The sequence below is a fragment of the Rhizophagus irregularis genome, chromosome 22 (assembly GCF_026210795.1).
Source record: "Rhizophagus irregularis chromosome 22, complete sequence".
Lineage (NCBI taxonomy): Eukaryota > Fungi > Glomeromycota > Glomeromycetes > Glomerales > Glomeraceae > Rhizophagus > Rhizophagus irregularis.
In genome coordinates, this window is record NC_089450.1 from 2602484 (window position 1) to 2674572 (window position 72089).

The 72089-nt window shown below is 31.1% G+C and overlaps 18 protein-coding genes across 18 annotated transcripts in view; 12 read left to right on the forward strand and 6 right to left on the reverse strand.

Moving 5' to 3' along the window:
- Positions 1-797: 797 nt before the first annotated feature.
- Positions 798-1550, reverse strand: OCT59_014764 (uncharacterized protein). Its single transcript, XM_025323692.2, has one exon. It carries the CDS (start codon positions 1524-1526, stop codon positions 1017-1019), a length of 510 nt encoding a protein of 169 aa, XP_025189987.1. The 5' UTR covers positions 1527-1550; the 3' UTR covers positions 798-1016.
- A 3349-nt stretch (positions 1551-4899) lies between these two features.
- On the forward strand, positions 4900-5487 carry OCT59_014765 (uncharacterized protein; the record flags this gene model as incomplete). Its single annotated transcript, XM_066150222.1, has 2 exons — positions 4900-4942; positions 5186-5487. 2 exons carry the CDS (start codon positions 4900-4902, stop codon positions 5485-5487), a joined length of 345 nt encoding a protein of 114 aa, XP_066002409.1.
- Positions 5488-14141: 8654 nt separating this feature from the next.
- OCT59_014766 (uncharacterized protein) lies at positions 14142-15571 on the reverse strand (the record flags this gene model as incomplete). Its single annotated transcript, XM_066150223.1, has 5 exons — positions 14142-14220; positions 14311-14587; positions 14707-15293; positions 15374-15465; positions 15539-15571. The coding sequence occupies 5 exons, from the start codon at positions 15569-15571 to the stop codon at positions 14142-14144; spliced, it is 1068 nt and encodes a 355-aa protein (XP_066002410.1).
- A 514-nt stretch (positions 15572-16085) lies between these two features.
- Positions 16086-18404, reverse strand: OCT59_014767 (uncharacterized protein; the record flags this gene model as incomplete). The annotated part of the gene is made up of 5 exons (XM_025331265.2): positions 16086-17221; positions 17300-17645; positions 17728-17912; positions 17984-18050; positions 18180-18404. The coding sequence occupies 5 exons, from the start codon at positions 18402-18404 to the stop codon at positions 16086-16088; spliced, it is 1959 nt and encodes a 652-aa protein (XP_025189986.1).
- A 13549-nt stretch (positions 18405-31953) lies between these two features.
- OCT59_014768 (uncharacterized protein) lies at positions 31954-32339 on the reverse strand (the record flags this gene model as incomplete). Its single annotated transcript, XM_066150224.1, has 2 exons — positions 31954-32089; positions 32203-32339. 2 exons carry the CDS (start codon positions 32337-32339, stop codon positions 31954-31956), a joined length of 273 nt encoding a protein of 90 aa, XP_066002411.1.
- Positions 32340-32813: 474 nt separating this feature from the next.
- Positions 32814-33969, forward strand: OCT59_014769 (uncharacterized protein; the record flags this gene model as incomplete). Its single annotated transcript, XM_066150225.1, has 3 exons — positions 32814-33147; positions 33250-33800; positions 33874-33969. The coding sequence occupies 3 exons, from the start codon at positions 32814-32816 to the stop codon at positions 33967-33969; spliced, it is 981 nt and encodes a 326-aa protein (XP_066002412.1).
- Positions 33970-35399: 1430 nt separating this feature from the next.
- OCT59_014770 (uncharacterized protein) lies at positions 35400-35912 on the forward strand (the record flags this gene model as incomplete). Its single annotated transcript, XM_066150226.1, has 2 exons — positions 35400-35711; positions 35775-35912. The coding sequence occupies 2 exons, from the start codon at positions 35400-35402 to the stop codon at positions 35910-35912; spliced, it is 450 nt and encodes a 149-aa protein (XP_066002413.1).
- Positions 35913-37613: 1701 nt separating this feature from the next.
- OCT59_014771 (uncharacterized protein) lies at positions 37614-39731 on the forward strand (the record flags this gene model as incomplete). Its single annotated transcript, XM_066150227.1, has 15 exons — positions 37614-37616; positions 37742-37763; positions 37863-37895; positions 37992-38032; positions 38288-38320; positions 38550-38570; positions 38664-38694; positions 38787-38795; positions 38913-38950; positions 39043-39080; positions 39170-39195; positions 39343-39386; positions 39468-39510; positions 39589-39629; positions 39714-39731. The coding sequence occupies 15 exons, from the start codon at positions 37614-37616 to the stop codon at positions 39729-39731; spliced, it is 441 nt and encodes a 146-aa protein (XP_066002414.1).
- Positions 39732-41208: 1477 nt separating this feature from the next.
- On the forward strand, positions 41209-41591 carry OCT59_014772 (uncharacterized protein; the record flags this gene model as incomplete). The annotated part of the gene is made up of 2 exons (XM_066150228.1): positions 41209-41262; positions 41337-41591. The coding sequence occupies 2 exons, from the start codon at positions 41209-41211 to the stop codon at positions 41589-41591; spliced, it is 309 nt and encodes a 102-aa protein (XP_066002415.1).
- A 720-nt stretch (positions 41592-42311) lies between these two features.
- Positions 42312-42662, forward strand: OCT59_014773 (uncharacterized protein; the record flags this gene model as incomplete). Its single annotated transcript, XM_066150229.1, has 1 exon — positions 42312-42662. The coding sequence occupies one exon, from the start codon at positions 42312-42314 to the stop codon at positions 42660-42662; it is 351 nt and encodes a 116-aa protein (XP_066002416.1).
- Positions 42663-42895: 233 nt separating this feature from the next.
- Positions 42896-45338, forward strand: OCT59_014774 (uncharacterized protein; the record flags this gene model as incomplete). The annotated part of the gene is made up of 3 exons (XM_066150230.1): positions 42896-43155; positions 43236-43630; positions 43915-45338. The coding sequence occupies 3 exons, from the start codon at positions 42896-42898 to the stop codon at positions 45336-45338; spliced, it is 2079 nt and encodes a 692-aa protein (XP_066002417.1).
- A 30-nt stretch (positions 45339-45368) lies between these two features.
- Positions 45369-47395, forward strand: OCT59_014775 (uncharacterized protein; the record flags this gene model as incomplete). The annotated part of the gene is made up of 4 exons (XM_066150231.1): positions 45369-45451; positions 45554-46617; positions 46690-46739; positions 46814-47395. 4 exons carry the CDS (start codon positions 45369-45371, stop codon positions 47393-47395), a joined length of 1779 nt encoding a protein of 592 aa, XP_066002418.1.
- Positions 47396-47508: 113 nt separating this feature from the next.
- On the forward strand, positions 47509-47733 carry OCT59_014776 (uncharacterized protein; the record flags this gene model as incomplete). The annotated part of the gene is made up of 1 exon (XM_066150232.1): positions 47509-47733. One exon carries the CDS (start codon positions 47509-47511, stop codon positions 47731-47733), a length of 225 nt encoding a protein of 74 aa, XP_066002419.1.
- Positions 47734-55014: 7281 nt separating this feature from the next.
- On the forward strand, positions 55015-56177 carry OCT59_014777 (uncharacterized protein; the record flags this gene model as incomplete). Its single annotated transcript, XM_066150233.1, has 8 exons — positions 55015-55017; positions 55479-55493; positions 55613-55644; positions 55720-55742; positions 55821-55853; positions 55936-55975; positions 56048-56090; positions 56160-56177. The coding sequence occupies 8 exons, from the start codon at positions 55015-55017 to the stop codon at positions 56175-56177; spliced, it is 207 nt and encodes a 68-aa protein (XP_066002420.1).
- A 4796-nt stretch (positions 56178-60973) lies between these two features.
- OCT59_014778 (uncharacterized protein) lies at positions 60974-61379 on the forward strand (the record flags this gene model as incomplete). The annotated part of the gene is made up of 2 exons (XM_066150234.1): positions 60974-61101; positions 61205-61379. 2 exons carry the CDS (start codon positions 60974-60976, stop codon positions 61377-61379), a joined length of 303 nt encoding a protein of 100 aa, XP_066002421.1.
- A 3699-nt stretch (positions 61380-65078) lies between these two features.
- Positions 65079-67642, reverse strand: OCT59_014779 (uncharacterized protein; the record flags this gene model as incomplete). Its single annotated transcript, XM_066150235.1, has 4 exons — positions 65079-65754; positions 65832-65955; positions 66280-66570; positions 67081-67642. The coding sequence occupies 4 exons, from the start codon at positions 67640-67642 to the stop codon at positions 65079-65081; spliced, it is 1653 nt and encodes a 550-aa protein (XP_066002422.1).
- A 3227-nt stretch (positions 67643-70869) lies between these two features.
- Positions 70870-71151, reverse strand: OCT59_014780 (uncharacterized protein; the record flags this gene model as incomplete). The annotated part of the gene is made up of 1 exon (XM_066150237.1): positions 70870-71151. One exon carries the CDS (start codon positions 71149-71151, stop codon positions 70870-70872), a length of 282 nt encoding a protein of 93 aa, XP_066002423.1.
- A 312-nt stretch (positions 71152-71463) lies between these two features.
- The window catches only part of OCT59_014781 (uncharacterized protein), a gene marked incomplete at both ends in the record, with an annotated part of 685 nt that continues 59 nt past the window's right edge, over positions 71464-72089 (forward strand). Inside the window, 3 exons of the mRNA XM_066150238.1 lie at positions 71464-71658; positions 71737-71758; positions 71913-72089. The exon at positions 71913-72089 is cut by the window's right edge and continues 59 nt beyond it. Coding sequence (XP_066002424.1) covers positions 71464-71658; positions 71737-71758; positions 71913-72089 — 394 coding nt within the window. The remainder of the gene's footprint in view (positions 71659-71736; positions 71759-71912) is intronic.

Below are 72089 nucleotides of genomic sequence, written 5' to 3' on the forward strand. Positions count from 1 at the left end.
GATAAAATATTTCGTAAATTTTTTACAAACAATAATATAATTATCTTAATAATTAAGATTATTTAAAAAAAGAATTTGGTGTATTAAATTTTGAGTTCATTGTTATGTAAAAATTTCTCTGTTTTTTTTGTGTATTGCTAATAGCCGAACAAATTGGAGCGGTAGTACAATTTTCTTTTTTTATCTTATGGCGATAGTGTGGTGTCACTGTGGCATTATGATGCCATTATGACTGTAATCAATCTTATGAGCTTTAAGCCGAGCCTATAATTACCATAATTATCATTCATTATAAGACTTATTTTGGTCATATTAGATTTACTCCCTGTAAAAAATTTTTATCCTAATATTTTCATTATTTCTCTGTGTCTTCCGTAAAAATTCCGTGAAAATGATACATTATTACATTCATAGATATCCGTATTAGCGAGATGAAAATTTCCATGATTTAAGGCTATAAATTCCATGAAAATGATACATTCACGGAAAAAAATATGGAAAGATAAAACACGATCAAATTTTTACAGGGACTAATTACGTTTTCACTTAAAGCCCTTCGCTTGAAAACCAATCACATATACGAATATCTCTTTTCGCATTAAAAATTTAATAAAATAAATTATATTATATTATATTGTAGTAAGTGAAGTTCCCTTGTTATTTAAAAATATCAATGTTTTAAGAAAATAATAGGACCCAACGCAATATATTATTTCTGGTTACCTATTTCAGTATTGCTCGGGGCCCTAAAATAATTGTAAGTAAATTAGTGCTACATGTGCGAGTCTTATGCGTCTTTGTTAAAAAAAAAGGAAAAAATATTTTTTAATAATTTATTCTTTATTTATATAGAAAACGTTATGATAAGTTACATAGATTACAGATGAATAAAGACGTAGATAAAGATATAAAATAAATAAACAAAAAGTATCTAAAAATTCAATAATATCATCTGGAGGTCTTTATTTGTTGAAATTGAGCTCCAAAAATTACTGAATAGATAATTTATTGTTGGATCAAGTTCGTGAATTATTTGTTGATGAAGAATGATTCAAAATTTGTTGAAGACGATCTTGAATATTTGAATTATCTACTGGCATAATAATAATAAGATTTGCCTGAAAAGAATTAATATTAATGCCAAGTGAATTAAACAAAGGTAAAACATTAGACTGAGGATTTGATGTGGACGAGGGTTGTTGATAATTATGATGTGGAGTATTGCTCGAAGTGGCGTATTGTTGATGAGGAATATTACCGCTATTGTTAAAAATAGGATTGGATGTGGATTGCGAGGGAGGAATAGTAGTGTTGTTGTTGTTTGAAGCATTATAGGGCTGATAATTAGAATCAGGAATACGTGCGGAAAAATTATTATCGTTGTTGTTCATCGCGGTATTATTATTGTAAGTAGCATCATTGTAGTCAATATTTGTTGAAGCAGTTTGTGGTAAATTAGCGGGATAATTATTAAATCCAATATTATTATCACCAAGATTATTTTGTGAAGGATTAATATTATTCATGTTGTAAAATGTTAAATTTTCTTTCTAAGTAGAAAATATCCAGTGGCTTTTATAATGGCTAACACCTTAAGTAACGCAAAGTGTCCAATAACGCAAAGTGGCTAAAGTGGCTAATAAATATCCCTATTAGTAGTACAACTTTCTCAGTAATACCCGAAAAAGATCAATTTTTGGTAGATTTATCAATGAGAAAATGACTAATTCATTTGGCCATAGTAATCGATGTCGATCATGAAATGATCAGCGATTACTTATTTATTTGTTTTCCGTTGTCTTTAATAAAATTTTCACATAATAAATTCTTGAGTATAGTTTCTTATACTAAATTTCAATTTAATAGTGCACAAAATCTAGAAGGCCGATAGATAAAAAACCACATACTGTTAATAATAAAAAATTCTAATAATAAATTTTATAATTATTAAAGATAATTCCTCTAATTTTTTTTTCTATTTTTAGTTACAAATATAAAAATAATAATAAGTTTAATAAATAAATTACATGTAAATAGACACTATCTAGTGAACCCTCTATTTTAATTAATTACTCAGAATTGTACATAATAACAATACTAGAAATTTCAATATGTGATAACATAGATTCTAAAAAATATGAGTCTTTGTCCAAGTAGTATAATTAGAAGTGTGAAATTTTGAATATATATTTTTTGGAATCTGCCATCACGTATTAAAATCCAGTATATAGTATGTACAATTTTGAATAATTAACAAAAATAGAAGGTCCGCTGATATGCTATTGTCCAGTGTATTACACGGAGTAATAATTCAAAAATTTTCGCACGTGATTTTTAAGTCACTTACATGATCGACAACCATAAATAAAATTACAATTTATTTTTTATTGAGATAACACACACACAAAATATTGTATAAATATTTATAACAATATGCATACGAACTATGATCGCGTAAATTAAATTAATTAATCATGCATGCAGGTGTATGACACATCGACCGATTGACGCATACAATATTTTCTTAAAAAATATAATAAAAACAAAATAGACAAAGGAAACCAATATATTCTTTATTTCACATTCGCTAAAAATAATTAAGGTCTTACAAATACGGAAATTACAAGCATTAGTATTGACATTTACGATCATTTAAATTTGTTTTTTTTCATCGCTTGTTTTTAATATGAATACCCTGCCTCTTTTTTTTGATAATATCAAGTTATAAAATATCTCATCATTAGGTTTTTAATTTTGGTAAATAAATACACATTCCTTTCAAATATCAAAAAGAAATAGCAGATAGTTTTTTAAAACGAACACTAATTCGGGCGACACCACAAGCCAATATTCCTTATTTTTGTCGTGTTACAACTGTTACATCCCCTGTCTTGTCGTACAAAAAATGTATACCTAAATATCCGAGAATTTACACTTCTTCTTAAGATCAATAAGGAAATTAATGAATGAATGAATGAAAGTAAACATTGTATAATGCATTTCGTTAATGATCCCATTTCATGAAATCTGAATATCGGATAAATTTCCGTTAAACAAATTATCTTCTACTCATCTAATGCCAGAGGATTAAGAACATTAAAGAACATGTTAGAACAAATTATTATCAGATAATTTAATAAATCCAACTGATGATGATAGTATTGATAGTTGCTATTGTGGTTAATTCATCAGCATATAATGATGCAACGTACATTTCAATCACATGATCGTTTTACTTTATTTATCTTACTCTTAATTACTGATAAAAAATAAGCGAAAATCAATGTAGTTCTCCTAGCTAACCATAAAATAAATAAATAAATAAATAAATAAAAAAAATAAGCGAAAAATAAAATAATTATGTACCCTTCACTTTTAAAAATCGTTTGGTGAAACAGTAAGATTTTTTAGCGTAAAATCCATCCTCTTTGAAGATAATAGTACCGTTATTTTTAAAGACGCTAAATAATTATTTAAAGCTATTTTATTAATTAAGAATATATTTTATACATCTAGAATTCTAGATGATGATGAAAGAATTGCTACATTTATTTGATGATAATATATTTCATTCGAACTTTTTACTAGTATTACTGCAAATTAGAATGTTGCGCGATACTCATTCAATGAATTTATGATTTGGAGAAAATTTCATTGGTACGTATATTTTAATAACATTCCATTATATTAACATAATTTTAACATTCACGGCAGTAATAAATTCATATGAACTTTGAACTCGAAGCTACTGCAAATAATTCAAAATTTTAATTTAAGTGCCGCTAACGAAACATTGGAAAAGTGAAAGTCAAATCGTTATAATCATAATAAAAACTGAAAAAGGATTGAATGATACAAGAAATGAAGATTTTTTATACTGATTGAAGACTGTAAAGAGAAATAATGAGGCTTCTGATTGTTTTGAAGGGATTAAAATCGAAATTTTCTATGATTGAAATTATTTAAGGAACCCAATTTTAAAAATTTTGAATTACATTAAAATTTTTATAATCGAGATTTTTTTTAATTTCAGATGCTATAAAAGCGTTATGCGATTTGTGATGATAGAATATGAATGAAAGAATTTTCAATTAAAGATAATATTTATAGTTTTGAATTTATATTTATTATTACGAATTTAGTAGCGAATATTAAAATTTCCAGTTTTCGATTCAGTCATTAAAATATTTTACATTTTTGAAGGTCGAGAACTATTCTTCTCTACAATTAAACAAATCAATTTATGATAATTAATAATCATAGTTGTATGCAATGGATTTTTTTAATAATAATTTGAAGAAAATTTAAAAGTAATGCATATTTGTATCAAATTTTCTATCTTATATTTAAATTTGTTGATGTCGATCCCTGTCACGTTTAGAGTACCATGTATAAATAATTTTCAATTGTGTAACATTTCAATTGTGTAACCCTAATGTTATACTATAATCACGTGTAGCTTTAAACATGTGATCTCTTTGATGCTGCGGTTAATCTGCAAAATATCTGTCGGTTAAAATTAAATATTACTTTTCATAAAAAAATAAAATGAGAATCATGCATTTCGTTAAAATTTGATTGAACAAGTTATCTTATCAGATACATAAGATATTAAAAATTTTTAGTTCTTTCAGCTAATTTAATTAGTAAATAGTTTGTTTAAACTTTATACTCATACGAATACAATACATACGTAATAAAGTTAATTGAAGTTTAAGTTAAATAAAGAAATGAAAATTGAGTTAAATAAAAAAATATATAATTTACATGAAGATTCCACTTGCTCTATATCTCATAGTTCAGAACTAGCTTCGCTTACAAGTTTAATCATTTAGGATGAAGCCCCAATGACGAACCGATATGCATTTGAAGCTTTAGATCGAACTTTTGAGAGATATTATGAAGGCTTTGAATCCAAATTTAGAAGGAAAACCATTTGGAGGTAAGGTTGTATTATTTGGAGGTGACTTTCGGCAAATTCTTCCTGTTGCTGTAAAGGGAAGCCATCACCTTGAACGAATTTGAAATTGATACGTGAAGACATTGTTGATTATGTTTATGTCAATCTACTTTGTGTAAGCATGTAAATTTTATGAAACTAAAGATTAACATGCGTCTTTTTAATGCTACTACTAATAATTCTGATACTGCTGAGCAAGCTGAATTTGCTAAATGGTTACTTAAGGTCGTGTTCCTGCAATTTCTAAAACAGAAAGTGATATTATTATACTATCTGAAGATATTGTTTTATCATCTCAAGACCTAAATGACCTAATCAAATTTGCGTATCCTGATCTTTCAATGTATTCTGATCCCAAGTATTTTGTTGAACGTAGAATACTTGCTCCTACAAATGAATATGTTAACTCCATCAAAACTATTATTATGAATCAATTTCCTGCTGGAGAAGCATTTGAGTATCTCAGTGCAGATACAGTTGAGGAAGCAGATGATCAAACAAGAGTTTCTCTACTCTTTAACTGTTAGTGGTCTTCCACCTTATAAGTTAATATTGAAATTGGGAACTCCAATTATACTATTATGTAATCTTCAACCTAATGATGGTCTCTGTAATTGGACAAGATTAGTTTGCCGCACTTTTCAGAATCATGACATTGAAACTGAAATAATTACTAGAAATCATCCTGGAAACCAGAGTTTTCATTCCTCGCATTATGATGTCCCTTCAGAAACAGAACTACCTTTCATTTTCAAACGTCATAGCATTTGCAATGACCATAAATAAGTCTTACGGGTAAACATTAAACTGGGTTTATATCTTCCAACTCCTGTGTTTTCTCGTGGACAATTCTATGTTACCTGTTCAAGAGTGAAATCAAGAAAAAATTTGAAAACTCTTATTACTATACGGCATGGCAAAAATGTTACACATAATGTTATGTATCCTGAAACCTTTCAATAGAAACTTTTTAGATTATTTTATCATTCTATTATTTATTTGTTATTTGTTCGGATAGCTCATGTAAAATACAAGAAACTGTTTTAAAGACAAATTTAATTAAAATCTTACATGATTGCCACCTATTTTTAATTGTATTATGCTATTACAATATTAAACCCACGAACCCGGGGCAACGCCCGGGATATCGGCTAGTTATTTATTAAAATTCTTGCATTAAAAATAAAGTATTAATATTTTATATTGGAAAAAGATCTTGCTGAGAGTTAAAAAAGAATTTTTTTTTAAAAAAAAAATGATTGAGCGTTTCCTACCAATTGAAGATCATTAAAGAAAAAGTGGTTTTTAGGCGGTTTTAGCTCGCTTGTTGTTCATCAAAATAGGAAACTCTCTGAAACTTTCTAATATTCTTTTGATCAATCAGAATACTTATCAGTCTAATAATTGAATTGTTTGGGAACACCTTAAAAGTTAAAAGGCAATATCAAATTTATTTTAAAGATTTCTTGCATTAAAAGTAAAATAATTTTTCTATATATAAAAAAATCTTGCCAGGAACACATTTTTGTCAAAATAGGAAACTAATATTTTTTTGAACAATCAGATCACTTATCATATCACATGACAAGAAAATAATATAAAAGGGACAAAATTTAATCACATAAATTTGTTACTACTCTCTTTAAGTCTTCTTTTTTCTTTAGGTTTTAAATTTTCTGTTTTATATATACATAGTAATAGCGTCAGATGTCCGCTGGGTCACATGAAAATACCATAAATGGTTATGTTAATATGTAGATCATCACGCGTCAGTACATAAATCATCACATCCTATTGGCCAGTTGACATCTGACGCAAATTGACATCCTGAAGCGCAAATGTATCGTTCTTATACGATCAGGTGCTATGTTCTTATACGACGTATATGTCACATAATATAGGTCGTATAAGATAGTATGTCGTACACGTATAAGAAAGATACATTTGCTCCTGAGGCACAACATATATATATAATATTTTTTACATATTCAACGAAAATTTATAATAAAACTAGTTGGATCAATTCATATTTCAATAATATCATATATAATTAATACTAATGGACTAAGGAATTGGATGGTGGTCTTTTAACTGTTGGATGCTAATTACATCCACCTGTCACCATTACCTCTTTGAACAAGAAATTCACATTATCTCACATCCTATATTTTTTTATTTAATTAGAAAAAAGAAAAACAGAAAATTCAGACAAGAAAGGTGAAAGCTGAAACAAATATTTATGCAATATATATTACTAGCTAGTGATGTTGACTCGTATTTTTATTATTCACTTCATTTCATTTTGTTAATATTGCAGATGTAATCTAAATGAAAATATGACAAACTTATAGTTATATCCCCTGAAAGGCTAGACACAAATATTCCTTCTATTCCTTTTACCCTTGATTAGAAAAAAAAAATATTTTATTAGACAATATAAAAAATAATCAATCCTCATAATAATAAACAATGAAATACAAGATCACAATTTGTAGAAAATAGCAATATTGGCCTTTTACACAATACTTCATTATCAGGAAAGAGTACTATTAGACAGTATTTCTGAAAATGTTTCATAATGGATTATATATATATTAAATGGTATACAAACATGATGAAAGGATCTTTAAAAATTTCTGGATAATAGAAGTTGGTTAAAAGAAATAGTAAATATAAAAGTTCTACCTTTGTTCTTAACAATATCAGTAAATAATCTATGGTAATTATGCTCCATTCTTTTGGGATAAAGTAAAGCAACTTATGTCAAATAATGGCAAACTTAAGATACTTTTCCTCAATGCATACCATCCAGTATTTTTATATTAGCTGATTTAAACATATTTTTGGTTTAGATAATCTGCTTTTAAAACAGGGTGAGTTGTAACAGTTAATTTGTAGCAACTATATTCAGCATAGTATTACTCTGGGTAGTCCAATTTTCAATATTACTAAAGATATACAGGAAGCAATTTTTAATTTTATTAAAGGACTGTATTAATTTAACTTACTACAATTATAAATTCAATATCATAGATCTATTGGTGATGAAATAAAAGATGTTCTGGCATGTTAGGTAGGACCCAGAAATATATAAAAGGATCAGGTTTGAGTTTGCGTATTTTGAACTAAAAAAAAATTCATGAAAATCTTTCCTTTTTTAGATAATTTTTAATAATACCAGTCAGAATTTTATTTCCTATTATAGTACTAGCTGACTGACATTATCACAATTCCGGCCCTGAAAAAATGCGTACAGCTCATAGTAAAAAATTTTTTTCATCCCCCTGACCCCTATATATACTATCGAATAAATGTTGTATGCTTAGCCCGCTTGGCACAAATTTGCACAAACCTTTTTATAGGTAACAAATAAAAGAGATTTATTAAAAAGTTGTTTATTTCACAAAATTAACGCCTAAAAATTAAATGTTTACTGGTTAAAAAAAAAAAATCCAATCAATGTATTATTGGAATAAAGAATATAAATTAATTTTTTTTGCGATTTACACAAAAACCTAACTAACTAGCTTTTTTTATCATAAATTAAATTCAATCTAACGAGGAAAACTTTATAAAACGAACATGTTGAAAAAAATTATTACCAAAGAGGAAATGATGAATGACGAACTTACTTAATTTGTATTAAGTATTGTATTTAGAAATTTCTCTTTTTAGTTATAGGTGAAACATTCGACGTGTTAGTTGTGTTACATTTTAATTAATGATTGGCAAGTGTTGTGACATTTCAATGTCTTCTATCGCCGATCTTTAATGAAATTAGGATTATGACAAATTTTATTTCGATGTAAAGTAGAACATTATTTATTTCGATCAGCTACATAGTACGTACTAAAAAAAAAAACAAAAAAAAAGAAAACCTTCTTAATTCTATTATAATTAGACAACCTGGTCGATGTAGAAAATACCCGGCATCGGTCCCGTAACCCGATCTCCTTTACAGATCAAAGATGCAAATTCTATAAATCGTAATTCCACCTATTTCCATCGTATATGAATGAGTAAAACTAATAAGGAATAAGGATCAATAGAGTGTATGTAATCCTTACATAAACTCATTCTGCGATTTGTGTTGATAAAATATCCCTATAAAAAGAGTTTGTGCTAAATTTGTGCCAAATGGGTTAATCATACAATATTTGTTTAGAATTTGTTCGAATTTTATATTACAAATTTCGAATAAATGTTGCATGATTAGCCCGTTTTGCACAAATTTAGCACAAACCTTTTTTATCTTTTTATATTTCAGAATGAATCGAAAAGGTATTTAAACCCTGAATTTTTCTCAAGTTTGAACTTTGTAGAATTTGCAATATCAAATCTACCATATGAAAACTTTTCTTTTAAAAATATAAAAATGTGCGAATGTGAATCTTATTCGCGAATTGTCACTACTAGGTAAGTTAATATATATTATTTTATTATTTACAAATAATATTTTTAATAAAAATCAATCAACCTCAAAAAATTAGGCCACATTTGTTTCAATAATACGTAATCTTGAAACAATAACTTTATAATCGACCGGGTGCAATTCACACATCACATTCTATTTCGTATTTCGTACACATTCGCTTATCGTATTTTCGTTTCGTAGTTTCGGATACGTGCACGTATTCCGAAATTAATTTATGTTTGAAAAGCCACTCATTATCCACTCATTATGCTTAAGCTTACTAAACAATTATGAACTTTTATTATTATTATATATTACCTATAAAAATCAATTCATTATTTTATTTTTTTCGTATCATGTTTTTATCGCACAAATTTTTTAAATAAAATAATATTATATAAATATATTAATAACTTGATATAAGTCCAATTTATATATAATGAACATATATATTATAATTAACATTTTATCGATGGTTACATAATTTTTATAAGAAAAAAGTACAGGTATGGCAAGATTTTGTACAACATGATGAGCGCAAACCAGCTCAAGTAACTTTTTTTATATTTAAGCCAACTTTCCTAATTTTTTTTTAATTTCTGACAAGTTTTATTTGTATATTAATTTGAGTAACGTAACTTTCTATAAAACAATGTATTAAAAAGGAAACATTTAAGCTAATATATTAGCCGCTAGTTCATTGTTTACGTTTATACTTTACTTTAATTTTGTTATGACATTGTTTAATAGGGCTTTATGGAAAATTCTAGAACAAATCTCTTTATATTATACTGTAATTTCTGGAATTTTTTTTTTTATTTAAATAATATATAGTAAATAAATCAATAATTTCCTGGTGCATCATCATAATGATACATTTCATATATGCATCAATAGAATTCCGTGAGTCCGTGACGGATATACGACAATAAGAACATCTCTTTCAATTAAATTAATTTTTAATAAAAAAAAATCTCCAAATCAAATATAGGCGTTCTTTGTTTAATATTTGAAGAATTACAAGATGATGAAAGGCTTTTTGTTCATCTCTATCAGTTAATAAAACTTTTCCTAAATATTTATTCCGATTCTACGGAAAACCCCTTGGAAATTTTTAAAAGAAAAATCATCATATTTATCAGATGAATCAAAAAGCAACTTGAATCAAAATTGTTCATTGTAAATTTTTTATCAGAGGCCTTTGTTTAATTATGTTAATTTTGTAAACATTTAAATTTAATCAAAATCATACACGTATGTAAAAAAAAAATTACAAAGAAAATGAATACACTAAAAAATTGCATGTTTATTATTGTAAAAAGGAGTTTACATTGTACGCGCGTCAGTAGAAGTGGCTTTACTTTGCGATTTTTGCAAGTTTGGTAAATACTAAAATTACTAAAACTTACTTGTATCATAAAATTCATAACACATGCAGAAATTTATAAGGCAAAAAAAAAGTTGCACATTTATTAAAAAGAAAGTTTACAATGTGCAATCATCAAATTTCGCGGTAGTACCGATCTTAGACGGATTGGCGATTAAAAGTATAATTAATAGCGTCTACGATAAATCTGAAGTAATGATTGTTAGAGATGAAATTTTATCAGTACAGTATATACTGATTTTCCAATACATTTAATACATTTTATTCCTACTCGCTTTCAGATATTGAATTTCTTAATTGTAACACTAAAGTGTATGATGATGTATTATCTGGAACAACCAATTAAAGAATTAGAACTTCTTATTAAAACAAAATATAACAATTATGGAATTGTTAAATTAATTCAAATTCAAAAAGAAAATTATTTATAAGTTTCGTCTACCAGATAATTATAGGCGCAGATACAATACAATACAATATTTTAAGATAACAAAACAACTTACCACAAGAATTCTTTCATCTTTTATTAATTTGAGAATATATTAGAATTGTATAATAGTAATCATGGAATATGTAGTTGTTTAAAAGATATAACTTTACCTTACAAATTTTATATTACTATTTTATTGTTGCGTCTGATTATGTTTTAAGTATAAATATGAAACAAAAAATTATAAATTTTGTTATATCAATTTAACTACCCTATGAAAAAAGAAAATGTCCGGACCCCGGAAAATGGAATAGACATTTTCTGGAAAATTATGACGTCTGAATATTGTAATTTCTGGCATTTTCGATGACAATTTTCTGTATTATGTGTTTAAAGATAATTTGAATTGAAGAATTTATTAGCGAGAGCGAATTAATTAAGACATAGTACTATAAAGATAAAGGGAATTATTCCCTGTATATTTAGAATAACATTATATACGTAACAATCGTAACGTGTTTTGTAACTTGTCACGTGATATTCTTATTAACGATGCTGTTAAGCTTTTTTTTACTTTATCCATTTACATTGAATTTTGCGTTCTTAAATATTCTTCCATTTAAAGTTTCCTTTAAAACCTTTTAATGTAAGTTGTTTTTTCCTTTAAAATTTTAATTTAAGTTGCTAAAATAAATTTTCATTAATATATTTATTTATATAGACCAGGATTTCTCCCATATCATATATGTCGAAAATGATAATGAAGCAAATGACCCAGTGATACTAACAATGAACCTGAAATGAAAATGTTTTGCAACTCATAGTATTATGATTCAAGAAATTGTCTTGAAAAGGATGCGAATTCATGTGGCAGGTAGAATATGCATATCCCCTCGTATCAAGAAAATTTTTTCTGAAAAAATATATCGGATATATTAATGATTTTTTCAACAACTATTATTACTTGTTACAATAAGGATATATTGTTTATAAATGGGATTATCATAATAAATATTTATCATACTCCATATAACGACCACGAGAAGGACTATTATATGTAGCATGATTTTCATGACTTAAATATAATCTTCAATTCTATTTTTATTAAAAGAGAGCGCAAAACTATCCTCAGTAGTTCCATAATTCTAATCAGATTTCTATTCAATTGGATTATAACCGCCAAGAATTTCGTCATTATCTTTCAATTATTACAGTGTGGGATTGATTATCACAAATTTCATGAAATATATCTCGTGAATGTCCATCACGAGATGCACGAAATAATAATCTGAATTCTAACCTATCGATTCATTTTCAGATTAATTCAACATGTTGATGAATTATAATATTCGAATCAACAGTTCTTGGTTAATCATATGAGGTTTTAATGTCTTTATATAATTCCTTTGGTAAAATTCTTTTTTAAGGTAATACCTTATCAGTAAACTTTTTAGGTGTGAAATCATAAAATCTAATAAATGAAATGCATTGTTGTAAAGTATTTTTAAAAAGTCGTCCTTTGAATAGTTTGTAAGGTCAGAAGGGAGTTCAGAATTTTTAGCAAGTCCCATCTAAGAACTTTTTCCCAAATTTGAATTTCATTCATCGCTTTGAATAATTGAAACCAAAAGTTTTTCTGAAACTGAAGAAAAATTTGAAGACTTGAATATCTTATCTGATTCCTTTGTAACTAAGCCAGTACAATGTTTTTGAGGATGCAAGAACGAATCATTTTCAAACTCGTTTGATGAATAAAATCATAAAATCAAAATTTTGTTCAATCAAATTTGCTTTGTTTTCGATCAAAAAAAATTGTAAATATGTAAATATGTAACTAATTCTTGAAGATTAAGTTCACTGGTAGCAATTAAGATTCAATTATATCCGAAGTATCATAATCTTTTAAAGAAAGCCTTCCATCATGAATATACCTAAAATAAAAAATAAATAAATATTCATAAATTTAATAAATCATATCATCCATTTTATAATTTTTATATCTTAAAAATAATTTGAAAAATTTCAGGTGAAATATTTGATAATTTGATATGCGTCAAAAGTTTCATCATTCTTCTTCGCAAATAAGGAGAACGATAATATAAAATAATTATATGAGCACGAAAGAACTTTACATAAGGAACATTATCAATTTCAATTATAATATCATATTAAATACTCTTCATTATTTAAAATCCAAGTAAATTTTGCGTTAAATTTGGTAAAAACTTATTGCCATCTATTTTTATAATTATAATTTTAAACGTTAACGAAAAAACAATTAATCCAAATTTGTAATACGGACAAACCTTATATGATTAGTTCTATATTCTGTGCAACAATAAATTTCATTCAAGATAATTAAGAACGAACGTTTGCTGTAAATTTAATTTTTAAATATTTTGATGGGTCGAAGAATACTTTTTTTGCTTTGTGCGGTACGGTCAGTAAATTTTAATTATCATGAGAAAAATTATACGTACAAAAATTAGTGTAGGCGTGTATCTGGTTCATTTGAAATGTATTTAATTGATGTCTATCAAATGGAATAAACCGCTAGCATTACCGACTTATTTATTTATTTATTGAATTCAAATTTTAATAAACTATAAACTATTTCATTACTAGGGTTTCATTCTAACAAATATATCTTATTGTACGAAGTCAAATAATATAAAAAATCATTTTTATTATAAGTTTTCTCTGTTTGACAATAATATAGTATTAATTCATAATATTGTTTCTTCACAATATTTTTCTAAATTTATTATTTATCTGAGTTCCATAGAAAATGTGATCGTGTATCTACGAAATGTGCTTTTATCGCTTGCGTTAAAATTTTACCATTGATATTATAATAAATAAAAACAAATATGTTGTTTAAATTAATATTTAATATATAAGAAGTTGCGGAAATTCGCCTTTTGGCATAGTAATCAATGCAACATAAATCCTATACAATTTGAAATACTTCGCATTCTTCCACTGAAAATCTTTCAGTTTTTCTAATCGGGTATTCATAAAAATTTTTTCTGCAAATATTACCATAAGTATAACTCAATATAGCAAGATCAGTTCCACCAAATGATGGACCGACATAAGAACTATTTAAGATAGCATACCTTTCATCCATTACACGACTTAAAGTATAATCTTCAATTTTATTATTATTAAAAGATAATATAAAACTATCTTTAGTAATCCCATATTTACCATCAGATTTCCATTCAATAGGATTATATCCTCCAAGAATTTCATTACTATCTTTCACTTTAATAATTGTTACTGTGCGTGAATGATTATTACAAATTTCATGAAATTTACCTCGTGTAAGTCCATCACGAGATCCACGAAATAATAATTTAAATTCATATAAAGAAGTTAACTTATCTGTAATATCTAACTTATCAATCCACTTTAAGATTAATTCAGCATGTTGATGTGTTATAATTTTTGAATCAACAGTCCTCAATTTAATTTCTTTACTTATACGAGATTTGATTTCTTAATTGGCTTACTATTAGGATCTGAAAGACTTAGGAACGTTGTTAATAAATCTGTAATTAATTCTTCAGGTAGAATTTCTCCATAGGGAAATACTTTATCTAAAAATTCTTTTGAAGTTAAGTTGTAAAATCTTATAAACGGAATACATTGTTGTAAAGTATTCTTCAAAATATTAAAGTCGTCTTTTGAATAATCTTTAATGTCATCAGGGAAACGCTCTTGATTTTGAGCAAGTCCCCATCTAAGAACTTGTTCCCAAATTTGAATTTCGCTTATTTGAAGGTTGTCATTTTGAATAATTGATATCAAAAGTTTTTCTGAAACTGAAGAGAAATTTGGTGATTTAAATATCTTATCTGGCTCTTTTGTAATTAAGTCAGTACAATATTTTTGAAGATCCAAGAATGAATCATTTTTAAAACTTGTTTGATAAACAGAATCAAAATTTTGTTCAATCCAATTTGCTTTGTTTTCGATAAAAAAGAATTGTAAACATGTAACTAATTCTTGAAGATTAAGTTCACTAGCAGCAATTAGAGTTTTAATTACGTCTGAAGTATCATAATCCCTCAAAGAAAGTTTTCCTCCATAAATATACCTAAAATAAATAAATAAAAAAAAAAATAAATATTCGTAAAATTTAATAAAACCATATCAATCATTTTACAATTTTTATACCTTAAAATAATTTGAAAAATTTCAGGTAAAATATTTGGTAATTTGATATGTGATAAAGTTCCATCATTCTTCTTTTTTTGGTTGATAAAATTCTTTGCAAGTAAGGAGAACGATAATGTAAAATAACCATATGAGCACGAAAGACTTTCACGTAAGGGTCATTACCAACTTCAATTGTAACATCATAATATTCTTCATCATTCAAAATTTCAAGTAAATTTTGCGATAACTTTGGTAAAAGCTTGTTGTCATCCATTTTTATAAAATTCCAAACGTTAACGAAAGAGAAAGAAAAATTAATCACAAATTTGAAAATGGTCAAACCCTATATAGTTAATTAGTTGTTGTGCTCTGTGCAACATTAAATTTAGGTTAGAGTCGCAAAATGTGCGCAGCTCATATTTTTCATGTGACAATTTTTGCGTATTCAATATTTTCCTATTATATTTTTCTGCATTATGAACGCACTTGATCAGATTTAACAAAAGTTAGTAAAATTTTAAAATTTATTAAATTTATTAATTCTTAAACGGTTTCACGCTTATCGCATTTAATACTATGCTAAAAGGCGATTTTCTAAGCACAATAAATACATCGATATAATAACTCAACAAATAATATTGTAATATGCTAACGAAAATTGAACTTATTTTATAAATTCATTATTAATTTAAGTTTTAAAGTTAAAATATAAACTATTATGACAAAAAATTCATTCTCCTAAAAGTTCTCTTAATTTAATTTGAGCATAATGATATCCTTGTTCAGCAGATTTTTTGTACCAATTAATTGCTTGATTTATATTATTAATACCATTACTAACTTCGTACATATAAGCAAGATTGTATTGAGCGAAATAATTTCCTAAATTTGCCGACTTATGAAAGGATTCAAATGCTTTTTTCATATCAATATTAATTCCAATTCCATTTTTATAACAAATTCCTAAATTATTTAAACCATAAGAATTTCCTAAATCTGCCGCCTTTTGATAAAATTTAAATGCTTCATGAACATTAACTTTTATTCCAATTCCATTTTCATAACAACAACCCAAATTATATATTCCATATGAATTTCCTAAATCTGCTGCTTTTCGATATAATTCAAACGCCTTTGTTTTATTAATATCAATTCCAGTTCCAACTTCATAACAACGTCCTAAATTATTTATTCCATTTGAATTTCCTAAATTTGCTGCTTTTTGATACAATTCGAATGCCCTTTTCACTCTAATAACGGTTCCAAACCCATTCTCATAACAATATCCTAACCTATTTATAGCATTTGGATTTCCTCCTGCTGCTAATTTTCTAGATAATTTAAAAGCTTTACCATAATTTTTAAAAACATGAATGCACATATTAGCATATTCTAATTGTGCTACGATATTTTCTAATTTTACGGCTTTTTCATATAATTGATATGCATTACTCTTATTAACATTTATTCCAATTCCATGATAATTAAAATATCCAAGTAAATAAATAGAATTTGAATCATTTTGATTATTTAAAATCCAAGTATAGATTTCTTGTAAATTTATCTTGCAATTATTAATATAATTTAAAATACACTTCTTTCTTTCATTTTCTTCTTTTCCTTTATTTAACTCATTAAAATAAATATTAATCAATTCATCAACCATAATACCTAACTCCTCTTCAAATATAACTTCATGAATATTTTGAATTGTAGGTCCTATTTCCTCTTTATTTATTTCAAAATTTTGCATAATTTGATGATATGATTCTTTATATGATGAATTATTAAGATCGATAATTACTTTTAACTTGGCAACTACTTGGTTCACAGTCGGTCTATTATCAGGTTCATTATTCCAACATTCTACATAAATTTAAAATTAACAAAAAATTATTATATTGATAACATTAATACATAGATTAAAATTAAAATTATATTTACCAGTATAAAGAATTGAATAATTAGAAGGAGTATCTGGAATAATTTTTTCTCTATAGCCTTGTATAATTCGCATGATTAGAACAGCATCATATGATTCATCTTTAAACGGTAGTTGACCACTTGATATCTCCCATAAAATTACTCCAATACTGTAAACATCACTCTTTTTATTTAATGAATATGATTGCATTAAATTGATATTACAATTTAACCATTTTGGGTCAATATAAGGAACTATTTCAAATAAATTTGATTTTTCTTGTTCAGATACTTCTTTGATTCTTTTTGATAATCCAAAATCACTTAATTTGATAGTATTTTGGTGAATTAATATATTACCAGAGTGCTATTTTATTAAATATATATATAAGTAAAATCTTTAAATTATTAGAATTACAAATAATTCAATGAATTAAATTATTAATTACCAAATCCTGATGTACAATTTCTTCATCATGTAGATATGATACAGCATCAACTAACTGATATGCTAATTTGTATTTATCTTCCCATGTAAGCTCGTTAAAATTTTCTTTCAAATAGTTTTGGAGAGAACCACTATCAGCATGTTCCATTATTAATAAATATTCCTTCAATTGATGATCGGTTTGATCTTAGAAAATTTAATTTTATTAATAAAGTAAATATTATAAATATCATTTTTTATAATAATAATTTTCATACCTTTATCAGTAATACCGAAAAATTGAATAATATTTTTATTAAAATCAAATTTATGATGAAGTTCAAACTAGATTTTTTTTTTTTAATTATAAAAATAATAATATATTTTTTAATATTTAAAAATATTTTATTAAATCAATATGATATATATTCATTATTATATATATATATATATATATATGTTTTTTATAATTACCTCATGAATTATTTCTTTAATAATTGCAATATTAAGATTAAATGATTTTAATATAAGATTTTGTCCCGAATTTTTCCATTTTGCACGATAAACTATTCCAAAATCAATTTTGTTTATTTTTTCAATATCTTGAAAATTTTCATATTCATAATATTTTATATACTTCTTAGAAATGACTTCTTCAATCAAATCTTTTGAATTATTAACATCAATGTTTTTTGTCATTGCGCGAATTATTGATTTTAATTGTAACTAGGTAAGAAAAAATAAAAAATTTAACGCCCAACAATATTTATTTAATTTATGGTAGTACATTAATAGAACTCGCAGAAAATAACTAACTAATTACAGTTTAGACTATTGCGGATCATTCTATTGCAGATCATTTCTGCACTCCGCAGTTTTCATCGATTAAAAATAATGATGCCAACCAAATGTAGCTAGTTGTTACAATTGTTAAAAGCTATAATAAAGTATAATCCCAGTAATTGATTTTGATTTTGATTTTTTTTCGTGTGAATAGTAATCTGCACCTGGTCACACCTTTTTGAAAATTTTTTAGGGCGGACTGTAACGCCTTCATTACAAAATTAAGTATAATCTTCATTGTCATCTTATAGTTTTTCTTTTGTTAAAATTCTAGTAAAAATAGGTATTAGTTCAATTTCAATTAAGTTGCTCCTAATAATTGAGATATGGAGATATGGACATTGATATTTGCAATAGCTAAAGGACTGACGTATACGTACAGTGCGTGTTGGATAAATATTAACACTTAATATTTATCCCTGTTCCTTTTTTTATAAGTGTCGACAGAAATTTTATTCCTGAATTTTATAAGTATTTGCGAACTGACAATCACAAAGTTCAAGTCGATCCCAAAATAAAGCTGTCTTGTGTGCGACCATACAATTTGCTCATCTCAAATCTTCGTTATACCACATATTCGGTAAAACCAATGTTCTAATTATATCGAACTTATTAATACAATTTTTATCAAAAATCAAAAAAATTATATTTGTGCTAAGATTATTATATTTATTTTATTTTATTTCAAGAAGAGTAGTAATTGATTTCTATTACATTAACAGCATATGTTCATGAAAGTAAATATAGAGACTATTCAGGTAATTGGAATGTCAAATTTCATTCCATCAAGTAGGACCCACTCTTCGAGCCAAACTGCTATATCACCAGGAGAACTACACTACCGGTAAAATTTAACAAACTAAAAAAAAAACTTAAAATAATCTACAAAAAAAGAAAAGGACAAACTAATTAAGAGAATATCTATTAAAAGTTCAATGGGTCTATATTAGTAATAAAATAAATCTAAATTATATGAATTGCGAGATCAAGCAAAAGAAGTAGAGGACAAGTCTAAGTCCAATAATGATAGCCAATGTAAGTTATGGTGAAAATTTGATAAATCCAAAGGAAAGAATTGTCAGTAGCACGTCATGAGTCTTTAAACGGGTTGATGTATCCATGAGTAAATATTTCCATTTGAAGATGAGTCATTGGCAGAATTATTTCTATTCTTTGCTTACTGGTATTTCGTAAATGAGATTTTTGTCAGATTCAAAGCTTTTTTTATATTTTTCCATTAGATCGAGCGTACAGACTTGTCAAATATAATCCAACTATTATTATATGGTCGTTGGTAACATACAAAATGGGAATTTTTTTGGTATAATATTTGATACCATTTATGTAAAGGCACATCTAAATATTGTAAATAACAATAAGTATAAATTTTAATGAAGTATAAAATAATAAAAAAGCATTTTATCATTTTTAATTATAGCTAAAAATTTTCTGGCAACATGATTCTAACTATTTACTAAACTTTTTTTGGACTTCTTTTGATATTTTCTCCTAAAGTATACTATATAAGTCTAAATAAAAACTATACAGTCAACTCCCTCTATAGTCACTTCCGTTATAGTCACATTCTACTATATAGTCACACCAGTTGAATGTTCAAAACACTTTATTATTAAAATCTATCCTATATAGTCACAATCTATCTATAGTCACTATCACACCTATCCTCAAAAATCTTATATTAAAAAGAACCGTTTATAATCACAGTTATATAAAGAATATATTAAATAACTTGGCATCTAATAATCATACAAAGATGTATCATAGCTTGTTAGAATCGTCTCACTGAGACGAATCGAATGGTGGTAGTTTTATCCTTTTCCTTTGCAAGTGTTTACGGCCAGACCACCCATTGCCTCTTATGAGACTAATCTCGGGTCTGTGTCCTATCATCTTCAATGGGCAACCATTATACCGAGTACTTAATTCCTCAGGTAACAGCACCACTATAGAAGACATCCCCCATCGGGCCATTTTAGGCTGATCTGAAGCTAGGTACACGCCGCCTACTCATCCTATACCCATTGCATGATACTGATACTCAATTTATTTAACGACCTTTAGAGAGCATCTACTTTCATGGAGGACTTTCGACAGGTAACATCAACCATCTAGTACCCTTCCATACTACCATTTTAGGTACTAAGTCTCACTCAAAGGCCACTACAGCCCGCGATTACCTAGCACCGATAGTACAGTTGTTTACTCCAAGTGGTATACTTTGTAGTGACCACTCAGACAGGAAGTAGCAGGCATCTGTCCAGGATCACCCCTTATGGTGGGTATCAACCACCAGGGATCACCAACCAGGACCCAAGGAGTAGGGAATCGAACCCCATAGCCATGCTACCTGTTCTGTGCACGAACACCTTGGTTGGTCTAAGACCTAACAGAAGGTCTAACTACCACTAAGACATTGCACCCTCAGCTTTACCATCTAGGACGACCATCTAGCCATTACTGACCCCAAGCGGTATCGTAGAGTGACCACCCGGACAGGAAGTCCCCCCCAAGGTATAGTAGTGACCTCAAGGACAGGACTGCGCACATGCCAATGGCCTCATAGGGAACGTTAGAAGGACACCATGACCCTTAGTTGAAATGTGCGGCCTAACCGTACACACTAATTCACCATGATGCAGTCCAACTACACTAATCCCTGTACCTTCACGCTATTGGTTGTAGCGTCTGCAGTAAAATTCTTTTTATTTCCGTGGTCATGGGAATCGAACCTGCGACCTCACCATACTCAGGTTTAATGAGGGTCTCAGTGACTAACCACCAAGATAGGGTGACCAACCCTAGTTTTATCCTTTTCCGATCACTGGCTGACGAGTTATTCAACAAAATGTTAAACATCGGCATCATAATATTTCTTGATTTACGTTTACTGCGCCATTTAACATTTTGCTAGATTTCTCGGTACCTAGTGATTGTAAAAAGACGATTTATAGCTCGTTGGAATCGCCTCATCGAGACAAATCGAATGGTGGTAAGCTCATCTCTTTGTGATCAATATTGACGGAGTTATTACTTAAAAACCATTTAATATTTTTTAATTTCGGAAATTGATCTAGTGATTGGATTTCGATGTATCTTATACCATTAGATTCGTCTCATCAAGACGAATCAAATGGCGGTAAGATCGTCTTTCTAGGATCAATATTGGCAGAGTTATTACACAAAAACCATTAATATTTTTTTAATTTCGGAAATTAATCTAGTGATTGGATTTCGACGTATTTTATACCATTAGAACCGTCTCATCAAGACGAATCAAATGGCGGTAAGATCGTCTTTCTAGGATCAATATTGGCAGAGTTATTACACAAAAACCATTAATATTTTTTTAATTTCGGAAATTAATCTAGTGATTGGATTTCGACGTATTTTATACCATTAGAACCGTCTCATCAAGACGAATCGAATGGCGGTAAGATCATCTCTCTACGATTAATATTGGCGAAGTTACGTTACAATAAAGTTTTAAGTATAATTCTGGCTAAAATTATGTTAATTTTTGGCCGGAATTATGATATACAAATATAAGAAATTTTTTATATAGTCACATCTCTTTATAATCACCAAATATGGACTGTCCCAAATGTGTGACTATAAAGAGAGTTGACTGTACCTGACAAATCTTTAGCGTTAGGTTTCAAAAAATGAGAAAAGTTAGTTTTTTTAATATTTATTTAACTTGACTGTCACATTAATATTGACGTGAAAAATCTGATAATACAGAAAATTTATTATTGTTGATCAAATCTCATATGTGACTTTAACATGATAGATATCTTTAATAAATCAAAAAACATTAATCTAAGTTTAGTAGTTAGGCCACGCAAACTAATATTTTACCCGGCCGGGTCACTTTTTCAAAATTTGACCAAAAAATTTTTATATGTAAAATTTTTTTTTCACGTGATTTCAAGTGATTTTATTGGTTAAATTTTATAGTACTTTAAAATCTGCTTCCCAGAAATTAGATGACTAACATGAAAATGATATATCGTTAGAAAAATCCTTCATTTTTGTCTCTTTTTCAACTGGTAACCCTTCCCAATCTTTTAAAGTTACAGAGTTGTAACTTATTCGTACATGTATGATAGGCATTTTTAGTAACAAAATAAACTAGTAAGTTACATGGCTTATAATAAAAATTTTTTATTAATAAAAAATAAAACTCGGGTCCCCAGGTCAATTTTAAATTTTAATGTTACATGAACCGAAAATATTAGTTTGCGTGGCCTTAGAAATAAATTTTCTTTCAAATGTAATAAAAAAAGGATGTGTAATAAATGTAAATGTCTTACTTTTTCAAATATATATATACACTACCTAGACAAAAGTAGCGGACACCAAATCTTGTTTAATTTCTCAAAAACGTACATAATAACCCAGCTTGAAATTTTTGCACGTGATTGTTTATACCTTGCACATGCTATGACATAAATATTATTTCATATATAAATAAATTTAAAACGTGATCACAAAAACAAGTTTTAAACCAGTTTTTACTATGTATGATTTAACTGAATCTGAACGCAATCAAATTATTGGTTTTTTTAAAGTGGCGCTACAAAATTATATATTGCAAAAAAACTCAAATTATCTAGAACTTCAGTCATTTGAACTATTCAAGCCTATTGTGATGGAAAAAGTCTCAAAACACAGCCACGAAGTGGCTGTCCAAAACTTTTAAATATTGAACACAAAAAAACACTAAAGAAAATTGTTAAAAAAAATAATCGTCAATCAGCTGAGCAAATTAAAAATAAATTTCAAGAGAAAACTAATATGGAAGTCTCTACCAAGACTATCAGAAGAAGCTTACATGAACTTAAATTTTTTTCTCGTATTCCAGCATCTAAACCACTTCTTAATGATCAACAAAGAGAAAATCATTTAAAATGGTGTGTTGAAAAAAAGATTGGTCTTTTGCAAAGTGGAAATCAGTTATATGGAGTGATGAAAGCTGGTTTACTATATTTAAGAATGATAGTTCCAGGTCGTATTTGGAGAATACCTGGAACAAGATTCAATATTGAAAACATAGTTCCTTCAATTAAACATGGTGGTAGAGGAATAATGGTGTGGGGCTGTTTTTCAGGAAAGGGATTAGGACCACTAGCAAAAGTTGATAGGAAAATGAATTATCGGAACTATATCCAAATATTTGAATCACATTTGATACCAATAATTAATAATGGTTTTCATAGGTGGATTATTTATTTCAAGATGACAATGCGCCTGTTCATACTGCTAAAAATGTTAAAGAATGGATGAAAACAAAACAAATCAAAATTCTGGAAAATTGGCCAAGTCAATCACCTGACTTGAACCCATTAAACACCTATGATAAGAACTAGAAAGGCGTATCAGAAGACGACCCAAACTTGCAAAAAATGTGAAGGAATTGGAGGATGCTTTAAATGAAGAATGGAATAAAATTCCTAATGATTTTTCAATAAATTTAATTAAAAGTATGCCTCGCAGAATTAAAGCATGTATTGCAAATAATGGCTGGCCAACTAAATATTAGTTTTATATATGGTTTAGCTAATAAACTTTAAAATTTTAACCCCAGTTATTATGTATATTTTTGAGAAATTAATAAATATTTGGTGTCTGCTACTTTTGTCTAGGTAGTGTATCTTTACATCATCTTAATGTGCAGTAACTGCATAGACTAGATTGTATCCAAATAATTACTAAAAATTTACTATTCTGGCACAATTTAATACATTTCAGAAAAGTGTTCAATATCTTATTTTCTAAATTTGGATTTAACCTCTTGATGACTCTGCAAAAAACCTCGTAGGAGTTAAAATCTTGTGAACAAATACTAGATGTGTTTGGATTACCCTTCTTGTATTCTATTGGTACTTCTTCCTCCTTATTTAACTCACAACTTTTCTTTTTCACTGTTTGTCGATCTATTAATCTCCTTTTGGCTTATCATGTCACTAGTCGAAAAAGAACAATTTGACCTAAATTTGACCAGGTCGAATATAGGTTGAATGATGATCTAATCTGTGTCAAATTGAGGTTGAATTTTTGGGCGCATTTAGGGTGCCAATCGTCTCAAATTCGGACAAATTATTCAACCATTATTCAGGCTTAAATTGACCAATATTCGACATTAAAACTTTAAGCCGAATTATGGTCTAATAACAACCCATTTATTTATGAATTTATTTTGATTTTTTTTATCAAATTTATTAAATAAATGTATTTATTAATGCTTAAATACTTTATAATTATATTATTATTATTGCATCTATCTAATTTACAAAAAATATTGCTAATTCAAATACAATTCCACAATTACATGATTCATGTATTTGTATATATGAATCTTACCCGAACTTATAAAAAAAAGAGAAAAATGGTTAGTAATCGTTCATAATATTAAAAAAAAATAAGAAAAAAACCAAGATTTGTGTCGTCGAGCTGGATGTGTAGTCACTACGTTCCTCCACCTTGGCCTCATGGCCTCGCAGTACCTATTTGCCCCCTACGGGGGCAGGTTTACCTGCCACAGTACCATAGTCTGCCACGGTATTTTTCCACTTTTTTTTATCTATATTTTTTCTTATATATAACTTACTATGGCAACTATGGCAACTATGGCAGATTACTAAAAAATGGGATAAAAACACGAATAAAGCTAAAATCAGACAGAATCTCCTGCTATAGTACCTGCCACAGTACGAAAAACCTTATGATAATACTATGGCAGCCTTAGTCAGCCCTCAGATCCCAAAACCTGATTCATGCTATGATACACTCATCTAGACCTCCCAAATATGACCACTCTATGTTCCAAACTATGGCAGCTGAACTATGGCAGTATGTCCTGAACTATGGCAGCCGAACTATGACCACTGAACTATGCCCACTGAACTATGCCACCGAACTATAACTACTGAACTATAACCACCGAACTATGACCACCGAACTATGACCACCGAACTATGGCCACTTTAGAGCTCTAAACGGGTCAGGTCAACCCGAATGACCCGATGGGTTGACCTGAAAAATTCGGGTCAGGTAGCAAATTTAATGACCCGACCTCAGGTCGGGTTAGTCACAAGTTGGGTACCTGATCCAACCCGTTGACCCGATATATTTTGGGTCAATAAAAAATGTTTCAGCGTTTTTTATATATAAAAATGCCAACCCATTTTTTTGACCTGAATCTGATATTTGTTCATAAAAATAATAATAATAAACGTCTTTTTTTAATGAAAAAATGCTGAACCTGACGTTATTTCATTAAATAAATCAAAAAAAACGTTTTTTTAATGAAAAAACGCTGAAACTGACGTTATTTCATTAAATGAATGAAAAAAAAATGTTTTTTAATGAAAAAATGCTGAACCCAACGTTATTTCATTAAATAAATCAAAAAAAAATGTTTTTTCAATGAAAAATACTGAATCCGATGTTATTTCATTAAATGAACAAAAAAACATTTTTTTAATAAAAAAACGCCGAACTTGACGTTATTTTATTAAATGAATAAAAAAAACATTTTTTTAATGAAAAAACGTATAACCCGACATTATTTCATTAAATAAATCAAAAAAAATGTTTTTTTAATGAAAAAAAGCTGACCCGACATTTTTCATTAAATGAATCAAAAAAACATTTTTTTTTTTAAACATCAACGGGTCGGATCAGGTACCTGATCTGACTTGATATAAAAAATGTTTTGGCATAATCTAATATGTAAAAAAATGCTGAAACGTTCTTTTCCACAAAATAATTGTAAAAAAAAAACGTTTAGAGTTTTTTCTTATAATTTAATATATAAAAAACGCCAAAACGTTTTTTTTTGTTCCAAAATATCGGGTCAACAGGTTGGGTCAGGTACCCAAACTGACCCGTGATATTCAGGTCAGGTCATCAAATTCGTGACTCCCTCTCGGATTGGGTTAAGTCAATTACCTGTTCCTACCCGATCCGTTCGAAACTCTAGGCCACTTGCCCGTCAGAAAAAATAAGTAATTGAACAATGGGTATACCATAAGTAATATATAAGGATAACTAACACGAAACATGCATATGATCAACTTGCACACCGCTACTTATCTTGCCGAAGATCTCAGACTTGATCTTGTAGACATCTATGGAATCCGTAAAGGGGCCCAAATGCAGGCTTCACCCTCAACGATTTCAATATAGTAGCGGAGATGATCAGAAACCTTCTGATCAAAGAATTCAGAAAGCACCTCAAAATAAACAGACTCTGGTACAACTGTTGTAAAGCCAAGTTGTAGAAGCGGCATGAGAAAGTCAAGAAGGCATACGACAGGGCAGTAGAAAAGAAGGAAAAAGCAGAGGATGCTCTTGGTCGATCATATGAGGGAAAGGGTATTGGAAATCGTGAACTTCATGAGCTTAAATGGAAGAAATATCATAAGGCTTGTAAAGAGATATAGGAAGCTAGAAAAGAGCAAATTATGGTAAAATACACTCTTGAGCGGTTTGGATTTCACTAGATATATGTAGATTGAAAAAGAGGAAGGGAAGATTTAGAGCAGTTGTAAAGGTTTGTAGTTTATAGTTTTTTTTTACCCCCTAGAAGATAACCAGGTATAACTGGAGAACCGCAGAACCGCAGAACCACAGGACTACAGGAGAGTAACCAGGTAGAATTGTAGATCTTTGGAAAAAATATTTGGCAATTGAAGATTAGATAACTATAAATTAGAACTCGATTCAATTAAGGTTGCTTGCCGAAACCTAGGGGTTTAGGCAAGATGGCGTTTCGCCGAAAAGCGAAATTCTGCCGAAACTATATTAAAGTTATATTAAAAAACTGGCGAAACTCTGGAGAAAGGCGAAACTGCTGAAACTTATTATAAATGCCGAAACTGCCGAAACTCTGCCGAAACTATAATAAATCTATAGTAAAATTTTGACGAAACTAATCGTAGGATTTTGAAGAGGTTTAGACAAGCAACCTTAGATTCAATAAAACAAAAATCGCCGCTCAAGTTCCAGCAATCTTTAACCCTAACAACCGTTTCTTCTATGATAACCTTCTTAAAAAGTGTGTAGGTACACACACGAAAGAAAGCATCAATTCAGCAATCTTGGCTTCTGTGGCTTTCATCATCACAAAACACTAGTCAAAATAAGAAATTTCGGACATGTGACTTTCGGCTAAGTTTCAGAATAAATTTCAGCCAAAATTCGTCTGAATTTAATTTCGGCTTAATTTTGACTCACATGATTTTTGAAGTTCTTTTCCAAAGTTCTTCCGAAGTTCTTCCGATGTTCTGATTTTCTGAAGTTCCGATCATTATATAAAACTCGGTTTCCGAAATTTATTATAAACAAGTGACATTTATGTAAAACTCAAAAAAAAGAATTTATATAAATTCCAATAAAAAGCAACAACTTCCGTCAAATTTCGACTAACAAAAATGAAGATTTATTATTATTATTTTTAACGAATGTTAAATTTTCTATTAACAGGATTTACGGCCAAATATTCTTTCGCATTTTTCCTATCCGAAATTTTATATTTTATTGGCACAAATCTACTGAGAATATTATGCACTGGAATTATGCAATCTCGACCTTCAGGGTAAAATTCAGTACCCCAAAGTTCGACATTGCAAATTTCATCATCTTTAATACTGAAATAATAACGAGAATTCACTGGTTGATACCATTGAATGAATGCCAAATTATGTTCCAATTCTCCATCCGGTAAGTCAACCTTGTGGGAAAAAAAGAATTGAACTTGTCCAGGATAACAATCGACGCTACCGTCACAGGTCGAAAAGTAAAAAATCAGGCATCAATCAGTCACCAATCGGTCACTAATCAGGTACCTGATTGGTGACCGATTGGTGACTGATTGGCATTTTCGCCAAATACCGTCACCAATCAGGCAGTTTGCTAACTTTTGATCCAGTGATCAGAAAAGAATGAAATATAGCTCATTGGAATCGTCTCAACAAGACGAATCTAATGGTAGTAAAATCGCATCTCTAGAATTAATAGTTAATAAAATATTAAATAAAATATAAATGATACATTTTATTTTTATATTTTACTTAATTTCTCATCAAGTATTAATCCTAGAAATGCGATTTTACTACCATTAGATTCGTCTTGTTGAGACGATTCCAATGAGCTATATTTCATCCTTTTCTGATCACTGGATCAAAAGTTAGCAAACTGCCTGATTGGTGACGGTATTTAGCGAAAATGCCAATCAGACACCAATCAGTCACCAATCAGTCACCAATCAGCTACTGATTGGTGACTGATTGGTGCCTGATTTTTCACTTTTCAACCTGTGCGTCTTGTGTTATAAATTTGGCAAAACATACGAGTTCTTTACATGTCGAGCTGACATATTTGACCCAAATGTCTCTGAACCGATTCTACATCTACCGAACTATTTCATTTTGACGGAAATGATCCTTGAATTCTCGTGACCTTCTCCGAATAGCTTTTGAAACTCAAGTGTTTCATAAGTCACCAAATAGTATTTGACCAGTAAATCAAGTATTGAATTTGACATCACTACATTTTCAGAGGCGGGACCCAACATTTCACCTGGAAACGACTCGCTTCCAGTGACTATTGATTGTTGAATATTCTGCGAATTCAACCAAAATCATTCCATTTCATTGGCTGAAAATTCGTCAGCCTCTGCCAAAGATCCAACAAAAGCTCGGTTATTGAGAAGTTCTAGTCCCTTTACATTTTCTCCAGAATTTATAATACTATCAATATGGATATCAGCCATCATTCGTCACATAATTTCTGGTTTTATTTTCCTATGACTGTTCGGTAAGACACCTAAAATTTAAAATTATGATTATGCATAAATTAAGAATAAGAATATTAAACCTAAATAAATAGTTATAGTTTACCTAATACACCTAAAGATGGTCATCGGTCCTACAGGTCCTACTCAGTCCTGAACCGGTCGGTCCCAGGACTTGTAGGACCAGACCGCGGTCTTTCATTTTTTCTTAGTACAGTAGGACCGGTCCTGAGACTGACCTGGTCTTTGTATCGGTCTTTATATAAAAGTTATTACATGCATATTGAAACTTCTAGAAAAGACTGTCTCCCTGTCTCCAAGGAAAAAAAGAAAATTAACGTTAATAAAGTATAGTAAATCCGTCTTTATACATGTTGTTTGCTTATAATATACGTCTGGAATGGTTCCTATAAATTTATATAATTAGTGTTCATTTATAAAGGAAGACTGTTCCAGTAAAGTAATAAAAGAAAAAAGAAAAATGACTGATCGGTCTTAAAAAAACTGCAGTCCTTAAAAAGACCATCGGTCTTATTGTATGTGTTACAGGACCGAAAGACCGCGGTCCTACATCAAGATGGACCAGTCCGTCTTTTTAAGGTGTAGAACTGCGAGACTGTGATCTTTTAGGACTGATGACCATCTTTAAATACACCATTCATGCGTTCGAAGGAGAAACACCAGAATGCGTATAAAGGTCCAAAATCATACGTACATTCACTCAAATGAAGTGAAAGATAAAGATTAGGAGTAATTTTATCTCGTCCATAATGTTCCTCAATCAACTTCACAATTTCAATCAATCTCTCATGCGATTCTCTCACAGCATCAAGTTCTAAAATTCGACTTACGAAAGCTATACAAACTCTTACAAAATGATGGAGAATTTTCCGATCATGTACTGTACCAAAAGATGACTCTATAGTGATACCGTAGCGTAAATTGTGAAAAAGATTTGCCATTGATCTGCTGTAAAATTTGAAAATCCTTCTCTGCAATGGATTTTCCCAGGGATTTGTCCCAAATCGGATGGAATCTGAAACTCATCCATTTTTTTTTGAATTTTTATAAACGATTGTTAGTTCAAAATTCCTTCATCAACCCAAATTCTTTTCACTATCCATCTCGCGATGCCTAGAAATAAGCAGTACATTGGATCGACAACAATGAACCTTATAGGGTCGAAGTATGACAACCGCAATAATTCTGACCATCTAACTCCAGTATCTTTCGTAAAACATTTTCGTGAAGCATTAGAGCTACAACGTCACCATTTCATGTGCATTTTCATGAAACTCGGCCAAATCTCGAGTAATAAACCATTCATCTATATTGTCCATCCCGGCAAAATTATTTTGTCGATTCTCATAATTTGCTCATTTTTTGCACTAGTGATACGATGCAAATGCTGAAATATGCCCGCATATCTTCCTTGCCACAGGAACATCACACGAAACTAGTACTAAAGCTGTACGAATATTTTTTCCATTTTGGCACTCAAATGTTCGATTTAGAGTTATTCCACTCCATAGTAATTCTAAATCATTGACAATTGATGCTAAATAGTGATTGATTTGGTGTAGGCTCACTTCGTTAGGACCTGGTAATATTCTGAGAATTAATAAATTTTCTCTTTTAAATCGAATATCCTAAGGCAAGTTGCAAATGGTAACATATATCACACCGGTACTGTGAATTGTCCTTCATAAGGTTGAAACCAATCCGCATTCAGCATTAAACCGAGGTGTGAATCTGCAACTTCAGGCTGGAAAAAATTAGGCGAATCATGATAAGAAGTATCCTTAAATGTTTTCCACACTTGACTATCGTAAATGTTGGTCAATATATTTTCAGAATGTGATCGATCAGACCAATGTCTGAGTGACCTTTCAAATCCTGATCGAAGATATAGGGTTGCTAATTGTTGACGAATTGTAGAAAATGGATAAATCATCTCAATTCGATTTGACACTTTATTTAATAATCTTATTTAATGAAATAAAGGAGTTTGGCACTTCTGGCATCTCAATGAATTTGGAAATTCGATATGTTGACATTTCATAATGGCAAGAATTTCATTTTGACGAAACTCCTCTACTTCTTGTTTGTTGTATAATTTGTGACACTTCGTACATGCCGCAAAGCAATGAAATTGATCTTCTATGTTGAGAATATTTCTCACTTTATATAAAGTGATGGGAAAATTTTCAAATGCGGTATTGCCAATTTCATCCAAAAACAGTTTTATGAACTTTATTAGTGATTCAGTTGCTATTTCTGGAATGTTAAATCTTATTCAAAATTTCATAATCCATATTAAAATCCATAAAAACTTACTATCATCGCTAATTGGAGTTGGAGTGACATCTGGGTCTTGATATAATTCAAAAGAAGGGCATGAATAATCTTCAAAAGTTTCAGAATTGTTATTTTCTGATTAGTCATCTCCATTTGATTCATTATCTCCATTTGATTCATTATCTTCATTAGTGTCTTCGCTTTGATCTTTGGCCGTACTTTCTCTCAGTGATAAATCTTGTTTAATGTTACCGATGTTACCAATGGAAACTCTAGTCGAAATGTACCTTAATCTACGTCTTCGAGGCAATCGGTCAACTCTTTGCTCATTAAAATAGTCAATTGAGATGATTCATCATTAATATTTTCAGTATTTTCCAAAACTTCAGATGGTTCGATATCCCGAATTTCAGTATTTTCCAAACTTGCGATAGTTCATTATCCCGAATTTCAGTATTTTTGATAATTACTTCTGAAACATCTGACGAAAGTTGGCTTGATAATTCATGTCGATTCTTTGTGCGAGAAGCAACTAACATTCCTTCGCAATTGCTACAGAAACAGGGTACTTTACGAATCCTTGGCTGAACAATTAATCGAGTAGTAACTTGAGGTGATCTGGTAGTAATAGGATTTTCATCAAATACACTAGATATCATTCTTTTTCGTCCCATTTTGTCAAAAATTTCAGATAATTTTGATAATTATGGAATTGTATCAAAATTTGTTTCGATTCAATAATTATCATATAATTGTTGCTAGTGAAGTTTCGACTAACAAATTTTCAACTTGAGCGATCAACTTAAAAGTGATTTATTGAATTCTCATCAAACTTTACGAATTTTCCATCAACTTTAAGTGATGTATTGAATTCTCATCAAACTTTACGAATTTTCCATCAACTTTAAGTGATGTATTGAATTCTCATCAAATTTAAGTGATTTGGCGAATTTCACATCAACTAAAATTGATTTATCGAATTTCCATCAACTTAATGTAAAGTAACTTATCGAATTATTAAGTCGTAATCCACGAATAATCGGTATCAGATCATATGAGTTGTGTATAGTAAATTTGGGGATAAGATACATTATAACCTGTTGTAATAAATTTAAATCTCTTGTTGACAACCTTTAAAAACTGTCATAATGGCTCAAACTTTACGCATTACTTTAATAAAACCAGGAACTATAGTTCCTGAACTTCACTATGGACCTTATTATTTTTATTGGTGGATAATTTCAAATGAAAATGAAACTTTATTTCCGATTAGGCTGGGACAACAGACTAAAGTTTGTCTTAATGAAGTAGATTTCATTTTAACTATACAAACTGGTTCTGGTAATAACAAATTAATGCCAATGTATTGTTGTCAAAGTGGTTTACATGTTGTTACAGAGCTAAGTTCTACAAAGGCTATTTCTACAGCTTATAAAAACCGTTTCAATACTTCAACACACTATTCAGGGTATCAAGCAATGGGTTGGAATGACAAAAATATCCTTAAAACTTTAAAACAAGATATTTAACATATTCCCGTTACTGTTAATGTAGAAAATTGTATAATTTTTATTTATGGTATAGGGACTTCTTCACGCGAAAAATGGCATTATGCAGGTTCAGGTTTTCAATCATATCTTCTTCATATGTATGAAAGAAAGCAGTCAATTTTTGTATCACGGATTGAGGAAAAAAAATGCATTGTTAAAATTTACCGAGAATCTGCTTTAATAAAACAATTTAAAGGCGCAACGCCAGATGAAGTGTGGGAAAAAACAGGACAACTGAAAAAATTTACCGGCACACAACTTTATGGTCTTGATAATCCAATTACAAAAAATCTAATTCAGCAGCATCGAACTCAATGCACTCTTAATGACTGGAATGATGAATATATTTTAGAAAGGTTATTTGATTATCATGTAAAAAGAAGAACTCTGGCAAATGCTAATTGGAAATATTTTTTTACAAGTTGGATTAAAACTGAAAATCCAATAATTGAATTAGAACCTACTTTGCATGCTATATATCCAAAAGGATATGAATTTAGTGAACGTGAATTAAGTGCGTGGCAAACTATGCTAAAAGCAGTTGGTGCAATAAATATAACTCCTTGGTTATCTGAAGAATCAAAGGTCGGTAAATTTGTGATATTTTTATTGTTATTTTTTTTATCTTCAAACACTAAAATAAATATTTTTTTATTAGCGTCAATTATGGACAAAATTACCAAATAAAGAAGCAGATAAGGTAGCATTTGCTACTTTATATAAAAGTGGTTTTCTTACTAGTATTCCAAAGTAGAGCTCCGAACAGGTCAGCCAAATTCAGGTAACCTGACCTGACCTGACCTGAAATTCAGGTCAGGTATGAGATTTTTAAAAAAAATTCAGGTCAGGTATGAAGATTGACCTGACCTGATTGACCTGTTGACCTGAAACTATTAATTCTACTATATAATAAAAGTGAGTTGCAGTATTGCGATTCACTTTTTTATATAGATTCTATATAAAAAAAGTGAGTTGCGGTATTGCGATTCACTTTTTTATATTGATTTTATATAATAAAAGTGAGTTGCGATATTGCGATTCACTTTTTATATTAATTCCATATAAAAAAAGTGAATCGCAATATCGCAACTCACTTTTATTATATAAAATCAATATAAAAAAGTGAATCGCAATACCGCAACTCACTTTTTTTATATAAAATCAATATAAAAAAGTGAATCGCAATACCGCAACTCACTTTTTTTATATAGAATCTATATAAAAAAGTGAATCGCAATACCGCAACTCACTTTTTTTATACAAAATCAATATAAAAAAGTTAATTGCAGTATTGGGATTATCTTTTTTATATGATTTTAATATAAAAATGTTGAATCGCAATATTTCGAGAAAAAACGTTGCGAAAACGTTTTTTCATAATATTATATTAAAAAAATGTTTTGTAACGTTTTTTTTTTGATATTTCAATAATAACGTTGCGAAAACATTTTTTTCATAATGTTATATTAAAAAAAACGTTTTGCAATATTTTTCTTCAATATTTTAATAAAAAATGTTGCAAAAACGTTTTTTTTCATAATATTATATTAAAAAAAAAAAGTTTTGTACTGTTTTTTTTTCAATACTTTAATAAAAATAGTCCTGAAATTTTTCAGGTTTCAGGTCAGGTCAGGTCAAACAGACAACCTGATATGACCTGACCTGACCTGACCTGAAAAAAAATTTCAGGTCAGGTTTATCAATTAACCTGACCTGACCTGACCCATTCGGAGCTCTATTCCAAAGAATACGCCAAATGCAATACATACATTTTGGATGTGTTTTGAACGTGCACTTGCTAACAACAAAAAAACTCCTGATGGAAAACAACATATACTTTCTATAATTTCCAATGAGTTTACCTATGGAGAACTAAAACAAAATTTGAATGTAATATTTTATAGTTTTGCTTTATATGTAAAATTTTAATGTACACGTTCTTGAATTATTTATTCTTTTATTTTTAAAATTATGTAAATAAACTAGACATAAAAAAGACAATGAAAAATTTGCAAAAAATTATTACTGATACAATAATGTAAAATTTTATATTGTTTTTATAATAAATATATACAGGTTGGTTCACATACTATTGTAGAATCTCGCAAGCATGCACGTATCAATAGTTATAGATCCCCTCCACTTGTAAAACCAATAATTTGCCGATGAAGGTTTACACCTGAAATGCTTGAACAAATTGACAGATTTTTAAATGATAAAGAATTTGTCAATATGAGTTCATACAAAACTGATGCAAAATCAGGAAAACCAATCAAATACTTACAAGACACGAAAAAAGCATTATGGGAAAGATTTGCAGAAGAGTACCCTAATGGTATGCATCGTACATCTTTTATGACATGTCTTGAAGGTGGTCAATATATGTACCAAGAAAATTTAGGTGGATTATATTTTACATGTAATGACTGTAGTTATATGGTATTTGGAGATATTGGAGTAATTATTTCTGCCCATGTTATGGATGAATCTCTAAAGGTAAAAATAAATTTTATTAAAATTTGCAAGTATGAATTCTAATATATTTTATCTTATTCACAGGTCGAAGGGCACCATTATCCAAAATTCAAAAAATGCAAATTCCCTATTTTCCTGGAAAATGGTGGGAAATTGTGGAAAATGCTGCATTACGCTGAGCAATTTTTTGGAATAGCATTGTTACAACATTATCCGATTTAGCAAATTTTATAAATTTTATGAAAATTTGGGAAAATGCTACATTATATCTCAAATGTAACATTTCGTAACATTATTATAACATTATCAATTAAATCAAATTTTGCTTTTTTTTTGTCAAATGTTCCAATTTTCTTGCAAATGGTGCATTTTTATGAAAATTCCACATTTTGCCTCAAATGTAATAACATTTCATAAAATTGTTATAACATTGTCAATTAAAATTAAATTTTGCTTTTTTTTTGTCAAATGTTCCAATTTTCTTGCAAATGGTGCATTTTTATGAAAATACCACATTTTATCTCCAATGTGATATCATTGTAACAACATTTCATAAAATTGTTATAACATTGTCAATTAAAATCAAATTTTGTCAAATATTCTGATTTCCTAGCAAATGGTGCATTTTTTAATGAAAATTCTATATATTTTGTCAAATGTTGCATATTTTCAGCAAATTTTATGTTTTTTTGGTCAAATGTTTCACTTTCGTCAGAATATTAAAATGTTACATTTTTTTTTTGAAAATGCTCAATAATATGGCATTACACTGGAAAATGTAGCATTTCACCAAATTACACTAAAAAGCATCACAATTATCACATTTTTTGGAAAATTCCACATTACATTAAATTATACTAAAAAATGTAGCACTATACTAAATTATGCGGCATTGCACTAAAAAATACCACAATTACACTAGACAATGTAGCATTACACTAAAAAGTACCACAATTATTATATTTTTTAGAAAATTTCGTGTTATACTGGAAAATGTAACATTATGCTAGAAAATGTGGAATTGCACTAAAAAATGCAGAATTGCACTAAAAAACGCGGAATTGCGCTAAAAAACACAAAAAAAATACTACAATTATACTGGATAATGTAGCATTACACTTAATTACATTAAAATTGTTAATTTTTATTTTTATTTATTTGTAAATTACGAACATTATTAAATTTATAATATTTATATTCTAAATGAATTATTTAACATTAAATCATATTATTAATATAAACAATGTATCAACACGATGTGTTGTGATGTTTAATTTAGTACTAAACCTTACTACTGAAGACTCCCTCTTTTTATCACTATAAACAGGCGGAGGGAGCAGCAATGGCTCTTCCCCTATAGGTACTCTATGGCCTCTACCTGTTTACAAAGGAGGGGCTTTTCGTAAAGTTATTAGATAGATATATATATATGTATATATATAAGTATATATATACATCTATCATTAAATTTATAAAAAAAAAGAAAAAAAAGTTTCGGGGAAAAGCCCCTATTTATATTAAATTTTTATCACGTGCATCACGTGATATTACTTAATAATTACGGAATTACCGCAGCTTCAGCTGCGGTACAACGAAAAAAAAAAATTAAGCTTTTTTTAGCAAAAGCTTAATTTTTTTTTCTCACGGCTCTCAATTTTCTATTCTTTTGTCCTTTCCCATTTTCTCTTTCGCTTTCACCATACCTCTTTCTCCCTTTCCTCTTCCCTCTGCCCTTCCCTTCCCTTCTCTTTTTCTTTCCATTCCTTCCCTCTTTCACTTTCCCCTTCCTTCTTTCGCTTTCACCTTCCCTTTTTCTCTCCCCTTCTTCCTCTTCCTTCTGCCCTTTCCCTTCCCTATTTTTCTCCCACTCTTTCCCTTTTCTCTCCCCTTTCCTCTTCTCCGGAATCGTCCTTCAGAAAAACAATGGTAAGTTTCAAAGTGAAATGCTTCGAAACTTTTTTAAATTCTTTTTTTTTAATTCTTTGTTGTAAGGAAATGTTTCTAACGTTTCCTTTCTTCTTTTTGTAGGATTTTTGATGTTTTGACTTTAGGAAACGAGGGAACGAAATGATGGTAAGTTTTGAAGCATTTTCGCTTTGAAACTTTAAAAAAAAATTTTTTTTTTACTTTTATTAGGAACATTTTTAACGATCCTTTATTTTTTTTGTATAGGTCCTTCGGCATGCTTCTTTGGGATTCGAAATGGTAAGTTTCGAAGCATATGCTTCGAAACTTTTTGAAATTTTTTAATTTCTTTTAGGAAACTTTTCTAACGTTTCCTTTCTTTCTTTTTTTGTGTAGGTCTTTCGGTATTCGACTTCGGGAAGCAAGGAACTGAAAGGGTAAGTTTTGAAGCATTTCGCTTCGAAACTTTTTAAAAAAAAATTATTTTTTTTTTAATTTTTTGTAAGGAAACATTTCTAACGTTTCCTTTCTTTCTTTTTTTGTGTAGGTCTTTCAGTATTCGACTTCGGGAAGCAAGGAACTGAAAGGGTAAGTTTCGAAGCATTTTGCTTCGAAACTTTTTAAAAAAAAATTATTTTTTTTTTAATTTTTTGTAAGGAAACGTTTCTAACGTTTCCTATTTTTTTTTGTAGATTTTTCGATATTTGACTTTGGAAGGCGAATCGGTAAGTTTCGATGCGTGTTGTTGTATGCTTCGAAACTTAAAAAAAAATTTTTTTTTTTGTAAGGAAATGTTTCTAAGTTTCCTTTTTCTTTTTGTAGGAACGCCGGACGTTTGGATGATGAGTTCGAAACGAACCAGTGAGTTTCACAACATTGTGTTGCGAAACTTTATTTTTATTTATTTCTTTTTAAGAAACGTTAACTAACGTTTCTTTATTTTACTTTTTGTAGGTTCCAGACGTTAGGATGATGGTAAGTTTCACAATGTTACATTGCGAAACTCAATTTTTATTTTTTTTATTATAAGAAACGTTTATATTAACATTTCTTTTTTACTTTTTGTAGGTTTCGAACGTTAGAATGAGTGAAACGACCGGTAAGTTTCGCAATGTTACATTGCGAAACTTAATTTTTATTTTTTTATTATAAGAAACGTTTATATTAACATTTCTTTTTTACTTTTTGTAGGTTCCAGACGTTAGAATGATGGAAACGAACCGGTAAGTTTCGCAATGTTACATTGCGAAACTTAATTTTTTATTTTTATTTTATTAAAAGAAATGTTAACTAACATTTCTTTCCTTCTTTTTGTAGGTTCTGGACGTTTGGATAATGGAAATCAAAACGAACTGGTAAGTTTCGCAACATTGTGTTGCGAAACTTAATTAATTATTATTTTTTTTAAGAAATGTTAACTGACGTTTATTTTCTTCCTTTTTGTAAGAATGCCAGACGAAATTACGATCTGGACTTTGGTGAAAGGTAATAAGGGAAAGGGAATTAGGGGAAATTTTTTTTTTGTTTATATCTAATTTATTAAATTTTTGTTTCTTTTTCTATTTTTCTTTAAGGGAAAGGAGAAAACAAAAAGGAAAGGGTAAAATGTAAAGGAAAGAGTAAACAAAAGAGGAAGAGGAAATGAAAATAAAAGGAAAAAACGAAAATGGAAAAGGAAAAACGAAAGGTGAAAAGGGTAAAACGAAAGGTGAAGGTGAAAATGAACGGGAAAGGTGAAAATGAATAGGGGAAATGAAAGGAAACAGTGAAAATGAAAGGAACATTTCGAAGGTATACTTCGAAATGTTTGTTTTTTATTTTGATTTTTTTTAACGAAACATATTAATGTTTCATTTTTTTTATATTTTTTAGGTTTGGCGGCTCATTGGACAAACCGGAATTCAATATTTCGAAGGTATACTTTGAAATATTTTTTTTATTTGATTTTTTTTAACAAAACGTATATTAACGTTTCATTTTTTTTATTTTTTAGGTTCAACGGTTTTTGGACGTATGGAATTTAACATTTTGAAGGTATATACTTCGAAATGTTTCTTTATTTTGATTTTTTTCAACGAAACGTTTATTAACGCTTCGTTTTTTCTTTTTTCTTTTTAGGTTTTCACCGGCTTCTAATTTGGCACTGGACATTTGATATATGATTGAATTAGAGTGTGGATCCATAGATCATTGGATATCCGATGAATATAGATTATCGTTAAATAATAATAATTGTGCATTTATTAATAAATAATATTATAATAAATTGTGTAAAATTATTAAACCAGTGTTTTAAATTGTCATGGCATTCACACTAAATTGTTTAAAATTATTACTAAATTTCACACAATTGTCTGAAATTATTGCAAAATTTCACTCAATTGTCCAAAATTATTGCAAAATTTCACTAAATTGTCTCTGAAAATGTTGCATTTTATACCGTTTACACTCAATTGTCCAAAATCGGTAAAACATTTTCACTCAATTGTCTAAAATTATCCTAAATTTCACTAAATTATTCAAAGATTTAACTAACATTTACCGAAAAAATGCAAAATTTACCACAATTTGTATTACATTACACAGGTCGAAATTAGTTAAATAAGGTATCAATAGGTTATCAATCGGCTATCAATAGGCTACCCTATTGGTAGCCTATTGAACTTGCGCCATAATCCGTCACCAATCGGGCAGGCTGATTGATAACCTATTGATAACCTATTAATACCTTATTGATAACCAATTTGATAAAAATACCAATAGGATACTAATAGGTTATCAATAAGTTATTAATTGGCTAACAATCAGCCTGCCCGATTGGTGACGGATTATGGCGCAAGTTCAATAGGCTACCAATAGGGTAGCCTATTGATAGCCGATTGATAACCTATTGATAACCTATTGATACCCTATTTAACTAATTTCGACCTGTGGTTTGCACAACATTGTTGAAAAATTCACCTAAATTTTTAACAATTTATATAACATTACTAAAAATACACTACAATTCACTACAATTTGCATTACGTTAGTATAAAATTACTAAAAATTCACTATAATTTACCACAATTTGCATAACGTTTGCATAACATTACTAAAAATTTAACTAAATTCACCACAATTTGCACTTCGTTTACATAACATTACTAAAAATTTGACTAAATTCACCACAATTTGCACTTCATTTACATAACATTACTAAAAATTTAACTAAATTCACCACAATTTGCACTTCGTTTGCATATCATTACTAAAGATTTGCCTAAAATTTCCCACAATTTGATGATAATTTACTGAAAAATTTCTCAACATTTGAATTAGGAATTCTGTAGGAATTCCGCTATTTTGACAAAATTTGCCAAATTGTAAGACCTCCATTATCCAAAAATTGTAACACAATTTACCCCAATTTACCGGGATAATTCTCAATTTGCCAGAAAAATTCCAGGCAAATTTTGCGACAATGACATCTGTTCGACCTGTGATTAGAAACGTTTATTAACAAAATCACAAGAATTGCGTTAATACATACATCGAGAATATTCAAAAGAACTGGAAGTTACAGCAGCTGGTATCGCAGTTCATAATTCCTGTATTAGTCATTGTATACGACATGCCTTTGGAGACTGTAATCTTAATCATCCAGTTACCTGTTCAAAATGTGAAAGTATTTTTAGTTTTTTTGAAGAATTAAAAGCAGCAATAAGTGAAGAGTATTTTGAAATTCTTGATGAATATCAGCAAAAACTCATAGCATGGATGGCACATCATGCCCGTAAAACATACTTGAATATTCATGTACGAACAAATTTAGAAGAATTGGATGAAGAAAGTGCTGTAATGATTGTAGATTACAAAATGAGGATATTACCTCAAAGTGCATGTGAGACCGAAACAGAGTTTTTTGGAAAATGTGATTGGAGTTTTTATTCTGTACTTGTATATACCAAAAATATGGAACAAAATCGACTGGATGTTCAAGTATTTGATCATTAGTCTAACGATACGCGCCAAGATGCATGGTTTACTGCATCTTCCCTCCATACTGTAATTGAAACATTGAATCCAAAACCCAAATGGGTAACAATAATGTCAGATAATGGCATGCATTACCACTGTACAGAGTTAATGTTGATTATTGCACATTGGGTCGTCGGGCTGGATGTGGGAGGTGCAAGCACCACCCACCTCCGGGTCTACGACCCGTCGCAGTACCTATATGGCTCCTACGGGGCTTAGGAATCCCCATATATCTGCCACAATCTGGGATAACATATGGAACAAATATATATACCAAATAACTAGAAAACAATAGAAAAGGAAGCAATAACGGATATAATGAGAGGGTTGTCCCGGACGTGGCAGATGTAGCAGATGTTTCAGAAAAATTATAAGAGGACATCCCCCCAGAAAAAGTTTTATTTTTACCCCCCAGATCTGCCACATCCGGAACATCTGGAACAAGTCAGGATTCCGTCTAATAATCTGTTGGAAGCAGTGAGATAGCAAACCAGGTAAGTTAGCAGGTAAGCCCCTAGAAGGTCTATAGAGCCAGTAAGACCAACCCTGTCCTGCCCCCGTCAGAAAAAATAAGTAATTGAACAATGGGTATACCATAAGTAATATACAATGATGAACTTACACGCAGCCACTTTTCTTGCTGAAGACCTCGGACTTGATCTTGTAGACATCTATGGAATCCGTAAATAGATCCAAATGCGGGCATCGCCCCTCAACGACCTGGACATAGTAGCAGAAATAGTCAGAAACCTTCCGGCCAAAGAATTCGGAAAGCACCTCAAGATAAACAGACTCTGGTACAACTGTTGTAAAGCCGAGTTGTGGAAGCGACATGAAAAAGCCGAGGAGGCATACGACAGGGCAGTAGAAAAGAAGGAAAAAGCGAGGGATGCTCTTGGTCAATCATTTGAGGAGGAGGGTATTGGAAATCGTGAACTTCATGAGCTTAATTGGAAGGAGTATCAAAAGGCTTGTAAAGAGTTAACAGACGCTAGAAAAGAGCAAATAATGGTAAGGTGGGCTCTTGAGCAGTGTGGATTTTACTAGATATACGTGGATTGAAAAGGGGGAAGGGAAGATTTAGAGCAGTCGTAAAGGTTTGTGGTTTATAGTTTTTTTTACCCCTAGAAGATAACCAGATATAACCAGAGGACCGCAGAACCGCAGAACCACAGAACTACAGGAGGGTAACCTGGTAGGAGTGCAGATCTTTGGAAAAAATATTCGGCAATTGAAGATTAGGTAACTATAAATTAGTACTCGATTTGATAGAACAAAAAATGACTGCCCAAACTAGCACTCAAGCTCAAGTTATCCCCAAGTTCGGTGAACAGAAAAAGGCTTTTAGTATTGATGAGCTTAAACGGCTCATTAATGCTGCAAAGAATATGAGGGATCTCAATCAAGCTAAAGGTTATCTTTGCAGTTACTTTATCCCCTCTCCAACCCGCATGGAGTCTTCATGTGGTGGTCAGAAATCAAAAACCTCGAGCACATCCCTGATAAAAATATTAATAAACTTATCCGTCCAATTACCAAAGTCTTTTACACACAATCTGAACAGGGTCCTTAACAAAAGGTTGAATTTAATATTAACAAATAGTTTATGATTGAATATAGTACTGTATGTGTAGCTACCTGTGACCCTCAAAAATCCCGTATCTTTAAACTAGGTGGCCAACTTTATCTCAATATCTTTCCAGGATTCCTCCATATCCTGCGTCCGATATCCACTTTTGAATCTACAACCCACCTCGCGGTTAAATTTATCTTCTTCCACATTCAGGATATCTGGTGTTCAGGCGATTGGAATCTTACTGAGTATATCATAAAGTGGTTGGCCGGTGTGGCAGCTGGAAGGAAAATGTATTCGATTCTCTACCTGAAATCTGGACAGGGTTGGGGTAAGAGTATTATAACAGATTTCATTCAACGTAGTGTCTTAGGTACTCAACTTGTTTATAAGACCAGCGATCCTCAAACGATTCTTGGAAGTTTCAATGGGCAATTACAAGGTAAGGTTCTTCTCCTTCTTGAGGAAATGCCTACAGAAAAAAGCCAGTGGAATAATCTGTATCGATCATTGAAGGATAAGGTAACAGGCGACATAATGGAAATCCATGAAAAATACAGACACCAACACATTACAAAAACTTTATATCTACCATTGTACTCACTAATGAAAATGCTCTCAGAGTGGAGAATGACGATAGGCGCACAGTGTTCTTGGATGTGTCACCATCCCGCAAGGGAGACCTCAACTACTTTAAGAAACTCAGTGACGCTATGAAATAACCAGGCGCCAGTGAGGCATTCTATGCTTACTTGAGAGCCATTGCAGATGCTTACCCAGACTTCAATGGAAATCCACCACCTATGACAACATCTAAGCAGGATCACATCATATTGACTCTTCCACCCCTATTTCAATTCATAAAGGACACTTACCTCATAGTAAAAAATCATATAACCGACCTACCTGTTCAAGAATTTTATAGGGTATATACTTCATACTGTGAAACTCATTGCATTACACCCCTATCAAAGATAAACGCTTCTAGAATCCTATCAAATGAGTTGGGTATAAATAGCAGAAAAATACGTGTAGGTAAGGCAACACCACGAGTTTACAACATATTCAGGAAGGACCTTTACAAGAAGTTTCTCACCAAAAAATGGATCCACAAAACAGATGAAATCAATATAGAAGGAATAGATGTAGAAACTCCTGAGAAGCCCGCATCTGATCCAAATGCCTTGGTGAAGTTCTTAGCAAATATATATAATCCAGCTAGTAAATCGCAAGTAGATCAAGAGGAAGTGGAGCTAGTTGTTGAGAAACCTGTTGAAGAAAGACCTACTGAAAAGCAACCAGTTGCCAAAAAGGCTCCTCTACCAGTACCACCTAAACCTGATTGCTTGAAGGTAAAACCTGCACCTGTCATCAAAGAGGATCATATTCCTGAGGAATCTCCATCTCCCATAGAGTCAGATACTGATGAAATTATAGACAGTTTCTCAGACTGTTATCTATCTGATGAGAAACCTGATCAAGAAAATGAGCCGCCTGCTGAGGAACCTGCATTTGAAGCTGATGATGACTATGACGTTTTAGATGACTTGCTATCTGACTCAGATCCTACAACTGCAGACCAAGTTCCTGAGCAACAACCCGAGTCTCCTGCAGAATCTTCTGCAAAATCCGAATCTCTCGCAGATTCCAAATCTTCTACAGAACCTGTAGTAGAACTGACTCTCAAAGAGCAACCTATCCCAGAACCCGACACAGAACTAGAAGTTGACTGGGACCCTGAACCAAAGGAAGGTACTCGAGCACACTGGGCTTGGCATGAAAGGCACCGATGGGATCATAAGCCATGGGTCAAGAATTCAAAGGACCAGGTCTTCAATGATCTCTACAATACAGGTAAGGATTTATGGGCTAAGTACCAAAACGCGTCAGACGAGTATGACTGGGAAATACTCGCGTTTGAAGTAGAGGAATGTCTCACAACACGTATTGAGGACGAGTACCAGTACTACTTTAAGGAGGTAGTAGACCACTTCAAGGACTGGATCGAATATAATGAGAACTCACCTAAAACACCTAGCCGTAAAGAACTCGCAAATCTAATAAGAGTATACAAGGAGGATCGTGATGCCGAGATTATCCCTACTACCTCTGGTTATGAAACTATAAAGATGAATAAAGGTAAGGCATGAGAAATCCCAGAGAAACGTCCAAAAACTGATATGGAACATGAATGGGAGGCCGCCAATGGAATCATCGATGACTGGAACGAAGAGGATACTGAGGGCGCTATCAACGACATATTGTAAGCGCTATTTGAGATTATTTCTTTTTTTTTCGTATATATATAGAAAGATATTATTTATAGTTGAAGACAAATCATATACATAAAAATGCAATACTCAAGAATCGCCCGCACTTTACCAACACGACCTGACATCAAGGAACTTCAGTATTCCAGTGCCCGCTTTTCCAGAGGAGCTATCGCCAGACTCGGTCAGACTCTCCAGGCGCAATTTCCAGATAGAAAGTTTCAGATCCTACTTCCCTATGAAAACTGGAAACCCAGTGGATGGACATCAGGAAACCAACCAGCCAGCCTCTTCTCACTTTTGGACCACTATGATGAAGCACAACTACCGGATGATGCAGATCCTGATTACTTTGAACGATTCATAATTTATGTGAGAGATGCTCCACCGGTTGCAGGGGGATGCAATGGGGAGCTAAATGATTGCCTGTATGAATGCCTGAAGCATATCTATGGTATATTCTCTAAAATACCTGAGACTATAAAAAAGCCTGAATATATCAAAAAGGCATTAGGTCTCAATCGTGATGCTCCAGTTCCAGTCTCATATATGGATAAGGTTGAACAACTTGCAGGAAGCCTTGCACTTAATATTGTAGGGGATTCCACTCAAATTTTCAAGAGCAAATCTGACAGACGTGCAACCCTCATCCTGTCTGAAGGCCACTACTCTCTTGCACTGAATCCTGGAAGACTTCACCCTAGTAAATTAGATAGAAAACAAAAGTCTCCCTTTGTTTATCGTGAAGATGGGGTTAATAATGTAGTAACAATATACAATGGTAAGACAGTTAAGTCTCTTACAGTTGGACAGTTTCAGAAAGGTAAGAACTCTGATAGTTACTCCTTCATCCCTATTGAGAAGAATCGTAAAACTGGAATATATGAAACACTTGAGGAAACATACCATAGGATCCATGAAGAGCGGGATTCCTTTCTACAGGCTACAAAGAAGTTCGGTCTAGGAATCGACTTATCTTACCACAACTGGTCGTACAAGAGAACTGCTCTCTGGCTTTTTGAACGGTTTAGTGTAGGAGTTCCAGCTAATGATCCTCTTGCTCCAGTCGAAGCAGAGTGGATAAGTGATGCAATGATGGGAGGTCTTATCTGGGCAGATAATGAATGGAAGGGCTATGGAAGACAATACGACGTGACAAGTTTGTACCCAAGTATTCAGCAATCGAATGCTAACTTTCCAATCTAACAAGGTAAGTTTCAAATACTCAAAGACTTTGTAGACCACAGAGGTTATGCCTTGTATGGATTATTTCATGCTAAGGTAAGTGGTAATGACATTCTCTTCTGACAGAATAAGAGGGAATCTATACATTCATTGACTTACAATGAGCAAAGAAACTTGGTCTTGATATACAGTTAATCCAGAATGGAAAGCCAAATGCCTTGATATATGACAGAGAAGCAAGAATTCCTGGAACTGTAATATTTGGTGAGTATGTCCACTTTCTCTTCAATATAAAGAACCAGGGTGGCGTGGCTGGTTGTGTTGCAAAGAGAGTTCTCAATACATTATGGGGAGCACTCTGCCAGAGGAAACGCAATTACAAGACACTCACCACAGATCAAACAGATCCATTCAAGTTTCCGAAAGGCCACACACTTGACTCCATCATACCAGTAGGATCTGACCAGTGGCGATTCCAATTCACAAACCCAGGTAGTCCCTTCAAGGGTGAGCATCCTAGGATCGCTCCATTCTTATTAGCACATGGACGGAAGACGACTTCAGAGTTATTAGAACCATATAAGGATAAAGTACGATGCATCCATACAGATGGATTTATTCTAGAGGAACAGCCGAGTAGTCCTACACTTATCACTTGTCCAGAAAATGCATCCAAAGCATTGAAAGCTCTCAAGTTTGAAACTGCAGGATACTGCCATGTGAAAAATGCAAACAAGGTTATCTGGACATGATTGCCAAGAATGCGGTTGGGTTTACAGTAGGTATATATATTTTTTTTTGCTTGAATGTAAAGTCAATTTGGAGATTCCTATTTATTACAAAGTACAAAAAAGTATAAGAAATCATGTCAACATATACTGAATTAGCAAGTATTGTTAATAGTACTGACAGTACTAGTGAGGAAGTTATCTATGAGGCATCACGCAATCAGTTTACCATTGTTTCTGATGAAACTGTCCTCAAGATTATCCGTGCATTGAAAGACACTATAGTAGTCGCATTAGTATCTGGGTTTAGCAAAACCAGCTACCTTGTCCAGGATCATGTGAAGTATGTCAAGAGAATCTAGACGGCAAGGTCTCCTGTATCATATGTGAAGTTCGTGGCCAGAAAACTCTTTCCAGATAATGCGGCATATACAGTCAACTCTCTTTATAGTCACACATTTGGGACAGTCCATATTTGGTGATTATGAGCAAACAGTCCTATGACTTTATCTTTTATTATTAAATTTAAACGAAAAGTACAATAAACAGATCGAACAATATTACAAATATCAAAATATAGAAAATAAACATAAAAAATAAAAAGAACTAGCTTCACGATTCATACAAGTAAAGAAATCTAAACAAAATAAAATTAAGTAAAGAAAAACTAAACTATTACAGAAACGCATACCCCATCTTTACCCGAAGGCCAGTGTGAGTCAACTATCCAGCATGTCCTAAGATCCAATCCGTTACCAAAAAGAAATCCTAAGTAGAGGCTGAACTGTTAAGCGGCGCCAAAAATCCAAATGTGAAATCCAAGATCCCCCACGGATTATAGAAGAGGAAACCCAAGAAACCCAGGAATCCAAGGAAGCTGTCGCCAAGGAAGGTGTCGAAGAGTCAAGAGGAATATTAGAAGAAGGACGAAGAATAGAAGAAGGCCCAAGAGCTGACGATTTCATTTTTTTTGTAATGCCTTGAGCTAATTCCCAATGATGAAAGAAAATGGAACGGCACAACCAGATTTGGACATAAAGGTCAAAGTGAAAGTCGTGCAAAGATGTATCTAAGACAGACCATATGGTAAGTGAAGAAAAGTAATTCCCAAGAAATTCTACAAGGGATATCGGTATAAGTCCTCGTGCGAGTCTCAGACAAGAAATTGAAGGAGGGTCACAATTCCAACAATCAAGAACCATAAAGTCAGCAGCAAAAGAGTCCGGTAAAGGTATTAAAGATGATGCGGAAAGGAATTTGTCCATATAATTAGCCCGGAGAGCCAATAAAAGCGTTTTAAAAGTATTTAAAGGGCTAAATTCCGGTAAGATATAAGGACAAGTCCACAAATGGTCTAAAGTCTCAGGAGAAGAGTTACATTGAGGACAAAGCCAACTTGGATTATAAAGGTGAGGCTTCTGTCTCTGAATAGTTGTAAGCGTTGGAAGCATATCTAAAAGTAATTTGATACGGAAACCATAAAACTCGGAACGGCCATTCCGATGAGAGGCAAATTGCTTATTGTTATTGAGGCAAAATTTGGTGCAAACCCAATCAATATCAGAAGTCGGAGAATAGGAATTAAATCTTGGTAATACAGCAAGAGTTAAAAGAGTTTTGGCGTCAAAAATGTCTCTAATAAATTTCCGGATATTCATATCCACAGGTAAGGAATTAAATTGTAAAATACAAGGAGCCAGCAATTTCAATGATGGATGAGAAGAAAGATGTGAGTCCATATGAGCAGCTTTAGCTAATGCATCCACATGATTATTCAAAGGGTCGTCAGCATGAGCAGGAACCTTGATCAAGGTAACATCCAAATTCTTTAGTGACTTGATAGCTCGTATGGAGGACCACAAAAGGTGGTTAGGCTCTTTAAGCAATTTAGGAATAAAAGGAGCAGCCACATACAAAGACCATAAAGAAAGTAAATGAGCACAATCAGTGGCAACAGTAATCTTTGAATTCCGAGGGAGGGAGTCCAATCCATGCAATAAAGCAAAGATTTCTGAGTGTAAAGCAGAAGGGAAAATAGAGGAAATATTATTATAGTGGGATTCCAAAATAAAGCCATCAGGATCTAAAGCAGTCCATGCATAAGCCATCGAGGATTCCGGATGACTGGAAGGAGGAAGGAAGGAACTATCAATATAAAGTGTAGACACCGAAGAAGGAAGTTGGATATCAGAAATCCTAGACACTTGATTACTTATAGGAGGTAGTCGAGCTGGGGCAAAAAGTTGAAATAATAAAAGAGATTTGGCATAGCCTAACGAGGCAGAAAGCGAAACCGAACGGGTATCTGCATGTATATAAGTACGAGGTTTTGTAGGATAACGGATCAAACTTGATATCGGAACATAAGAAAAACACCCTTCAGAGGGACACCGTTTAAGTAGAGTCTTAGAGGTAGAGAATCGTGAAATAGCAGAGGCACATCCTTGGCATGCAGTAAATTCAGAAAGCAAATCATCAACTGAAGTCGCAATCCAATGTGAGATGAGAGCTTCATTACGTGGAGCAGGATAGGTAGTAATCACACGGCCAACAAGAAAAGAGTTAGTATTACGATTAAAAGAAATAGCCCATTGAGGGTTAAACCAATAATTTCGACTAATATCTATAAAAGAAATAGAAGCTACAGTATGAGAACTAGGAATTCTAAATTGTTGTAAAATAAAAAAGGAAGGTGAATTAGGAATAACAATAAAATTAAACAAATAATTAAACCAAGCAGGCACAGATCCTTTGTTCGATACTCGTTTAAGAAAGTGCAAATCTTTCCATGAGAGAAGTCGAGAGCCACACGGTGTAATCAATTGGGCGAGATAACGAGTGCAGAAATTTTTCCGAACATTTTTCATGGAAGTAAATAAATCTTTTGGTAAAATAGACCGGAGTGAAATCGCCGGACGTAAATCTTTCCTCAGAGGTCGGAACAATAAAGACCACGTGATATTTAAACGAGAAGAGAATAATAAAGAATTGAACAAAGAATGTATTCGCAATGAAAAGGTATAGGACCATGGTTCCAGGTCAATAGTAGAAGGACAGGCATCACAGTCCAAAAAACCTTGGAGATAAGTAATCATATAATTGGCAAAAGGTTTGTATGAAGGGTGAGAAAAAATTTTCTGCCATGAAGCCACATGGGATAAAAGAAAATGACCAAATGCTTGTTGGATTGAAAATGGTAATAATGTGAAAAGCGCAGAAAGAGGAGTGACTGAGGCAAGACCAGCCTTTTGTCGAATAAGAGAAAGCATTGGAGAAACCATACGATTGATGGTAGATTCTGCAAATAATGTGGTTTGTAGGCGAAATTCAAGCCTCGGAAGTAGGACAACATTATAGAGATAAGCCACATGTTGAGCCAAAAGCTTTTTAGGACTAAGTAAAGCAGCCATGTCTTTAACCATAGATGTAGTTTGGTTGTGAACAAAACGAGAAGAAGCCGAAAGGCAGAACCAAACACCTAAAAAACGGAAAGACGTTGATAAGGCTAAAGCCTTTAAAGTAAGGGTAGAAGTCATAATTAAGGGAGACGGAAAAAGATCAAACTCTATAGTTTGTGAAAATTGTTCAGAAGAAAGAAGGATATATTTTGCTGAGTTTGCTTGAGTATTATTTAAGGTATAAAATTCAGCAGTAATGGAAAGGCGATCTTCAATGCCTCATTTAGATGAAGCAATTAAAGTAGAATCATCCATAAATGTAATATGCGAAATAGGAAGACTGTATTGTTCGTATTCAATTGGAGAATAATCCAATAATGCAGCAGATTTCAAGATAAAGGGATCACAAGCTTCTCGATTAAGTGTGGTAAGCAAAGGATCCAAGTAAATAACCCATAATAATGGAGAAATGATTTCACCCTGGTCAATACCAATTCTAACTCTATATCCAGAAGTATCACCATGATGGGTAATAATTTTATTATTACGTCTTGTAAAAAGGTTGATGATAAATTTAATCAATAAAGACGGTATATGTAGACGGATTAAAGCTAATCTGAGCATGTTTAAATCAATTGAGTCAAAGGCCTTAGAAATGTCCTGAGAAACAATCCATAATTCTTGGTCATCGCTTTTATCAAAGCGTCGTTGATGAATAATAGCATCCAGCATCTTAATAGGGATATCAGTGGAACCACCTGGCAGTCCAGCAAAATTACCACCTTGGAGTACATGGTTATCAGCTAGGATTTTTGAAAGACGAGTTGTAACGACCTTAACCACACATTTTCGTACAGTTTCCAACAAAGTGATAGGTCGCGTATTCTTCAGTTGGGCATCAAATTCATGAGGCTTTGGAATAGGATAAACAAGCGCTTCACGCTAATCAGCAGGAATATCTCCATGAATAAGGCAGGCATTTGCTAATACAAGGGACAAATCAAAAGCTTCTCCAGTTAAATGTTTGAGCATCTCATAAGAGATCTTGGAAGGACCAGAGGCTTTATTATTAGGCATAGAATTGAGAGTGTTCTTCCATTCATCGGCCAGAATAGGAGACATGACCAAGTTGTATAATGATGAGTCAATGTCAGGGAGAGGAGTATACGCACGTTGCCATCGTGGAGGAAATGAATCTGTAGAAGAATACTGGACCAAAAGAGGGGTAACAACCGATTGGAAATGTTTGATAGCCGCTTGTTTAATATCCAAAGGATCAGTAAGAAGAGTGGGTTTAGAGTCAATTACAACCAAAACTCTGTTAAGAACGATAGAACGATGTTCCACTGATAGGGCTGAAGAAATAAAAGAGCCCGGAGACGTAGAGAAGTGTTCATCTCTAAGAGCAGTATAATATTCAATGGAATCGACATGATGTTAGTGAAATTGCGTGGAAAGATAAGCTGAGACCAAAGCTTTTTGTGAACGCAAAAATATGATAAAGGTGGGAAGTGGTGTCATACTATAAGAAGGTATAGTATAATCTTTTAAAAGAGATTTAAGAAGAGTTAATTGGGTAGGTAAAGAATTGATCATTTGTGAAATTTGAGCAGGACGACTAGACCTAGATGTGGTCAATTTAAACAATAATCTATCCAAGAATTTGTTGATAGCAATAAGCATGGTAAGCTCGGGAGGATATTTATGATGGTGAGTATTGGATACATGTTGAAATAGTAAAGAATCAATGGCACCACCAAGAATAGAACGTTTAAGAGCGTGCCAAAGTTTGTCCAAAGAAAGAGCTGAAAGTGAAGATATAGAAGGATGATGTGTGGCCAAATACAACTCAAGATGTGAGTTTACTTCATTAGAAAATTTGTCCCAAATATCGTCCTTCAAATTTTTGTAGAGAAAAATGGTGCGTTGTTCACTTTTTTGTTTTAATCTAGCTTTAGCCAAAGTAGCGAAACAGGAGCTAAAATCAAAAGCCATTATAAGTACACAGTGATCAGTAAATTGATTATCGTTCAGCTTAGGACAAGTTTCAACTTGAGAGAAAAGACCAGGAGCAGGAAATCCAGGAGAAGACCAAATATAATCAAGTCGTGAAGAACCATTCTGATAATAAAAGGTAGGACTAGGACCTGCAGTTGAGGAAATATGGGATTGATGATCTGTAAACACTGGTCAAATGATGAAATATCGGGTAATAACGTATTGGTCAAATATCAGGAAATAATCAGAAACCCGATATGGCATGATAGGCAATATTAAACATTTACAAGTATCGGTAATCCGAAATGTTTAATAATATTTTATGAAAAAAATCTGATTTTTTAAAGACATATCATTAAAATATCAGAAAATTTTATTATACCTATCAGTAGTCTGATAGGTCATTGGAATAATTTACGGCATGTAATTATTTCTATTCCCACAAAAATCTTCGATCTTTTTTTTAATTGATAAACTTTTTTTTTTTACACTTTAAAGTTAATTTTTTTTTAACTTTTTTCTTACAATACTTTAAATAAATAAATTTTTATCACACCTTTTGAAGAACCAAATATTTAACTCGAAATCAAATTTCTAACTTCTGGCAAGCTCGTCCAACGTTCGGAATATAATCTGCAACATGCAGAAACGGATTAAAAAGTTTCACTTTAGTAGTCTCCGGACTTCTTTTCTTTTGAAGGAAACGCCGGACTCTTGGAGACTTTAAGGAAGCCGAAGACATATACCGGTATCTAAATTAGTTCCAGTCTTCCGGAGTAAGCAAAAAATTTTTTTTTATTTGTTTTAATGAACGTTAGCACTAATATTCTTTTTTATTTTTTAGGTCCAGAACGCTGAAGGTATAGGTTCGGAATTCGACATTTCGAAGGTATACTTCTTCGAAATAATTTATTTTTTTATTTTTTCGACTAGCGAAACGTTTATTAACGCTTCATTTTTTTTGCTTTTTTAGGTTCGGCTGGGCAGCTCCTTGGAGACGGAACTCGATATTTCGAAGGTATACTTTGAGTATACTTCGAAATAATTATTTTTTTGTTTTTTTCGACTAACGAAACGTTTATTAACGTTTCGTTTCTTTTTTCTTTTAGGTTCGGCTTCTTTGGGCGGCTTCTTGGCTTCTTGGACGGACGGAAATCAATAAGACATTTTGAAGGTATATATACTTCAAAATGTCTTTCTTTTTTGGGTTTTTTTTTCAACAAAACGTTTATTAACGCTTCGTTTTTTTTGCTTTTTTAGGTTCGACTTCTTTGGGCGGCTCCTTACTCGACATTTCGAAGGTATACTTGAAGTATACTTCGAAATATATTTTTTTTTTGTTTTTTTTCAACGAAACGTTTATTAACGTTTCGTTTTTTTTTCTTTTAGGTTCGGTTTCTTTTGGGCGGCTCCTTAGACGGACGAAATTAAATTCGACATTTCGAAGATATACTTCAAGTATACTTCGAAATATCTTTTTTCATTTTTCAACGAAACGAACGGTAAGTTTCGCAGCAGCGTTGCGAAACTTACAATTTTTTTTTTCTTTGAGAGTTTGAGAAACGTTATTCTGACGTTTCTCTCTTTTTTTTGTAGGTTCAAGTGGGGAGCTTCGAAATGGCAAACCTCGAATGGTAAGTTTCACAACGCGAAACTTATTTTTTATTTATTTTTTTGTAAGAAACGTTATATTAACGTTTCTCTTTTTTTTGTAGGTTCAAGTATTTCGGCCTTGTGAAATTCAAAATGACGGTGAGTTTCGCGACGTTTAGTTACGTTACGAAACTTAAAAAAATTTTTTTTCTTTGAGAAACGTTATATTAACGTTTCTCTCTTTTTTTTGTAGGTTCAAGTGTTCGGCTCGGTGTTTCGAAACGGTAAGTTTAAACATTGCGAAACAATCTTTTTTTTTATTCTTTTTTTTGTAAGAAACGTTATATTAACGTTTCTTCTTTTTTTGTAGATACTCTCTGGATATTGGATTTCGGTTAGGTTTCGAAGTTTCGTTTTGAAACTTCGATTCTTTTTTTTATTTTTTTTTTTAAAGAAACGTTACTAATGTTTCTTTATTTATTTTTGTAGGCTCCCTTCGACTTTTATACCGGACTGGGATGCTAAGGCCTAAGAGAGGGTAAGTTTCAAACTTTCAATATTTTTTTTATTTTTCAAAGAACGTTTCTAACGTTCTTATTATTTTTTTTTTTGTAGAATCTGTAGGCTCCGCCGCTCCGGTACTCTAAGGTCGAAATGGTAAGTTTCGTAACGAAAATCGTTACGAAACTTTATTTTTTTTAGGCCACTCCAATTTAATAGTTTGTTTAACGTACCCCACCCCCCTCATTTTTGAAAAATTTTTAAAAATAAACAAACATATGTTATATCACGTGACTTATAATAACATCACCGATCTGTATAATATTTAAAAGAATTTCTTTCCAGTATAATTGAATCTACCAAAGAAAATGGTATAATTAATAAAAGTAATATATGTAAACTTATTAATTGCATTATCTGTAATAAATTAAGATGTATTTTTAGTAAAAATGCATTGAGTGATAAAGAAAAAACTATGTTTATTTTTAAATGTTTACTTAATTTGACCCCCTCCCCCCCCTCAATTTTTATATAAAGTTAGGACGTTAAACAAACTATTAAATTGGAGCAGCCTTATTAAGAAACGTTTTAACGTTTCTTTTTCTTTTTTTTTGTAGGATTTGTTGAGCTCGGTATTTAAATTCGGTAAGTTTTTTTGTCGAAACTAAATATTTTTTTTTCAATAAATCGGATTTAGATATATGGGGGCTGTTAAAGAAACGTATCAACGTTCTTTTTTCAATTTTTTTAGGTTACCGGACTCCTAGGAACTTGGAAGTCTCGGTATAATATATGGGTGGCGTATGACGTTTGATTGTGTTAAAGAAACGTACTAACGTTTCTTTTTCATTTTCTTAGGTTACCGGACTTGGAAGAATCCGGTAAAATATATGGGAGGAGTGTATGGCGTTAATTGTATTAAAGAAACGTATTAACGTTTCTTTTTTTCATTTTTTTAGGTTACCGGACTCCTAGGAATTTGGAAGAACCCGGTAAAGTATATGGGGAAGTGTATAGCGTTGGTGTTTAATTATGTTAAAGAAACGTATTAACGTTTCTTTTTTGTTTTTTTAGATTACCGGACTCCTAGGAATTTGGGAGAACCTGGACTTAGGTATATGGGATAATGCGGTGTATGGTGTTTAATTGTTTTAAAGAAACGTACTAACGTTTCTTTCTTTTTTAGTAGGAACGCCAGACAAGATTACGAACTGGACTTTGGACGAAAGGTAAATAGAAGGGTTTTTCTATTTTTTTTTTGTAACATTTTTAACGTTACTTTTTTCGTTTTCTTGTAGGTAATTCGCTCAAGATGAAATTGACACAAGGTACCAGAACTTATTTTTTTTAATATTTTTCGTTAAGAACGTTTACTAAACATTCTTTTTTTTTATAGAGAACGAAATAATATTTCACTCACAATTTTACCAAGTCAAAATCAACCTAATCCACCACAATCTAATATCCATCTTCTGCTTAATTCGTTTGGTATTAGTAGGCAATAGTTCGGAAGAGTTGGCATAAAAACTTTGGGAAAAATAGTTGTTTGTTGGAATCGAACCAACTGGAATAATATTCCAAACCATTAACAACATAATGTAGATAGATAGAATAGGATAAATTAACGAATATAATTTTTAAAAATATAATAATAAAATAAATATATATATATGTTATTATGTTAAATAAATAAATAAATGAATAATATATAGTATATATAAATGAATAAATAATAAGTTTCGGGTTTCGATGTAGCAAATATACATCTAATATTATAAATAGTTCGGAGAAATATCGGATTGCTGAAATTCTCCCGATATTCATATAGCACTTTACCGTTATGTTCTAACCTGAAAGTCACATGACTTATACCTGATCTGCGCCGAGAACCGGTCACAAATCGGGTGGATCGATCAGCTGCCATTCAGGTTAAAATCGAAAACATATAATAGGGCTATCGGGTATATGAAATTTACCCGGTAGCCCTTCATTCGACCAGTGAAAATATCGAGAAGAAAGTGATCGTAAAATTTTTAAATGATGTTGAGGAAGATGTGAATGTGAAATTTCATCTGCATTAAAATCGCCAAGGATGACTACGTGATAGTTATTAAAGCGGGCTTTATCAAGCCATAAATTAAGTTGGGCAAAAATAGCATCACGTTCTTTGTAATGAATAGAATGATAAGGAGGAATATAAACAGAAATAATAGAGATTTTTGTTTGATGGAAAAAAAGATCTAATTTTAAAAGACGACCTTTCCAAGGATCAATCTTCTGAACATGTTTATGTAAAGGATGGCGAAGTAAAAGACCAACACCATCATGAGGTCGTGAATTAGAAGGGGAAGGAGCCCAATAGGACTTAAAATTATGTTGGGAATGTTCATTTTGATAAATAAATTTAGCACTGGAAGAAGTAAGACGAGTATCATTTAAAGATAAAATGCCAAAAGAAGAATGGAGAAAATAATTTAACAAGTGTAGTTGTCGAACAGGGGAACACAATCCATTAACATTGATTTGTCCAAAAGTAACAAGAGGGGAAGAAGAAAAAGAAGGACTATTAGGATTATTAATATTAGGAATCGCACTATTAGGGGGGTGAAATCCCTGTGATGCATCCGATATAAATTGGTGTTCAATCATTAGAAGGGGAGGGTTTTGAGGGAGAGAAGGAGTCCAATTTTTCCATAATCGAACCAAGTTGGGCAGAAAGATTCTTTTGTGTAGTAGTAACATTAAAAATTTCTGATTGCAAACGGGAAGTATTGACAGCAGGGGTGATAATTGTATCTTGGGAGACAGGTAAGGGGACATGTCTTAGTGATAGGACGGAGTTAGGATCCAGAGCTGAAAAGGAAGTGTCAGGAGAAACGTCCATAAGAGAAGAGGAAGTATGAGGAGGAAGATTAAATCCAGAATTCGTGTCTTGGGTAGGAGCATCATCCCAGCCATTATCATAAGAATGATGATAATTTTCACGATCATTCTGAGGCGAATGCAATTCAGAGTCGCCAGAAGCGTCATAATTCATCATCGATTCCAGCTCAGATAGCCTATACTCATGAGACGTGATAGTATCATTCATCCAAGAGACAGTTTCCTCGAGAGTATGGAGGGTGTTAGCGATCTCTTTAATCTGCACCTTTAATTCATCAATGACATGTTGGGGAAGTGTAGGAGCAGGATTACCAGATGGAGAAGTGTGTGATGTAGAATTGGTAGGATGGAGTTTGTGTGGAGGTTGAGTAGAACCAGAAGGATTTGCTTTGTTCCTGGAAATATTGTTGTTATTGTTGTTAGTTCAGTTACTACTTCGTGAAGTGATGGGACGGGAAGTGTTAGTATTATAGTTATTATTGTTGGAACGAAGTGAAGAGGAATTATTATTGCGGGATCTAGAGTTGGAACGCGATCTTGAATGAGAATTGGAATTGTCACGTGATTGGCGCGAATTCTGACGACCACGTCTAGGTCCAGCATTGAAACGAGAATAAAGTTTGTTAAAGCGATCATCCACTTTTCGTGAAGGACGTGGATTACATTCAGAGGGAGAACAACCAGGACGCCCACACACATGGCATAAAGTCTGTGCTTCATTGGGAGGGTGCCATGTTAATCCTTTGCCGCGGAAAGCCACGGTCATTTCTTTGGCAGCTTCAAGAGATTCAAACGAGGAGAAATTCAAATATACATAAGGTTTAAGCTTGTAAGAGCTGATAGATAAAGGAACGTTAAGGGCCTTAGCATTAACTTGAGTGGCAATTTCTAATAGATCAGCTTCTTTAATATTCTTGGGAATGCCGGCAAGGATAGCAACATGTTCTCTGCGGCTATCGCATTGGGATTTCGAAAAAGATGCCGGGCAGACACGTAAAGAATTACCAAGGCAAATGATCACCCAAATATCATTAAATTGGATAACTGCATCCGTGGAAGAAAACTGGATATGACCATTATAATAATGTTTTCTAGGAGTAAGTTTGCACTTAATTACAGTGCCATATCTGGAAAATGCTTGACGGACTTGAGTCTCGGTTAGGAAAAGCAGAATATCAGTGACGAACAAAGACTTCATCGCATCACTGAGTTTGGCGTCTGCAGGGGAGTAATGGATAAAGACCAAATCAAGGAGATCGGCACGTGGAAAACTGACACAATCGGTATAATCATGTTGATCATTAAAGAAGACAAGGATCTTTTTGTTATTGCCTGATCCTTCACAACGTGCACGAGCGCCATAAGAAGAGTAACGGGAGAGTGAACAATCCACTTCGTCGCACATGGAGTGATTGGTGGTGAATTTAGCTTTGAACGCGTCAGGCGTATCGCATAAATATGCCGCAGCATAATAACGAGAAGGAGCGGATTTTATAGCAGCGGCATTACCATCAGGGGATGGTCGTCATTCTGGGACATCAAAGGCAACAGCTTTGCCTTTACCACTGGTGTTTGAGGGAGCATGGATAGAAGCGTCAACAGTTTCAACAGGAGTGGTAATAGTATTGGAAGATGTAAGCACTTGGACTTTGTTGACAGGAAGACCTGAAGGAGCGGTAGAAATAAGGTTGGGAGCCGAAGCAGAAGGTGAAGTTATATCAACATTCATCGCGTCATCAAAGACAGTATGTGTACGTTTACTAGGTGCGCCAGCGGTACTAGTGGGAGATAGAGGTCAGTCTCCAGAGGGAGTAGAAACAACAGGACGCGGTGGCGGCAGAATATCTGGGTTAATAACAGAAGGAGCTGGAGGTGTAGTCATAGTTAAAGCTCAGTAAAGAGGAAAGCAACTGTGGAAATATTAGTATATTGAACGAGCACTTAGAAATTTTTGAACGAAAATTTCAAAAATAAATTTTTATTAGTATTTTCAAAAATTCAGGAAAGAGTTGCGATGATCCTCATATTTGGTGATTATAAAGAGATGTGATTATATAAAAAATTTCTTATATTTGTATATCATAATTCCGGCCAAAAATTAACATAATTTTAGCCAGAATTATACTTAAAACTTTATTGTATCGTAAATTCGCCAATATTAATCGTAGAGAGATGATCTTACCGCACTTCGATTCGTCTTGATGAGACGGTTCTAATGGTATAAAATACGTCGAAATCCAATCACTAGATTAATTTCCAAAATTAAAAAAATATTAATGGTTTTTGTGTAATAACTCTGTCAATATTGATCCTAGAAAGATGAACTTACTACCATTCGATTCGTCTTTATGAGACGAATCTAATGGTATAAGATACATCGAAATCCAATCACTAGATTAATTTCCGAAATTAAAAAATATTAAATGGTTTTTAAGTAATAACTCCGTCAATATTGATCACAGAGAGATGAGCTTACCACCATTCGATTCGTCTCGTCTCAATGAGGCGATTCCAACGAACTATAAATTGTCTTTTTATAATCACTAGGTACCGAGAAATCTAGCAAAATGTTAAATGGCGCAGTAAACGTAAATCAAGAAATATTATAATGCTAATGTTTAACATTTTGTTGAATAACTCGTCAGCCAGTGATCGGAAAAGGATAAAACTACCACCATTCGATTCGTCTCAGTGAGACGATTCTAACAAGCTGTGATACATCTTTGTACGATTATTAGATGCCAAGTTATTTAATATATTCTTTATATAACTGTGATTATAAACGGTTCTTTTTAATATAAGATTTTTGAGGATAGGTGTGATAGTGACTATAGATAGATTGTGACTATATAGGATAGATTTTAATAATAAAGTGTTTTGAACATTCAACTGGTGTGACTATATAGTAGAATGTGACTATAACGGGAGTGACTATAGAGGGAGTTGACTGTACTGCTAAGATAGCAAAAATACACGAATCATACAAGAATAAACAAGCTCTTCTAGATAAACTTGAGGCCCTCTTCGAGTTGTATTATAATGTGACTAAGGACTCATCAACAGGTCCCCCAAAGCGAGCTATTACTAAAAATAAGGCTAAGAATACTTTAGCAGAACTTCTTGCATAAGCGGCTCCTGCGATCCTGTACGAATTTAGTCTATATTTTTTATCCATGTATAATGGACATACAGTAATTGAAAATAGCTATAGTATAAGTAACATAACATCATGTTGGACCGGTTACCAGAAGAAATAGTCGAACGCATTATCGCAAAGATCCTGAATACTGATCTTATTGCAGCAAGTAAAGTAGATAGTGTGTGGTGGCAGGAGGTTCATCAAGAAGCATATAAGAGGTGGAAAAATTTATGCCACTATAATCAGGAATATGTACTGGAAAATCCGAGCTGTCAGAAAGCAGTATGAAAAAGATAATATTGACTGGATAACATTTGAAAGTGTAATTTACTCCTATAAAGGATGGATAGACTGCCTTACCAAGAATCAGCTTTATATTATGGAGAAAATGCTTAGGAATGGGATGGTTGTGCACCCCCAGGAAAGGGAAACCATAGAGTATGCATTAAGTGAACAAAGATGGGGAGGCGATCCTTGGGGACTGAACTGGGAGTAGAACGAATGGACTCAACAGGAGTAAGCATTTTGTACTTGCAGATTTATATTTTTTATATTATAAGTGTAAACCCACCTAATACCTCCCGGATGTCTGTTGGATGTCACGTGTATAGATCCGGCCGGCATTATGTTCGTAATCTAGAATTACCGAAAAAGGGAGGCGTCTAAAGCGGAGTTAAATCATGTGATCAGTTTAAGTCACGTGACTCTTAGGTGACTGTAATTTGTACAAATTTAAAGAAAAAATCATATTATTTAATGATTTAATGCCGAAAATTGTTATTATTTATTTATTATACTTTGCTGGAGTTTACAATCGATATTGATTAGATATTGCAATGATATCATTACGATATCATTACGATATTTTGATAAAAAATAGATTCGACGTCGTTAAGTTAGTCGTAACTATATTTATTCGACATTGATTAGTTCGATATCTCTGCGATATCGCAGTGATCATTATGCGATGTAAATATTATCATGTAATCACATCGTAGTGATGTCGTATTAACATTGAATTAATATTACAAAAATATTTGACATTTATTTGATATCGTAACCATGTCGTATTAACATTGAATTAATATTACAAAATATTTGACATTTTATTTGATATCGTAACCACATCGTAGTGATATCATATTAACATTGAATTAATATTGCAAAAATATTTTACATCTATTTGATATCGTAACCACATCGTAGTGATGTCGTATTAACATTGAATTAATATTACAAAATATTTGACATTTTATTTGATATCGTAATCACATCGTATTGATATCATATTAACATCGAATTAATATTCAAAAATATTTTATCTATTTGATATCGTAACCACATCGTAGTGATGTCGTAGTGATATCATATTAATATCGAATTAATATTGCAAAAATATTAAAAATATTTTACATCTATTTGATATCGTAGCCACATCGTAGTGATGTCGTATTAACATTGAATTAATATTACAATTTTATTTGATATCGTAACTACATCATAATAATATCATATTAATATCGAATTAATATTACAAAAAATGTTTTACATTTATTTAATATCGTAACTACATCGTAATGATATTATATTAACACCGAATTAACATCACAAAAATATTTTTATTGTAATATATGTTTATTATTTATTATACATTAATAATAATAATTTTTTATTAGTGGATTATTATGGGTGAGTGGAGTACGTTTCTTTTCTTCCTTTTTTTTTTTATTCTTTTCTTCTCTTTTTTATTCTTTTCTTCTCTTTTTTATTCTTTTCTTCTCTTTTTTATTCTTTTCTTCTCTTTTTTATTCTTTTCTTCTCTTTTTTATTCTTTTCTTCTCTTTTTTATTCTTTTCTTCTTTTTTTTATTCTTTTCTTCTCTTTTTTATTCTTTTCTTCTCTTTTTTATTCTTTTCTTCTCTTTTTTATTCTTTTCTTCTCTTTTTTATTCTTTTCTTCTCGTATGTGAGTGGATGGATACGTCATTTTCAATTTTAAAATATATATATATATATATATAAAAAATAAAAAAAACAATCATGATTAATAAAATGTACTCTTTGTAAAATATATTTAAAATTTAATACATAACCTTGGGATAATAGTTAGAGCAGGTAATTCCGGGATTTTGTAAAGAATAATAAAAATGATAATATTTTTAAGTTAGTTCTTTCTTTAAATTTTTTTGAAAGTGTTTTGTTTCTTAAAATCATAATATTGTAAAAAAATGCTGGTTGCTACGACTGACGGACAACGACAAATTGTCAGGCTACCCCCGGACAAAGTAATTGGAAGGCGGAAAATGCCATAAATATCCAGCCCTATTTTACAACATTTTCTTCCAGGCTAAAGCAAATATTACAAAAGAAATTGCAAATATATTTAACAAGCAATAGATACATGGCCGTTGAAAAATATATTCACACTTCATATTGTAATACCACAGTCTAACAAAGAAATTGCAAATATATTTAACAAGCAATAGATACATGGCCGTTGAAAAATATATTCACATTTATACCACAGTCTAACAAAAAAATACTCAAACCACAACATATTGTAAAAAAAATATGAAAAATACGCGTATATCCTATTTTCATACCTTGCTTAACAGCTCCACTATTTATTTAAAAAACGGCTTTTTTCTCTTTTGTATGTGGGTAGGTGGGTACATTTTTCCTTTCTTTTATTCTTTTCTTTCGTATGTGAGTGGCGGGTACATTTTCTTTTCTTTATTCTTGCTTTTATTCTTGCTTTTCGTATGTGGGTGTCTTACTATGTTGAATATATAAACTAAAGTGTCCCAAAGTATTGTTAATATTGTAAAAAGATAATTAAAGTATACTTTAAAAAGAAAAAAGAAGAGACGAACTAAAATACCGTAAAGTATTAATATAAAAGACAAGAGAAAAGCGTATTTTTGAAAATAAACAAAAAAAATCTCATTAATAAACGCGAATTTTAGCTATTTTTAGATATCACATGCATGATATCACATGCATGTAATTAAAGTGATTTTAATTGGTTAATTTTAATTTATTATTACATCATGCATATGATTTTATTGGTTAAAATTTTATATGATACAAATTAAAATAATTATTTTATTATATTTATATAATTAATATAATTATATGGCTGTAAAATAAAAATTATTTTTTATCCAAATTCTATTTGTAGTATCATGATTTGGTAGTTGGCACCTTTCTGAATTACAATTATGAATAAAATGTACTTTTTGAACATTATCTATTACAGTAATTGGAAAAATACGTCTCCATTTATCTCCTGTTGCTTGGAGACGGTAAAGTGGACATTTTAATACTGAATGTTCAACCATAGTATCTTCAAACCAATCTACAACAATAAATGCATAATATTTGTTATTGTTACCCTTATGTTGAAAGATACCTTTGATTATTGCATAAGATTCTTCATGATCTTCTTCATAAATTGTGATAAAATCATCGAGATGTAGGTGAACTTTTGAAAGGATACCATTTTCTTCTTCAATCATATATGATGCAAATTTGTACCAACTAATTGAAGAGTTTATAAGTGCCGCCTCAAATTTCATATCCACATAAGATAAAAACAATTCAGTTTTAAAATTATGTAAAGTTAAAAGAAGTTTATCACGTTCCTGCTTTGGCATTCTTTTTTTTAATGAAATATTGGAAATAAAGTTTACTGGAGATATAACTAAATTAAAAGATTAGTAAATATAAATATCAAACATGTACTATTATATGCAATAAAATACTTACTTTTTGTATCATCATCGTCTTGAACTTGTTCAGTTGCTTCAGTTGAATATTTATCTTCTGTAACATACCAATTTAAAAATAATTGTCCAAAATTTGAATTTGTAAATCCAGTACAAGATCTATTAAATCTTGGATCAATACCACCATCTGCTAAATGTCGAATTGCAAATAAAGTATTGTAACGCTTTAATAAATCCAAATCTATGTTTTTGCAATTAGTCTTTAGTACCATCCCCTTAAAAATACGATGGACCATTTCTTTTATACCAACTTGGGTATTAATAAGTGTTCCAAAGGTTTTAGCATGCATCAAAAGATGCATATTAACATGTATATTTGGTAAATTAACAAAATTTACAAAAACCTATAAAAAGTAAAATATTGTTAATTATTTGAAATTATTCCATATTTCAATATCAAATTTGTAACTATACCTTTGGAAGGATTGAAAACTCTTCTTCAAGACATTGTTGCAATTCCTCATAGCTATCTGATGTAAATTTCTTGTTAAAAACAGCTTTCATAGTTTTTGCAACATGTATCCAACAAGATATAATAATTTTTGGAACTGAACTAACTCGAAATGCATCAATTCTTTGTTGAATCATGGCTGTTTCATTACGTTTGATACTTGATTCTTTTAAAAACTGGTTTAACAAAAATGGCATAATCATAGCTAATCTAAGTAAATCTGACATCATAAAACTATTGTAGTGAGTAATCGGATTTGGTAAGCGAGACCATCTTTTTGGGATTTCAAAATTTTTCCAAATTTCGATAAAATTATCTTCTCCTTCTCGTGAAAATAATTCACAAGTTAATTTTAGTAGCCGCCCAATCTTTCCTGCAGTCGCATGATAAACATCCTGCAGCGTCTGTAAATGTCTTTCCCTTTTTAATTTATCTAAAATACTAGGTAATGATCGTAAACCATATTCCGTACAAAGTTGATTTCTTCTTGACATTATAGTCTCATAAGAAATTTTTAAGATTTCTTCGTCTGTAATATGATGATAATGTAATGTTGTTACGATATCCTGATTGTGAGCACTCAATGATTCTTTAGTAGTTTTACAAGTACGACAACTCTTATTTGCATTATGTCTAAATTTATTTTTTAAACAATTTTAATAGTTGTCATAAAATTATATTATTATATTATTAACTAAATTGAAAAATACCTTAATACTCCTGTCAAATCGTTACCTTGAGGTAAATCTGCCGTAACAACGCCTAAACCAGCAATTATCCATGCATCTTGTCCTTGGACAGTCATCACCTTTCCTTTCTCTAATTCCTTCATTTCTGAAATGAATGGTATCATAAATTCGTCAAATTTTCCTCCAAATGGGATAAACCCAATAACAAAATGGTTCTTTATTAGCTTTCTTTGATGTGCTGGCATATTTCCAAACTGTACATAAACACCACCTAGAGAATGGTATACATTTCTAAATGTACTAAAATCATCATAATAAAGATCTAAAAACAGCTTATAGATTGGCATAGATGATGATGGTGGATTTCTAATAGAAATGTAATCAGATGGATGTAGGTATGAAAGCTTTACATTACAAACGTGCCAACGGTTATTACATTTATAAATTATTTCACTAATCCGTAATGAACCATCAGGAATATTTTGATGTTGAAACATCATCAATATAGTTACTTTTTCTAAAATTTGAGAAGTCATTATAATTAAAAATGGTTCGTCTTGTAACCATACTTCACCGGTAATAGAATGACGTTGTCTTGGTAACCCTTTTAAATTTCTGGGTAAATCTCTATATTCCAAAATTTTTTGAATTTGTAACTGATAATATCCATCATCATTTTTTAAAATTGATCTTAATCTTCCAAGTTTTTTTTGACCATTATCATCATGATAGTAAACAAAATCACCAGATCGGTACAATACTATTTATTAAAAATAACTTTAATAAATATTATCAATGATAATAAATTATAATTGTATCAAAGTGTATTATTTTATAACCTTCTGATATTAATATTTCGTGTTGTCCAAAAAGTAAGGATTCCCCCCATAAATTTCCATGCCAAAATTCTGATTTTTCTTCAGAATTAATGCCGGGTCCAAAATACATATGCTTCATTAGCATCGGATTATTAAGAACACGCCATATAATTTCACTGATTGAGAGTTGATACGAAAGTTTTGATCCTCGTGAAGTTGATGGAGTTTTTTTTGGTGAAATTTTAATAGACTTTGTTATTATTGGTAGGAGAGGAAGACGTTTTCTCCATGATTGGAATCTTCGGATATTTTTACCATATGGGTAGGTTCAAATTGAGAATTGTGAATGATATCGACAAGATCTTCATATGCTTTCGTAGAAACATTATGCTTCTAAAGCCAGCAAAATAATGCCGTAGTTGTATAATTATTAAAGTACAGTGCAAACTCACCATTGCAGAACGGTATCTTGTCTTCATCTAACGCTTCAACGATTTGATCTATTTCTTCCTCTTCATTATTACGTTCCTCTTCATCGTTATTACGTTCCTCTTCATCGTTATTACGTTCCTCTTCATCGTTATTACGTTCCTCTTCCACTTGATTATTATTATCATCATTGTTACCTTCCTCCTCCTCCTCTTCGTCATTGTTTTCATTATTATCTTCCTCCTCTTCCTCCTCTTCATAATTGTATTCATTATCACTTTCTTCTTCCTCTTCAGTATCAGATGAATTGACATTATCTTGCGAAAATATCATCTCATCATTGTAGTCTTGAGGATTAATTGATCCATATGCATTATCGTCATCATTAATGTCTTGAAAACTTAAATCATCTTTATGATCATACTGAAAGTCCATGTCATCGTTATCATTATCAGGTGAACGTACAGGCGAACGAATTGCAACTCTCTCGTCAGAATCTGTTGTCTCATTAGGTTTGCTATAAGAAAACCGATTTCGAATTCGAATTGGCTCTATTGGTTTATTGTGACTATATCGTCTTCTCATCTTTTAACAATTTAAATCCTTAACTTAATTTAGAATTTTTATAAAATTCAATAAATCTTTATAAAAATTATTTATTAAATACCTTAATACCTTTTATATTGTTTAGCGTATCGACAAAAAAACCAAAATCAATTCGGTTAAAATTATTACCGATTTGCTATAGATTCTGATTGGAGTTTTGAAAGTAACACAATCGTCAAGTTTTGGAACACAATCGTATACAAAATCAAGTAGCACATTGGAGTTTTAAAAGTAACACAATCGTCAAGTTTTGGAACACAATCGTATACAAAATCAAGTAGTACATGCTTTTTTTATCGTTAATCAATACATAAAAATTCAATTAGTATAAAAAAAATTTATTTCATACTTGCTTAAATCTCACGAATGCGTCAAAAAACTCGAAAATTAAACTAATTGAATTGCGAAGTTTTTGACCTGTAAATTCATATGCAGGATTATAAAAAATAGTGGTTGAAAATTATACTTAATAAATAGAAAATGCTCCCGCGAAACAATAATTTAGTTAATTTAGTAGTAGAGTATTAAAGTTTACGATTTAATAAAATAATAGATAAAGTATGATTTAATTTACGATTATATTTTTCGAACATCAAAACTAATGAAGCGAATTCGTTAAACACCATGATTGTTATTAGCAGACCAATTAAATCAATTTTCGTTAATTAATTTTCGTTAATTTTAAGCCATTGTCAAAATAAAATAAATGTTGTGGTAAAACTTCCCCGATTGAACCTCTAAATCGACCACCATAGAAGATAATTACGTGTATAAAAACATCTTTATTATTCCATAGTAAGTCCTCAAATTGACCCGCGACTCACCCACGGTAAATGCTTTAATTTACCATAAAGACACCGCGACACACCCGTGATACACCCGCGGCATACCCATGGCTTATCCAAATTTGTTTAACAAATTTGTTTAAACTATTTATTCCACATCATTGCAATTTCTTATTGTGTTCATAGATTGTAGGCGTAATAATTTGATTTTATTTTTTTACAAGGATTTTTTTTTTACACGGATTTTTTTTATTTTCCCACTCCTTTTACAAAATTCTTTCGTTTCATTAATTCTTTCGTTTTCATTAATATAATTCTTCGTTTCATTAATTCTTTCGTCTTCATTAATATTTCATTAATTCTTGTGTTCATAGATTGTAGACGTAATAATTTGATTTTATTTTTTTTTACACAGATTTTTTTTTTTTACACGGATTTTTTTTTTTACAGATTTTTTTTATTTTCCCACTCCTTTTACAAAATTCTTTCTCTTTCGTTTTCATTAATATTTCATTAATTCTTTAATACAGTCAAACCTCGATATACTGAACTTCCGGTTCAGGGATAAAAGTTCGGTATATGGAAGGTGTTCGGTAAATCAAATTTTTTTTATATACCGAACTCTATAGGTAAACAATAAAAAGTTCGGTATATCGAAAATCATGTGATTTTTCATATAATATTCACGGTATAAAGATTGTTGAACTTTATTATGTAAAAAAAAAATACATTGATATAAAATGTCCAAAAAATTATATTACTAATAAAATGTAAATGTTTCATATTATATTACTAATAAAATGTAAATGTTTCATATTATATTACTAATAAAATGTAAAATGTTCATATTATATTACTAATAAATGTTCAAAAAAAAAATTATATTATCAATTAATTATAATATTAAGTCACGCACGATCCATCATATGTTTAACCAACTGTCTAATACCGATTGAACTCTACTATTTTTATTGAAACGAATAATTTGTTTTTTAAGATTATATAATATATTTCTGTTATTGAACTCCATAATAAAAGTATTGGGTGGATTATCAAGAAAAGATAATACTTTGTCCAATGATGCTAATGCTTCTGAAGTGGATATTTTGGGTTGTAGAATTAATTCTTCTTCTTCAAGATCTGTTTCATTTGGTTTTACCATATTTACAATTTCTTCATCTGTAATTTCTTCTCCCCCATAATTATTATCATCATCAATTAAGATAAATTCCCTGGCACTCATTAATCCACCAGAAATAAAATTACTATATTGATCCAATAATTTTTGGATCTCTTCTATTTCATTCAGGCCATCATCATTTTGTTCTTCATCAGAAGGTGAAGGTAAAGGTGAAGGTGAAGGTGAAGGTGAAGGCGAAATCGGCAAAATTCCAGTTTTTGACCAACAATTACGAATAGTTTCACTTGTTACAGCTTCCCAAGCTTTTGCACAAAGTGAAATAGAGTCACTTATCTTCAATTTAGGAACTGGTATATTTAACTCCATTTCATTATCATAAGCCTCAATTCTATCTTTTATGAGTCTTTTACGATATTGTGCCTAAGATTAATAAATTATTAGAATATGTGCTATTAATTTTATAATTTAATTTATAATAAATAATATACAAACCTTGAATGAATTAATAATGCCAGCGTCAGCAGGTTGCAGATGCGCTGTAGTATTGGGAGGCAAATAATGGATTGTAATATTTGTCAATAACTCCGGATTACTAACAGAATGAACTGGTGCATTATCTACCAAGAGAAGGATCTTTCTATTTCGCCTTTTCATTCTTTGATTTAAAAGTTCTAAATATTTATTCCAAATAGACGTTTGCATCCAGGCACTTTTATTCCAATAATAATCCACAGGGAGCTTTGATTTATCAATTCCTTTTAAATCTCTTGGCGTTTGATGCTTATGAATGAAAAGTGCTGGAAGTTTAATAGAACCAGTTGCATTAAATGTTAATAAAAGTGTAACTCTGTTTTTCGATTTTTTTGTTCCGGAAAGAGGACCAGTAGATAACGTTTTAGAAGGTTCTAACTCCCAATACAATCCTAATTAAATAAAATATTTTTATAATTTAAAATTATATTTATCATAATTATTCTTTAAAATTTAAGTTATATAAAAATTTTACCAGTTTCATCACAGTTAAACACGTCTTCAAGATCAAAGTTACTAATTAATTCCTGTAACTTTTCTCTTTCTTTGGATAATTCTTCTTCACTTGGTCCACTTTGAGCCTCACCATGTTTATTATATTGCTTAATATTGTGCCTTTTTTTAAAATTATTCAACCATCCTGCTGACCCAATAAAACCTTCAATATTCATTAATTTCGCAAAATCAGCAGCTTTGGTTGTAATAATTTCTCCCGTTATAGTTTTATTAGCCGATATAGCATTTGAGATCTAAATTGCCAAAGCTTCTTCTAGTTCAGGAAATTTTGGTGATTTTTCTTTTTGTTTAGCTGTGTTAAAACTATTAAGTTCCATATTTAACCATTTGTCTTTATTTTTTAAAATGTCACAAACTGTATTTTTTTTTACACCGAATTTTTTCCCTATTTCTTCCTGTGATAATGATGGATTTTCTTGATGAAGCAAACATAATTCTTTCTTTTCTCCAAAGGTTAGAACTTTTCTTTTTTTTAACGTTGCTTCATTATTTACATTTTTTCTTTTTTGCTTCATAGCGCGGTAAAAAAAAAATCCGAACAATTGATCAAATTGTTTAATTATAATCTACTGACGTACCGATTTTGCGATTTTGTAACACCGATTTTACTAATCACGTGATCAGTTCGGTAAATCGAAATTTTTTTTATTATGTTTTATTATAAACGGTTACTCAATAAAAATTCGGTATACATTATATAAAATTTTATATGATATTCGGTATATCGAAATTTTTTTAAATATTATGAACCTGGTTCTTGAAAAAATGTTCGGTAAGTCAAGAGTTCGTTATATCATGGGTTCGTTATATCAAGGTCAGACTGTAACATGTGGACTGATAGACAATTGCGAGTTTTAATTAATGAAAGAAAAAACGAAAATGATAATTTTCACGAACTTAGTGGTAATATGAAGCATAATTTTTGGAAAGGGCTAGCAAGCAAAATAAACCTTGAATTCAGAACCACGTATACTGGGAGGCAATGTAAAGAAAAATTTAACGGCTTAGTGCGAGCTTATAAAGTATATAAACATTATTTCAGGTTCAACTACTATTTTAGCATATTAAATAGTACTAATATAATTTTATAATTTTATTAGAAAATGCAATTATATATCGAAGGTAAGCCAAAGGGAAGGAAAAGTGCTCTAGGAACGAAGTACTATGAGGAATTTAGTGAACGTTTTTGGGAAAAATGACGTAAATATTAGAAAACCACGTAAATATTTTATTTTTTTTTTATTTAATTCATAAATTAATCTGATTATTTATTTAGAAACAATTTATGATATTGCTCACGAAATCAACACAACAAGACATACAACAACTCCGTCATCCTCACCACTACATTCACCAATATGCTCACCTATATCACCTCTCCGTTCACACTCATCATCATTACCTAAGCCTCTCTGTCACTCATCACCTACACCTCTCCTCCGTCACTCATCAC

Excerpts from the sequence above, each read along its gene's own strand:
- OCT59_014764 (XM_025323692.2), bottom strand. The coding sequence starts at position 1,526 with ATGAATAATATTAATCCTTCACAAAATAATCTTGGTGATAATAATATT.